General features: G+C 24.4%; 2 protein-coding genes across 6 annotated transcripts in view; both read right to left on the bottom strand.

The window, feature by feature from the left end:
• Positions 1 to 16,205: 16,205 nt before the first annotated feature.
• On the bottom strand, positions 16,206 to 49,886 carry LOC145843857 (uncharacterized). Of its 5 annotated transcripts, XM_082951103.1 has the most exons (26): positions 49,780 to 49,886; positions 49,009 to 49,166; positions 46,672 to 46,774; positions 45,403 to 45,572; positions 44,545 to 44,713; positions 43,701 to 43,823; positions 40,640 to 40,762; positions 39,113 to 39,235; positions 35,888 to 36,007; positions 35,313 to 35,432; positions 34,868 to 34,987; positions 34,466 to 34,585; positions 33,507 to 33,629; positions 31,792 to 31,914; positions 30,026 to 30,148; positions 29,523 to 29,648; positions 29,277 to 29,399; positions 27,561 to 27,683; positions 26,623 to 26,748; positions 25,610 to 25,734; positions 24,198 to 24,308; positions 22,019 to 22,157; positions 21,540 to 21,710; positions 21,208 to 21,335; positions 20,736 to 20,836; positions 16,207 to 16,756 (listed from the first exon to the last, which is right to left on the bottom strand). In XM_082951103.1, exons 1-26 carry the CDS (start codon positions 49,856 to 49,858, stop codon positions 16,636 to 16,638), a joined length of 3,291 nt encoding a protein of 1,096 aa, XP_082807229.1. In that variant the 5' UTR covers positions 49,859 to 49,886; the 3' UTR covers positions 16,207 to 16,635. The 5 variants fall into 5 exon arrangements, with proteins under 5 accessions (XP_082807235.1, XP_082807234.1, XP_082807229.1 ...); XM_082951109.1 differs by lacking the exon at positions 20,736 to 20,836 and having other exon boundaries at positions 16,206 to 16,756; XM_082951108.1 differs by lacking the exon at positions 40,640 to 40,762 and having other exon boundaries at positions 16,206 to 16,756.
• Positions 49,887 to 69,839: 19,953 nt separating this feature from the next.
• Positions 69,840 to 72,089, bottom strand: part of LOC145844693 (DNA topoisomerase 3-alpha-like) — an 18,078-nt gene continuing 15,828 nt past the window's right edge. Inside the window, exon 18 of the mRNA XM_082952104.1 lies at positions 69,840 to 69,968. Within this exon, the coding sequence (XP_082808230.1) occupies positions 69,865 to 69,968 (104 nt within the window). The 3' untranslated portion in view covers positions 69,840 to 69,864. The remainder of the gene's footprint in view (positions 69,969 to 72,089) is intronic.

The following is a 72,089-nucleotide window of genomic DNA, read 5'->3' as shown; positions in this document are numbered from 1 at the left end:
TAAAATGTGTTGTTTATTTTAACAATTTAATCCTAGCTTTAAATTTTTCACTATTTTCCTCTGTTAAATTATTAGAGGCTAATAGCTAGATTAAAAATTCATTTCTGAACTGAATTAAATAAGCCATCAAAAAGACCGCTACAGTTACAAAACAAATTTTTAACCTAATAAAAAGATTTTTAATTGATTATTTTCTATTCACAGAAATAACCGTAAAACCTTTAGTTCGTTATTTAGTTAGTTTTCTTTGGTTAGAAAATAAAATTGTTAGAGTTAAGGTTTAATTTTTTAAAGGTTATTTCAAATAAAACACTACTTAATGGTATTCTACTATAAAACATATAGTTAAAAAAGATTAAAATTGAATTTAAACTTTACAACTAAGTTGCTTATAATATTTCTAAGTGTTAAAAACTATAATTTTACTGTATTAACAGAAGCTATTAATGAAACCAGTTTTCATGCGAGACAATCGACCAGCCGGTCAATCTTCCTCAAACTAGATCAGCAATGATGTTTTAATATTTATTCCATAATGTGTCAGATAAACTATTTATTCTTTTGTAGTTTTTTTAATCTCTGGTATAAATTTTTTTTAAATATGCTTGTTTATAAAATAGTTTAAGTATATTGTGCGGCTTAAATAAATAAATGACTTCTAAATTTCCGAAATTCATTATATGAGAGATTATTATAATGTCAGGTTTCAGTTAAGATTTTAGATGGGTAACTTACGGTCCAGATACAGTCAAATTTCGGCCCACTAAATAACTTGAAAACTACATGTGCAACACAATTAAAATTTAGTTTTTTGATAATTAATATTTTGAAAAACGCTTTCATTTTGGTTTTTAGTTTACAGTAGTACTTCCTAGATCACAGTAGTACTAATCATTTTATTACTATTTTGCTAGAGTTTTTTAATTTTCTTGTATGTTAATTTTTAAATTACCCAGCCCGCAAGTACATTTTTTAGCAATTCAAAACTAGAAAGGATTTTTTAGTAAATATGACTTGCTGACTACAAAAGTTGTCTACCACTAACCTATGGATTCATTAGTTTCAAAACAATACATATTTAAAGAGAATTGATTACAGAATACATAGGTTTTTTATTTAATTAAGTATCTTAATACACTTTACTGGGCTTAAAAAAAAAAACAACTGTAAATTATTTTCTCAAGCCCTGAAACTACTTTTACCACAGCCCAAAAGTGCATGCATAAAAAGTACCAGACTAAATTACATTTCGAACACAACTTTTTCGGCTAAAAAGTGCGTAGTCTAGAATAAAATAACTTTATTTTATAAAATACTTAGGGGCGATTTTTTTTCAAATTTCTCAAAAGGGGGCGATTTCGTAAATTAGTTCGGGAAACCCTGTTCTAGACACTCGTTTTTAACTTTTCTAATATTTTCAGCAATAGGTAGGTTAAGTTCCACCTTGTTTCAACATCTTGCACAAGTAACAAGGTTTTTTGCATTGACACTGATAAGCTTAACGTGTCCTGGATTTTTTTAGTTTCTCGCACGTTGTAGAAGAATGATTAAAGTGGCTAATAGTTTGACGGGCCTTGTTAACACACTTCTGTTACTTTCTGAAAACATTGAATCTTTAATTACCAGTTGAAGCGTGTTTAAAAACAGGGTGCTGAAGAGGATTCTAACATCAACATACCAGCCTTCATGTTAAATGCATTGTCGCGCAGAAAAGCGTATATACGATCCATATTAATACCCCAAATTTTCAAGTATCTCCTATATGTTTTCACAAACATTAGAGGTGTTAGAACCAACTACTTCCTTACAGTACAAAGCTCTGGTGTTAGTTTGCACTCTAAACTTTTATTTAACCAATGCGCTGTTAAAGAAAGATATGATGTGTTTGATTTCGAATTTTTCCATATTTCACTTGTAAATGACAAAAACGAGGCTTCTGATAACTCAGTTTGTATTTATATCTTCAAACTTTTATAAGTCTGAGGAAGTATTGTATCAGTCAAGTACTTAGTGATACAATGCCTGGCTCTAAAGCAGCTAACAGGTCTATGAAACCTTGATCGCTAGTAACTGAAAATAGTTGATTGTCCATAGCAATCATGTTCATAATCTTTTAATGAAATATGATTGCTTTTTTGATAATTTATTTTATATTCTTAAACAGGGCGATAACTCTCAATATTAGCTTGGTTCATTGCTGTTAGCTTCTTATATTTTGGAGTTAGGGACGAATTATCACTGACTGCTTTATTGGATGATGATGATGATTTTCTAGCCTCTGAAACATCTCTTTGATGTCTTGAATTCAAATACTTTAGTAAAAAAGAGGTGCTGTAAGAATTTACATTACCTCCTTTAATTAGTTTATTGCAAAGATTGCAAATTGCAAAAAAAGTATTATCCTTACTTACCTTGAAAATTTCCATGCAATTGACATTTTTTATTAAGGAGAAACAAACTATATAACTGTTAAAAATTAATTACGTTAAAAATAATATGATTAGTCTTATATTTCTACAAGGTTGCCACTATTTTTGCCAATGAAACTGTACTGAGTTTTTTCAAATGCTTAAAATGTTTTTCTGACTTTTAAAAATTATTTAAATTCAAGTATTTATTAAAAAATATTGTTATAAAAATTTAGTTGTAGGAAATTTAATTCAACTAAATCTTACTTAAATTAAATTCTAGACTATGTATTTTCACAAACTTTGAAAGTTCTTAAATTTATAAAACCCTCCTGAATTATCCTGAGTATCCTGACCGTGTGTACACCCTGTTTCTATCACTTATTTAAAAGACGAACCAAATCATATCTTCCAAAATTTATTATAATGGAACTAAAATAATATTTTCTTCTCCGAGACTTTTAAAAATTTGCATCATAAGTAGATTAAATAATGGTCTTAATTAAGATGAGAACTTAATAACTTTTTGATAAACTACTGTATTTACCTGCATTTTTACAACAAATGATTGATTAGCTAAAGCTTGATTAGTCTGTTTCGCTTGACTAAATTTATATATATTAAATAATCAAACCACAATAATCTAATTATACAAAACTAAAAGAAGCTGATCGCGGAAAGCAAAGTGTTTCCAAACTAATTTGATCCGGTCCCACCCAAGTTTCAGCTAGGGTCAGGCCGGATCCGGGTCCGAATATTTTTTAGATTTAAGATCCGGCCGGCCCTTTTTATAAAATTAGATTCTGCCGGATCTGGTTCCAAGCAAAAAATGGCCGGTTCCGGATCTTGGATCCGGCAGATCACTAACTTTAAAATTCATAAATCATCCATAGACAAGTGTGAAGAATTTCGAGGTACACAAAAGACAAAACCAAACAAAACATATCTCAAAGATTAATAAATAAAATGAAATTGCTAAAATAAATTTAGATGGTAGTCGTTTGAATAAATAACTTAACAGAAGTTAGTCGACAATTCAACATTGAATCTAAATTGCATTAAGATGTAGGTAAACATAAAAATTGTATTTTGTCAAGTGCTATAAGTGTAATGATTTTGAAAAATTTTAGCAATACAAAAAATACACGATTATTTATTTTTCATTTTAAACTTTTAGTTTATGAATTTTTTAAACTATATTAGGAAAAAGTGATTAAACCTATATCAATATCACTGTCAAAATAACTGAGTTTTTTTAATATAAATTTGTATAAATAGAATTTTTGTTTTCTCGTTTGTACTTTTACTTATTATATTTGTTACCGATGGTAATTGTTTCTTTACTTCAAATTTTTATAAAGAAGACAAGCATTCTACAGTTTTTATTAACATAATTAAACAGTTGTCGTTTTAATACAAAATAGAAAAATATTTGAAAAACGTTTTTTGTTTCACTCAAAAGAACTATAGTTGTTAGTAAAAATTATAAAATACTTAGTTAGTTTACTGTTCGATAACAATAAAAATATTTACTTAATTTTAGTTTTGTGACAAAAAACCTTCTCACCAAAGAGTTTATTATAAAGGTTTAGCTAAATCAATTGTCATAAAAAAAAATTGTATAAAAAATTTGACTAAAGTTTATTTTTTTCTTGTTAAGAGTTTGAAAAAATGGGTAGGTATTAAATATGCACGAAAAACTTTCGCACGAAGACATTTTTGCACGGCGTCAATGTTGCACAAGAAATCACTTTTGCACGGGTTGAAATAATTTTACTTTTTTTTAATTAATTATTACATATTTTTTTCTATTTTTTATTTTTTACTATCACTGTTACCCCTAACCAAAACCCACGGTCGGTAAATTTTTTCTCAATTTTTTATTAATACTTTGTTTATTTCAACTATTTTATATTTTTCTACTCTTGTGCAAAAAATACTCTTTGTGCGAAAGGGTCTTCGTGCATATTTGACCCGTTCCCGAAAAGAAAAGTATTCAAAAAACCATTAAATTTAATGATAAAACAAACTGACCTAAGCTATTATTATGATGTACATGTTAAAAAAATTACTTTGTAACCAAACTAACTCAGGTAAAAGTCAAAAATTGAAAAAAAAAAAATTTAATTAGAGTTGTTAAAAAAATTAAAAGTAAGTATATTGTATTTATAGCTAAATATTTTTTTTAGTATATTTAATTTTGTTATTTAAAAAATAACTTTTTTTTTACTCAAATGTCTTTGTAAAATTAAGAATTTACTCTAGATTTTATTGGATAGTTTTATAAAGAGAGCTTTAGGTAAAATAAGTTTTAGACTAGAATTTTTTTTTAAGTTAAGGATTTTTTGTATTTGTTGTAATTTATTTATTAGCTTTCAATAAATCAAAAAAAAAATTATAATTAAAAAAATAATTTACTTAACTTCAATATACATATAATAGAAATAAATAAATGTAAATAAATATAAATTTAAAACAAAGTAAATGTGTTCAAACTTATAATAAAGAGTGGTCATATCTGAGTATTTGTAAAATGCATAACTTTAAAACTTAAAAAAGTAAATCTTACATGTTTAAAATTTGAGCTAAAAGTATTTTAGTTTTACTGTTAAGGATTAAGTGTTTCATTTGTACAACTTTTTCTAAATAGTTGTTAAATATTTTATGATTATATGAAAAGCTGCGAAAAGTTCTACTTAATCTGCAAACGATTACACGCTTAGCAGAAAGTTCAACGTTAAACTTTTGAAATTATAATTTTAAAGAAAGATACTTACAATAAAACTTTATCTTTTGTTTTTTATTTGCTGTATTAAAAGAATGTTGAAATAAATTAGCTGTTTATATTTGATTTGCAAACTATGTACAGCAAAAATTACTAAGCAATTTTAAACAGATTTCCTTATAACTGCGTCAAACAAACAGTTTAACTTATAAAATGTCTATTAAGGGCACAGGGGGAGGGTAAATCACTTTTTTCACAACTTGATCTTATTTTATATAGTTTTACTAAACTACAAGATGACATTTTTACAAATTTAAAAAATTCAAAATATTTTTTGAGATATAGCAGGTCAAAGTCGGAGGAACAATAGGTTCCTTATAGGAGGCGCAAACTATAACGGCAAATAATTAAAAATCGCTAAAAATCTATTTCCTTTTACGTTTTTTGAGATAACTACCTCAAACTTTCACCTTGCAATATTTGGAAAATTCTATCATAACTAAATTTAAAAAAATAAAAAAAACAATAAAAAAAAAACAAAAAAAAAAACTGTTTTTTTTGTTTACTTTGTATATAAGATTTTTTATTTCTTGTTTTTTAAAAATTTTCTCGCGACAGAATTTTCTAAATTTTAAAAGGAACATTTATTGAAAGTTTGAGATAGTTATCCAGAAAACGTACGAGAAGGAAGATTTTTAGTGATTTCTAGTTATTTGCCGTTTTAGTTTGCGCCTCCCATTTAGTTTAAAAACTTTCAAAAATAATTTACATACTTTGGCTGTAATTTTTATGGATGAAATAAAAGAACTGATTTTATTTGTAGAAGTTTTATTTAAACAGATTTTGAATCAACATTTTTTTGCTCCAACACTTACTGTTATTTTGTAATTGTGAAACGAAAATATCAAGCTTGTAATTATCAACTATCATCGAATATAATTTAAGCATTTTAATTTTAAAAATTCTTTTTTAGAATTAATTTTAACAACTTCACTAAAAAATAATTTTGTAATATTGTTTTAAATATGTTGTACGAACAACTCAATCTGATCTATAAAAAAATTACAAAACATACACGTTTTCAAAAAACTTAAAGAATTTAAAAAATGTTACTTAAAAACTATTTTAAAACATATATTTTAGTTAAGGTAATTTTTGTTTATGTTGTTTAGGAGATAGTAGATGATAGAAGAGATTTCAAATGTTCAAACATTGACCTTTGAAAACTTTTCTTTATACTTTTAAAATGCATAACAAAAAAATCGTTTTTATACCTCACCGTACAGTTCTATTGCAAAATAATTTAAGGTTTAATTTCAAAGAATTTTAAATTTAAGTCTTGGTTTTAAAAGTAGAAACTGAAAAAAAAATCAATCTAAATATCGTTTTTTTCGTAACTATGTCTGACTGACGAGTCCTAATAAGAACAAAACTAGGTCTCAGAATCTCGTATGGCCTTGCGGTTCTATTTAATATTTAACATAAATATGGAATGATATATTTTGAACCTTAAAAGTATGGTCAAAGGACTGGATTTATAGAAAAACTTTCCGGTATCGGAGCTAAAACCACTTATTACTTCAACTGTTTTGAGCTTTGGAAAAACAAAATCTTCTTTTTTAACATTTATAACTTATGATTTGAAAAATATATATGTTACAAAAAAAAAGACATTAAAAGTAAAATAAAAAAGATTGTATTAATTACCTCAAAAAACTTAACACGGAAAAATAAATGGTACAAAAACAACAGAAAAAGTTTTAGTTAAATAGTCCTGGACAATGACGTTAAACTGTTCGTATGTAAGTGGTGTACGATTCGATAACATGAAGTCTCCTTCGTAAAATAGATCTTTAAACCAATATCTTGAGCACTTTTTTTTGTCGTAATAAAAAACAAACTAATAGACTCAGTCATACTGTTTTGTTTTAAATTGTTGAAATAGATAAAGTCATAAAGTTTCAAATCCATGTTCTCCAGAAAAAAAGATTATTTATGATCTATTTTTTTGAAGTATTAGATTTCTAAACTTGTAAATCTTTATCTTCATGTACATTCAATTACAGCAAGACAAACTACGTAAAAAGAAACAAAAAAAAAAAAAACACTTTAACTGAATACTATATAAAATTCATAAAAAAAAAACTAGATACGAAAACTAGCTATAATTTGCTTCTTTGATTTTAACAGTAACTTTCATTGTTGCTTTAACTATTCAACTTGTTAAAAAAAACTATTTGAGTAACTTAGAAAGTATTCTTAAATAAAATAAGTCTTATCATAATAGTATGAGTATAATAAAAACCTGCAAGTAGTTACCACTGCCTATAATGGATCAGTACTTTTTAAACTCCATCAATTTACTTAGTTAAGAATATTAATAGACAATTAACAATTAACAGAATGCTTTCTTAAACAAACAAAAATAGCATATCTATTGCAACTATATGTACTTTATTCATATAATTGTTTTTTTAGTGAAACATTCCTTCGGTTAATCTAAGACCTTCAAGTGTGGCCTTAGTCTTTTAAGTTGTTAGGAATTTGAGTCCGTAGTTTACTTACTACTTTGTTAATATCAACTTAAAGATATATGTTTACGTCTATTACATGTTGGTAAAAAAAGTTTGGCATAAAAGTTTATGCATAAAACACTTAGCTCATATTTGAACAAATTATCAGCATTAAGTATTTATTTTCTTATTTTAAGTTTCATAAATTCTTGTCATATTTATTTAAATGGATACATCTTAGTACTTAATTGATAATCTTTAAACTTTCTAGTTTTATTTGTTCTGTCCCAACACAAGATGTTATTTTAAATTTAACTTATGAATATAATAATAAAAAGAAAGTTCGTATTATCATATCTTTCTACGGTAACGTTTATATTTAAAAATATATTACCTAACGTTAAATTAATTTAGTTCTTTGATTAAACATAACTTATATTAATTTTAAGCAAACTGTTTTTATTAGGTGTAAAAAAGTATTATAATTTTAATTATAGATCAAAAAAATAAAAAAGTTCTAAGGAATGTATATACTAAACTAGTAAAAAATAGCTATTTTTATTTTGAATATTTGCAACTTATTTACTTAAAACTAAAACTTTTAGTTTGAAAGGATACTAAAAAAGTTTAATTTCTAAAATAACTTCTTTAAATTATTTCAATAGTATTAAGAGTATTAGTTTTTATATACACCAAATCTAATTTTAATTATAAGGTTTGTTTTTTAAAATGTTTTATTTTTCTTGTAAAACTTAATTAAATTTTTCTAACTTTCTAAACAAAGAAAGAAACCTAAAGTATTTAAAGAGTAAAACCTCGATTTATATAATTCTTAATTAATATTCGAATTTATATGGGTTTAATCTAAAACAATATTTTATTAAGTGCAGTTTACTTTTTTGTTACACAAAGCTTAAACATTAAAAAAAAAAAAATAAAATACTAAGACGTTGATTTTATAAATTGAAGGCTAAATAAATCTAAAAAATGGAATACACAAAAAAGAATTAAACTTAAAAATGTTTAAATTAAATTGAAAGTATTTTCAAAGTATTAAAAAGGTTTAAACATATTTTAGTTCTAATTATGTGTTATTAAGCAGTATTAAAGGATTAGCTTGGCTAAAAAGTTCAAGAAACAACAAATACTTTGATTTCATCGCCTTAATAGCTTGGTGGAAAAAAGTCAAAGGTTTTAAACAAAAAATAAGCTTTGAATAACAAGAAAATTTATAACTTCAGCATTTATTTATAAATTTATGAAATTGTTGATACCAAGTACGATTTGTTAAAAACTTATACATTTACAGTGTATAGCAGCTATATGTAATTTTAAAAAGCATACTAACACCTAGCAAAAAAATTTAAGTAGTGTTTATATTTATCATGGCACTGACATTACAAGTAACAATTAATTTTTATTTAAAGTTTTTTATTTAAACGTTTAAAGTCTAGTTTGGTTATTAATATTAAAAAAAATTAGTCATTAAAAACAGTAAAACATACCTATTAATCTTGTTAAAATAGCTCGTAGATATTTTACGTGCTAAGTACTGAATGTTTTTCAATTAAAGTTTTTAGCTAAGAACTAATGAGAGTTTTAAGAAAATTGTGCTTAGTTAAAAAAGTAATGCTAAAAGTATTAGTATATTATGATTAAGTGAAGTGAGGGTGACTTAATTTTTCGAGTAGAAAATTTTAATAAAACCTTTACGCTTATAAAAGTATTTTAGTTCAGTGAAAGAAAATACTTTTTTAGTATGAATATTTTTCGATATACTTATACAGCGTACTCAAATACAAACAGTTTTAATACTAATGATCTATTTACTGCAAGCTACGTAAAAAAGTTTTTAGATACGTTTACGTTAACTAAATGCTTTAGAACTAGTGATGTACCGGACCCACAATTTCGGGTCCGGCCGGACCCGGATCCGGACTTTTTTTTCAAATCAGAATCCGGCCGGAACCGGATCCGGACTTTTTTTTTCAAAATAGAATCCGGCCGGAACCGGATCCGGACTTTTTTTTCAAATTAGAATCCGGCCGGAACCGGATCCGGACTTTTTTTTCAAATTAGAGTCCGGCCGGATCCGGATATCAGACAAAAATGGCAAAATCCGGCCGGACCCGGACCCGGATAGTGAGTACGGTACATCATCTGTATAAACTAGCCTAAGTCACAATGAGGTTTTTAAAAACTAAAAAAAATAACTTTAATCTAATAATAAGTAGAACAGCTAGCCACAAGGTTTACAAATTTAGGTGTTATTTACAATTAAAAATATGAAATCAAGTTCATGAACAAAATACACTAGAAAATTACAAAATATTGAAAACTGGATCAGCTCAAACTCATTCAAAATCTAAAAGAAAACTAGCCTGAGTTTTTACAAAAAACTAAACTAGCTTGAGGCAGGCAGTCCAAATTTTCTAAAATTCCCAAAAATTTTTAAACTAGCAGGGTTGCCACTGTTTAAGTCAATAAAACTAGCTAGAGTGAGTATAAACAAGCCTGAGTCAGAATGAGGTTTTTAAAATTACTTTAATCTAATAATCAGATAACAGCTAGCAAAGGTTGACAATTTGGTAGTAAAGTTGTGGACTGATTGTGGTACACTTGACTTTTTAGTAGTACCCATCATAATTAAATCCTACCGTATATAATTAATATCTAACAAATAGTAAATTCAAACTGAGACTACTTTCTATAATCAGACACGACAGTTTTGAGTGATGAATCTTTTACATAAAACACAACAAGAAATACTAGCATATACAAAATTATTAATTACTTTGGTAACACTTTAAAAACTGGAAACTATTTAATTCTATTTCAAAAGACTTAAAACAATATACTAAAAACTAAATAAAACTTTTAGTAAACAATAAACTGTAAAATTTTTCATAAACTATTAAACTATAAACCTGGCTTAAATATTTAAACAATTAAACACCAGTTGAAACATTCACTTTTAAAACAAAACACTACTTACAATAAGCATTCACAAAAAGTTCAAGATATTTTGTTGCTTCAAGCTGCTCACCAAACTAACTAACTGCTTACATATAAACTGCCTGTCATGTTCTGATGTTTTGTTGCATCAGTATTTAGTTTGAAACATTTCGTCATATGATTCTCATTGGCTCGCACATTCAACCGTATTAACTCTAAATATTCTCTGAGCTCAACTTTAAACAACAAATAATGCAAGTATTCATTCCTAAGTTTTCAATTTTACAACATTTGTAAAGAGTTGCATTTTTAAAATGTTTATTTCATAGTTTAAATGTAAACAAGTGTAAATTAGTCCACAGGGTTTGTTTTTAAAAAAATATTTTTCAATATGCTCTTTTTTACTAACTAGATCCGGGTCCGGCCGGATCTCTGTTAGGATCCGGCCGGACCCGGATCCGGACTTTTTTTTCAAATTAGAATCCGGCCGGAACCGGACCCGGACTTTTTTTTCAAATTAGAATCCGGCCGGAACCGGATCCGGACTTTTTTTTAAAATTAGAGTCCGGCCGGATCCGGATATCAGACAAAAATGGCAATATCCGGCCGGACCCGGACCCGGATAGTGAGTCCGGTACATCACTATTTAGAACAAAAATGGTATAATATGGTTTTAGCTTGTAATTTTAGGTAAAGGTTATTAAAAGACAAAATACTACTGCAATTTAAGTGATCGTATAATCGAGTAACTTTTAAAATCTTAATCAAAAGTAAAACTTAGTACAATGGTAATATAGAGATAGGTATATGACTATATACTTTTAGATTACTTATTTTTCGTAAGTTCTAAATAAAAACTATTTTGTTCTACACTACAGAATCAACATTTTGTAATATTGGTCTAAAATTTATGATAAATACTTACCTATTTACTTTTCACACAAATTTAAAGTATTAGCCACTAATTTAGCGTTAAAAAGTTTTAAAATTACTTTAAGATTAATTACATTCTGTTATTAGTTTATTAAAATATTTTTCAACTTAAAGCTTTTTAAAATTTAAGTATTTTTTTCTTCTTATTAATCAAATTAGGAAAAGTCATTAATTTTCTTTAGTTAATTGAAAAATTAGATCTTAACACTACCTTAGTTGAAATTATTTGAAAAATTTTTTAGTTAAAGTTTAGAGAGCTGGTTTAAAATAAATGTAATGATGTGGCTTTTTCTCAGATAAAATTTGAAATATATAAGATTAAAAAACTTAAAAACAATATTTCTATCAAATAGTTTTGTAGAAACATAACAAATATTTTAGCAAAATATTGTAATAATCACAGTTTTTAACAAAATTATTTTCTTAAGTTTTAAAAAAACAAACGTAATTTTATTCTAAATGTTATTCTAATAAACCTTATGTTTATTTAATATAAATTTGTTAAAAATAAATGCTACTAGCAAAAATAAAAACACTCGTTTAAAAAAAGAAAAAAAATTTAATATAAATTATTTGTATATGCATTAAGAATATAGCTAAAATTATTTAAAAAGACTATACTAAAGCAAAAAAATAATATAAAACTTTTGGATTTACAGTATTTGCGGTCAGTTTTTATACTATCACTAGGACTATACCACCCGGAAAGAGTTAACTAAAAATACACTTTTGTTTGTAATTATACGTTTTGCGGTGTAATAATACCTAATTATGATAAAATCATGTAATCTTGAATGATTAGCGTCAATGTTCTCTGTTTGTTTGCTAAATACTGATTAAGGCAAGTTTTTTTTACTTATAGTTACTGTTATCAGTATTTGTCTAAAAATATGCGTCTTTACTCAATTATTTTAAATATTCTCTTGATGCTTGTTTTTATCATATTTTATTGCAGGTAAACTAAAAAACGAACTTCAATAAGAATTTAGGTACTAAAAATATCAATAAGTTTAGTTTGAATGCAGTTATACTGATATTAACGACTGTTTTTTCTATACTTTTTACTGTAGTTATACTAATTTCTAAATGAACTTTACATTTAAGTGTAACTTGTTTACTGGATATTGAATAAAAATATTATTATAATTCTCTCAATAACTTGTAATAGAATAAATTATTAAAACAATTTTTAACTATGTGAATAAAAAGCTTTAATTATGGATAAATTTAAGAACAGTACTACAATAAAAGTTTTTTCAATGTACTTCTAAAAAAGTACACCTTTTAAACAAATATTTTAATAAGTTTTATTGAAATTATATATTTTTCACTTTGTTTAATACAATAATTAATAGCTATTAACACCAAAGTCTAGCTATCGAAAAATAATAGGTAAGCTGCAACAACATACAATAATTTACTGTAGTTAAATACCTGCAGAAAAAAAAAATCAAAATTACTTCTTTCTCTTTAGTTTTCTAAATTTAAAAAAGTTGACCTTATTTTTAGAATATATACTTATAAATATAAACTTAATCAATAGGAATTAAAACACGATCATAACTGAACCATTGCTGCTTTTATAGTACTTGCTTTTAAAAAATTTTCCGATAAAAGTAATGTGTTAATTTACTCTGGTTAAACAGGTAACCATGTGAAGTTTTAATTTTGACTAAAAATTACTTTTCATATAAAATTATACAATAAAAATTTGATTTTCCAGGTTTTCTATACTTTAATTTAAAGCAATTTTTTGTGAAAATAAAAAAAAACAATAAAGACAAAATAAAAGAATTGTTGCAAGATTGAATGTTTTAAACAACAATATTTCAATATTTTCTACTAGTTTTTAAAGACTAACATTGAATAAAAACTTAGTTTTGGTATTATTTAAACTCAAAAACAACTAGAATTGTTTTTTTTTCTATATTAATGCTTTTATTTACGAAATATTATAAATTTAGTTTTTATATTTAGAATAGCTGCTTATACTAAAACAACTAACTAATAATGAGATACAGTACGACGTTTTTTAATTATATAAATAAGCATCTGTAAAAAAAAAAGGAATTTTTATAATTTGGGTAAACTTAGATACTAATTAAATTAATAGAGTTTGTGATTAAGAAGACGTTATTAAAAAAAATAAGATACAAATACATTTTAAACTTAAAACAACTTTAGCTTCAAAGCAAAAAAAAGAGATTTTGTATTAGAAAATTTTTTACGAACAATATTTAGAGTTACAAATAACAAACCTGAAATTTTTTATTTTTATCATAAATAATAGATATGTTTTTACTTAGTTGAAAAATCAGTTCATTGTAAAGTCAAATATCAAAAAAGTCACAAAAGTGTATTTAAGTTTTATTTAATAAATAGTACCTTGTTCGTGCAATTTTACATTAGTGATTTAGTATACATATTTACGTTTTTGTTACGGCTTGTCTCTTTGTACGATAATAAATCATGCATGCTTTGCAAACATATTTACGATAAAACGTGATAATAGCTTACGTACAACATAAAATCATACATTTTTTGACATACTTAAGATTGATTTTATGTTTAAACAAAATTTAAATTTACAGTAAAAATATATTAAAAAACGAAAATAATTTTACGAAGAGCTTAACTTTGAGATGGTTTAATTTAATTATTGCTATATAAATCATTTAAAATTGGCACATGAAAATTGTATATTCTTAAAAAAGTCTAATTTGTAATCGTTTAAAATGTTTTAAACTTAATATTAATATTAAGTTGCTTAAACTTTTTTCGTATCAGTTTTTTTTAAATTTTATAGCTTAAGTTACATTGTACTCTTAAAAAAAAACTCAAACGTATTTACATTTAATAATTTTAATGTTTTATCACAATTAAATAAAGTTAGTTAAAAAAAAAAATATACATTGAGGTTTTGTAGGTGAGTTATATACTTTTTATTTAGATATTCCTAAAAAACGTTTTGTCTATCAAAATGTTTACTCTTAATTTTTTTAAATTAATTGATTATAGTTTTGAAAAATAACCTTTTTTAAGTTATTATTTACATTAAATTAAAACTTGGTTTATAACTGCTAATATCCTTATCATTGAATTAAACTTTTTTTTTAATCAATTAAGTACAAAACTCTTATTGAAAAGCAATGTTATAACAACACAATTTCTTCTGAAAACTTAAAATTTGTAACCTAATAAAACTTAGCATCACATAAACTTATCTACAGTTTTATCAGAACTCTATATGTTTTAAAGACTTTATTATAAAGTATTTCAAACTTTGTTGTCTTGAATTTTTTTCTTATTCATATTTTATAGAAGCAAATCTAGTTAAAGTTGGTATTTCAATCATCAATTAAAAAACCACACTTTTTTGTCTTTTTAAATATTGAACTTAAATAAGCGGTTTTTAAAGACGATTGTAATTACCGCTAACAATTTGATTTTACTTCTATGCATTTCAAGTTCTTATTTCATATTTTTATACACATAATATATATAAAATGGCTATAAAACAGATTGTGTTGTAAAGTTTAAACTTTGAAATTTTCTGTTTATTCAATAACAAAAATATTAACTGTTAATGTATTTTATGCACTTTAAATTTGTTAATTTAATTTTACGCATTTCTTCAAAACTTTATTTATCACCAATATAGGTAAAATAATTTGTTTAAACTTCAACTATGAAAAAAATATGAAGTACCAGAATATTTGCTTAAGCTACCTATACTTAAACTATGTTTGAATTTTAAAACTTAGTTCACAACATCTTTGTTAACTTAGTATATTTGTTCTCCTTTTAAAAGTTGAGATCTCTAATAGTTTCTTCAAAACAACTAGTTGTATAATACAACATATCTATTAACTTTAAGCCAAAGAAGTATAATTTGTTATTATCAAGATTGTTATTTTATTATTGGTCGCTTAATGTTTTGGTGATTTATTTACTTATAAATATAGATTTATAACTTTGAAAAACATACTAACTTTTTTAAACGAGCTAAAAATTTTATTTATCTAAGTTTATAACTTAACTATTACACTAAATTTTTTAGCAGTTAAAGTGGGCTATTATAAACAACTTTATGAACTAAGGCTTATGTTTTTGTTGGCCTATTATAGGTTTACGGCTATATATACCATTTCATTTTTGTTTATGAAGTTAGAGCAGGGTTACCTTAAATTTTTTACATAAGGCCCCATTTAAAAAAAATTAAAAAAACTGTGGTCCCCTTAAACAATATTTCTCAAAAAACTAATCTTGAATACGCTTGAGACCATTTTTTTCTCTTCACCATTAACTCTAAAAAAAGTCTAGTATAAATTCAAACCTATGACCTTATGGCCTCCTGTGGCCTCTTTACTAGTGACGACTTCCCTTTCCCCTTCGGCCCCTTAACAGCTTATGTCCCACTTTGGGAAACACTGTGTTAGAGCATTAGTTTATGGTTTGTTAATAGTTTTTGAAAACTGTTAAGTTTAAAATAAGATCATCGAAAAAAACAATTGTTTTTATTTGTAAAAGATACAGAAAACTAAACTATAATTTTATATTGGCAAGCTATTGGTAATAAATGAGGACAAATAAAAAAATGTTTAGCGAAGCAGCTTGGTATAAAAAACAAAATGTATCTGCTGCAAATTAATGCAATAAAAGTTTGAAGTTAAACGCTCTAAGAATTAGTAAAAACTTTAAAAACATTGGTTTCTAATTTTGATACCTTAAAACGAATCTTGACACAAAAATTATAAAAGTGTTTATTTTAATTTAAACATAATTTACTTTGTTTCAATTTGTAAAGTTAAATTTTTTTTTACAAAGTAAAATATTTCAAAACTTGTGTTTTCACTATGGAACAATTTTCAGTTTTATGCAAAAATTTTAAAAGTAATCTGAAGTTATTTTAATTTGTTGTAACGTTTAAATTCGTAATAAACATCCTAAAAACAGCTATAATAATAAAGTATTTTTTTCATTTCGTAAAGAAAAAACACTTGCAGTAAATACTTTCTGATTAAAAAATATATTATTATATTTTAACTCAAATTTTTTGAAAACCATTTTGAAAACAAGTAACATTTTTGAATGCTTTTAACTACTTTGAACCCTTTTTGTTTTTTCTTTTTTTTTCCCTGTTGCGGTTTTTATTTTTTCGACGATTTTTTTTATTGACTTTTAGTTCAAGTCCATCTATGTGCTTATAGGCCAATTCCATCCTATAAAAAAGTAAATTCTAAAGTTTTAGTATGTTATACAAATTAGTAGTTTAAGTTAATTGTTGACGTACAAAACAACAAAAAAAAAAAAGTAGAAAAGTTACTATTACAGGACATGACGTTAAACTGTTCTGGTGTATGACTCGATAACCGAAAGGTTTTTTCGTGCACTAGATCCTTGGACCAAAATTTTTGAGCCTTTTTTTGTCGTTCAATAAACAGTATTAACAAAAAATATTATCACATTTTGGTAGAGGATTATATATAAATTAGATTATATATTGAGAAATATGAAAAAAGACTTAAAATAGTGTTTTTACTAAAAGTTTTTAATAATTTACTTCTTGTTTTCTGACTAAGTATTACAAAAAATATTATATGCCCAAAATACTTAAGCTAGTATTTTCTACATAGTGTTTTATAAACTTAAACCATATTATTATTTTTTTTCATAATTAAATGTCGATCTAATCTTGAACTCTGTCAAACTGATAAAAAGTATTTACAAAACCTAATCTGATTTACTTTAATTTTAGTTTTATAGGATAGCAGATCCCTGATTTTCCAAGAGCTAGTAGTAAAATTTATAAAGTTAAGAATTTTTAAATTGATTTTTAAAAGCGGTAACTAAAATCAAGTTATTTTATATTTAATTTTTCAAACAATTCAAAATTCTTCTTGTAATTAAATTCAATAACAAACTTTAAACAGATTTTAGATTTGAATAGCTTAAACTTTACATTTACTTATATCTATGTACGCTAAATTTATATAGCTGTTAAGTTTACTTTTAGTTAGTGATCTACCGTATTCAGACGGATCCGAAGTTTAAAAAAAGATTAGGAACCGGATCCGGCCGGATCCTAGCTTAGATTTGGCCGGTTCCGGATCCAGTTAGTTTGGAAAGACTTTGTTTTCCGCGATCAGCTTCTTTCAGTTATATATACTTATTTTATTGTGTTTTGATGTTTAATCTATATAAAATTAGTCAAGAGAAACAGACTAATTAAATATTTCAATTTTTTGTTTTAAATTTACAGGTACATACATCCATTAGAGTAAAAATAGTGAACTGTTAATTTAAAGTTTCTTGCAGATTAGAATCTTCTACTGACTCTATAGTTAAGTTCTTTTTATAAAATAAAAATATTTTCTTTTATTAATATAAAACGTATAATTAAATTTTTATCTGTTTCAATTTGTTAAAAGCTTTTAAAATTTTTGTTTAAATATTTTATTCTCATTATTTTATTAAATAATCTAAAAACTCTTCAAATACAGTTCATTTAATATTTGGTTACTAAAACTTTAAGAGGCAGCAATAGTTCAACAAAGTTTTCTGCGCGACAATGCATTTAACATGAAGGCTGGTATGTTGATGTTAGAATCCTCTTCAGCACCCTGTTTATTCACACGCTTCAACTGATAACTAAAGATTAACTGTTACCGGAAAATAACATAAGTGTGTTAATAGCCAAGGCCCGTCAAACTTTTGGTCACTTTAATTATTCTTTTACAGCAGGGGTCGGCAGCCTTATTTAACTCGCGGGCCAATTTTTCTAGGAAAATAGCTCACGGGCCGCACCATTTAGAAAAAAAAAAATCTTTGAGGGCCGCATCTATTTTGAAAAAGTTCTACTAATCAGTAGAAAAATATTATTTAAGTTCAACAATAGGATAGTTTAAGCAATATTAGAGCACTAATAAAGAGTACTATTGAAATTAGAGCCCAACTAAAAGTTTTTATTACATAATTTTTAATTTTTTTGATTTAAAAAAAATGTATATTTCTGGCTTAAAAGGAGCTTGCGGGCCGCAGATTTTGACATTGAAGGCCGCATTTGGCCCGCAGGCCGCAGTTTAACGACCCCTGTTCTACAGCGTGCAAGAAACTAAAAAGATCTAAGACACTTTAGGTGTATCAGTGTCAATGCAAAAAGCCTTGCTACTTGTTCAAGATGTTAAATAAGTTGGAATTAAACCTACCTTATGCTGAAAAGACTGGAAAAAATTGAAATAAGTGTCCTGAACTACGTCACTAACAACAAATTTAAACCCGAAAATATTTTTATAACTGATGAACGGAAACTTGTTAGCCTCTTTAATGAGCTACTCGATTCTTTTACATAGTAACGCAGCAGTGTAGTAAAAACAACGCACTGCTGCCAAGTGTAATCCCACATGCAGCAGTACTAAAAAATAATAATAAAGCTTATAGTCCAACAGGTCAAAGTAGTTCTACAACCTTCGCAACCTCGGCAGAAAAAGAGCCATTGCAAAAACGATAAACATATACATATTTTACTATAGACGATTGAATAATTTAAAATTAGATAAGTATTATTCAGGTCCGTAGTATAAAGCTTAAGATAAAATGCATAGTAGTGTAGCGCTACACACACACTTTTAAATTAAACTAAAACTTGTACATCGAAAAAATGCCTAGTCTCAAGAATATGATTTGTTACAATACATAGAACCAAATGAAGCCACAGAAGCACATAAAATAAATTTTAAAAAATGTTTCAATTTAATGTTGTTAAATTGTTTTAAAGATTTTACAGTTATAATACTGAAATAAAAACTAAATAACTTTCAATTAAACTTACAATTATAGCGAGTCGTGAAAAGTGATTTGAATGCATTAAAAATAAGTACAAATAAAATTTAAATTACAACACCTAGAAAATACCTGCAAAGTCTTTTTGATGCTGAAAACCAAAACCACTTTAATTTAAATTAATTAGTGAAAAGACAATTTTCAACTGATTAATTATTTATCTGTTATCCCACCAAAAAATGCATCTTTAAAAAAATTAAATGCTTTCTCATAATAAATCAAAATCTAAAGTCTCAGTACAGTAAAAAATAGCGTACAAAAGTATTTTCATTTCAAACATTTTCATAAATTACAGGTAAGCTAAAGAGGTCATAAATAAGTATAACAGCAATAAAAATAGTAAAGCTTACAGGAAAACATTAAAAAACTGATGTTTATAAACTTGTAGATATAAATAAAGTTACAATAAACAAAATTATTCAAATATAGTAAATACTAGATAACATTGTTGAAACAAAAACCGATGTTTCTTATAAAAGGTTTTAGAAAACTTTGAAAAGCATTCCAAAACTATTGTTCCAACTCTCAGCATTTTTATTAGCCTGAAGCTTCAGACTAAACAAGTTCAAGAATCGTAGAAGCTTACTAGAGATAAGTTTGTAAATCTAACTGATAGCTTTTTATGGTAAACTTTTTAAAATTAAAAGTCGCTTTCAACTAAAAAATCTGTATACTTTTAAGAAATTAATAATTTTAAGTTAAAAAACTGTCCTTTTTTATTGTTGTTTTGTAAACTAAAATAACGAGCACTATTTTAGCTTTTTCTGACTTTATGTTTTGTGAATAGAGAGGTATAATTTATTTACTATTACAATTAAGTAAATCCTAAAAATTCACTCGGTTTTAAAATAGTTTCGTTTAAAGCTTTCTTAAACGATATTTTTCGTCTATTATTATTATTTCTTAAAAGTTAAACAACTTATGTGTAACTGATACTAAAAGTAAGTTTTCAACTGTAAGTTTTAAATTTTGAGTACTTGCGCTAAGCAGTAATTTATCAATCTGTAGAAACTTAAACGGTTAAATAAATTGCTTTTCGGCTTTTTGTTCTTATTAGATTTATATTTTTTGGTTTAATTATTTACTAAAAAAACTCTATTCAAAGTATATTTGTCATAAACTGGTAAAATTATTATAGAGTAGTTTGATTGTCTGATAAAATATTAAATAATTTTAATAATGATAATAATCAATAATAATTGAAGTTTGAGTATTTGATAAATATTGTTTGAAGACAATAATTTTTGGCTGTATATTGAGAGATTACTCAACTATATGTTTTAAGCTTTTATATGTTTTCTAATTAAAGCAACTTATAGAAGATGGATTAGTATAAATATATTTTTAAAGTTAACACACTTTTGAGCAAGCTGTTCAACTTGAGTCTTTAATAAGCCTATCATGTTTTCCATTTCCATTTGAGATTTTCTATACATTTTGCAAGAGCATGACTCTTCGATCTGATATTATTTATGCTTTTATGAAATAAAAGTAAAAGTTTAGTTAAATATTAAAACGAAGTAATTATTTAAGTTTAATATTAAAATATAAACGCATGTCATTTTTAACTAAACTTGCAAAGTTTCAGAAAATAATTTTTTTTTCATTAAAGTATATGTTTATTACAATAATACAAGAATAGAAATAATAATTACAATAATATTATACAGCTTGCTTTTAGAATTTAAAACTTTCAAAGAGTTTAAATTTTTTGAACTCTCACCACTTAATAAAAAGTTTTAAATTTAAAGTTCATTTTTTCTGAAACTTATTAATAGCTATCAAAAAGTATGTACTTGAGTATTGATTTTTTAAGTTAACATTTACTAACATTTTCAGGAACAAAGAATGTATAACTTCCTTTTAAAGCGTTAGTTTTTCTAGAGTCAGTCGTCAGCCCAGTTATTTGTACTATGTATTCTTTGTTTGGAATAATGTTCATCGCAACTAGCTTTGTTACTGTTTAATATAAATTTTAAACTCATAGGAAGACTAGTATGTAATAAGTTATACTACCAATTACTTAAAGAAAATAAGACTTATTTAAACAAAAGACAGTTATTATTATTTTTAATAATATTTTGCTCAATAAAATTATTTTGGCTACACTTCATTAGTGTAAAGTTTTTAATTAAAAAAGAATACTATTAGAGTCCAAGTAACCATTAGTCATGACTGTCGTAGCATACTCGATTACATTATAATAGTAAATCACAGTAAAATGGTCTATTCTTTCATAGTTTTCGTTGTAATTTTCAATTGACCATTTGAATACTGTTTTGTTGTGTTCTTGATTTTCAAAAGTCAAGTTTGTAAGAATTGGAACAAGTTTTTCTAAAACAAAAAAACAATGTAAAACCTAATAAATATGACAAACAAAATCAAACTGGTAAAATTAAAGGACTTATTAAACCTATTAATATTATAACATACTGTTAGACGATAATTAATAACATCGAACTATTTTTTAGTTTTTGCGCTTTTTACTATTGAGTAATGTAAAAAATACAATTAACTACTAGAGTTTTTTCAGAATAAGAATTTTTTAAAACACAGTTTAATAAGTTTATTAGATTTATTAGTACTAGCATATTACCCAAAAATATTATTTCAATAAAACGTTAAAAATTAAAGATTTTCACTTGTTGTTCCAAACTCAAAAGCAAGATTTCCTTTGTAACTTTTATACACTGGTACTACTGTGAATTTATACTTGGTGTTTGGAGTAAGATTTTCCACTGTTACTTTGTTAGTATTCGAATCGTATTCGTATTCCAAGCACTGAGTTTAAGTAGTAATAAAACTGGTTTAAAAATATATTGAACTTTACTAAAAGTACAAAAAATTAAATGCAAATTAATAAAAGAGTATATAGTAACTTAATTCATCAAATTAAATAAAAAACTTTCTATGAGTCATATGAAATATAAAATTTCTAATATACTTTTCATTTAAAATAAACGTATTTTAGTCATATACTTATAAAACAACTTAAAAAAAAAGTTTTATCCGTATATAGTTTAGAAGTTTATACGGTTAGGTCGAAACACGTTATAGTGTATTAGTATTTTGGAATGTGTTTTCCGATCTTCCAAACTAAACGCCCTTATAAGTATGGTTTTCTAAAAGTTCTAAGAATTACTAAGGTTTAAATTACAAAAGTGATTGTTATCTTATCACTGATCGCAAACTTTACTTAAGTTAATCTAAAGTTTATGGTTATGTACATTTTGTAGTTATGCATTTTGTAAAGTAAAAGATAATTTAACAAAAGATACATTATATGTTTTATTTGTTACTAATTTTTATCACTAAAAATAGGTTAATTAACACTTCCGAGTTATTTTACGTATTTATAAGTCAAACATAAAATATTTAATCTAATTAATTTTAAATAACAAACAGAAATATTACACCAGTTTTGAATTATGTACTGTTTTTATACTTACTTAGTTATGTAAACTAAAAAATGTCTACTGACTGTTTTTTGTAGCATTTTTATTTTATATAAAGATGAAAACAAAACTTTGAAGACTAAACTATAAAATGTTCAGAGTGAATGTAATATAAAACTTTTCAGTTTTAAAAGCTGAAGTCTGCCAAAAATATAATTTGAAAGTTAGTGAATGATAGTAAGTAAGGTTCTGTATTCAGCTGATATTTAAATAGTAATGAAATATATACAAAACTCAACTTGAGCTAAACAGTTATATTAATATCAACTTTATTGAAACAGTTACAGTTTCTACAAATATAACTTTATACAGTCTTACATGTACTTATTTTTGGTGTATGATAAATGAAGAGTTTTTATTTATTTTTTCAGTACTGTAAATACTTATAAGCAAGACACAAAGAGTTATTTTTATTTTTGTTAATAAAAACTGCTTAATACACTTAAGTTATTTATATCTATATTTAAATCAGGGCTTTCATTAGCAACATATTAAAGTTTATTTCTTTTTTCGAATAAAGTTAAGTAAATGTTTTTAATTTAAATTTTTTAAAACTAGAATTCTGAGTTAGTTGTAAAACAAAAGTCTGACTACAAAAATGAATAAACTTAATAAATATGCTTAAACAAATTCTTAGACTAACTGCAAATTGGTAGTTAAATAATGAATATAGTTGTAGAGTAAAGTAAAACTCTTTTTTTTTGTAGGAATATAGAGTTTTATTAAAATTAACATAATTTAAACTTATTTTGAGGCTGTGAAATAATTGTGTAAACTCTCAGACAAAACTATAATTTTTTAACCATATTTTTTGTTTAAGTAACCGTTTTTAATAAAGTTTTTTTAACTTTAAGAATTTATTTATAAGAATTGAATAAAAATAATTAGCTATGATTTTATCAGATAAAACGGCAAAGTTTAGCGTGATTTAGTTTTAGTAAGCTTTATTTTACAGTATGAATTTTTGCTAAGTTATGTGGTAATCTATTTAAAGTTCTGATGAACAACATTTATAACCCAAGTATTTTTAAATATAACAGAACAAAAAACGGTAAAAGTTTTGAATGTTCCATGTAAAAATAAATTTAATGCTAAGAAAATTGTATTTGAAAACTATTATATTCAAGTCAAAGTTCAAAGTTAAAGTTATATTCATAAATTCAAACGAAGGAAGTGCTTACAGTATTAAATGTCTTTTAATACAGCACTTGAATAATAACATTTGTTTGTTATTATTCTTATTTTCAAATTAAAATATAGTTTGATTGACATCAATCAAACTTATTAGCATGCACGCACTACACGTCGGTGATGAAAGCTTGAAGTTTGAAATTTCATATAGCTGATTACGTCAGTACGACTTTACCTCGAAATAATCAAGGACGCAATCGGGAGCATTCAAGAGAGACGGGAGTTTTGTCTCAGAAACTACTGTAGTGTTTTTCATTACTTCACTTTCTCCTACTTCATCAAACTTCTTTTGTATTAGTAAATGATTTTGTTTACGTATTTTAAAATGAAACAATATAAAAACTGACCTACTTTTGAGAATTTCTTTTTATTATATAGTTAAAAAAGTTTTCAAATACTTTATTTTTTTAAAAGTAATAAAGTACAGTAAGTAGAATTTATGCAAAACATTTTTTCAAAATATATGTTTTAAATTGTATATAATTACATTCTATAAGGTTTTCTTTTTTGTAATTTGTTACTTTAAAATAAGAAAAAGTAGGTTATAACAATTTAATATCTCTAAATTGAAGTTGTTCAACACCTGGTAAAACTTATACAAGGTGACACTTATCTTAATACTTAAATTGTTGTACTTGCCAAGTTGCAATATTTACAAAACAGCAATACTATTATGCTGCTTAGAGTAAATTTTTAATTAATTTCTAATTTTAAAATGGAACTTTTTTTTTTGTTTTGAACTAAATAGTTTACCAAATCTATTAGTGTGGAGTTATTACTGTTTTATATAAAATACTAAGTAATAAAGAAATATCTTAAATATTTTTATTCACATGTTTTAATTTTAATACTGTTTGTATTTTTAGTGATTAACTATTATTTTAGGCACCATAAAAGAACATTTTTGCTTACTATCTAAATTTTAAAACTAAGTTAATTCGCTTATAAAAAATGTAAAATATCTTGTAAAATTTTCTCATTAATTAAAAAAACATATCTATAAGTTTTCATATGTTTGTTAAGGAATGTGATTTATTAAAAAAACTTCAGGAATGTATAATTAATTTATTGTTTTTGTTGGAAAACTGTTTGCTTCTGAATTTTCACAACTTTTTTATACATCATTATTTACTTGCTTGATTGGCTGTAATTAAAACTTATATTGAAACAGACACATTAGGTTTTAATTAAATTTAAATTACGTAGAATGAATGTAAGAACTACAAAACGTTTAAAATTGATTTAATCCTTAACAATATTAGATTTATTTTTTATTTAATTTTTCGAAAAAGCTAAAGAAATTTATATTTGAACTTTAGTCTTGGACATGACGTTAAAAGGTATCCGTGGTGTGCAACTCGATAACCGAAAGGTTTTTTCGTGCACCGGGTCCTAGGACCAAATGTTTTGAGCGTAGATTTTGTTGTTCAATAAACTATAAGTGTGTTAAAACTTTTTAAAACGTTTAAAACGAAAAATAAGTACAATCATTACTATAAAAAATACTGTGAGTTTTAAGTTTAAATCAGAAAGTCTTTAGATAACTATTAAGTTCTTTTTTAGCGTTATTTTATTTTAGGTATTTACTTGTTCAGTTGAAGCTTTGCAGATATTAAGCAAATACGAAGTAAGCCCTTCGGACGATGACTTGGTCCACTCAACTGATACAGTCGTTGTTGTTTCATTTGTTATTCTAATTTCTATTGTAGTCACTGATCGATTTATTTGAAATGTTTTTTTAAGAAAAATAAATAAAAGAAGTCGTAGCGTAGTGCAGATGTAAGAGGCTTATTTTTTAATCATAATTGCTTAAAGTAAAAAAGTAATTAAAATAAGTAATTAATAAAGAGAGTTTGGTAAATCAAAAAAACAGTTTTAAAAACAAAAAATATTTAGGCTATTTTTTATAAAATTACTTCGTAACTTTTACTATTAATTTCTTTGAATTTTTTTGAAAAATATCAAACAATAAATTTAGTTTTAAGTTTAAAAAAATACAGCTCAAATGTTTCAAAGTGTTGAATAAGATAAGTTAACTAAAATTATAATTTGGAGAGCTTAGTAAAATTTCAAAAACAATTTTCATACTTTTATTTTATGTAAACAATAACTTTTTTCGATAGATAGATTATAAATATATATATATACAACGAAAACATAAAAGTGCTTAAAAACTACTTTATTAATTGTTTTCTAAGACAATGCTCCCTTAATTTTTTTAGAAAAGTATTTTTTTATTGAATACTGTATATAAAAATACTTTAAGATTTTTATTCATTTTTATTTAGCTTATTTAAATAAACTTTTATCTTTGAATAACTCATTTTGGTTCTTTAAATTAAAATAATGAGTAAACTTATAGTAAGAATTTTTAAAACACATTAAAAAAGTAAAGTCATCTTTTTAAGTTTGAAAACTTCGAAGTTGTAACGAATTAAACTTTTAAGATAAAGTTAAAATTAATTTTGTTCTTACTTATAGTGTTTTAAGTTAAATAAATAAATATTAAATAAAACATTAGAAGTTGGTTTAATATTACATTTAAAATTTCTCAACTTCTTCTTAAACTTCTCTAAAAATTCCGTTTAACAAAATCTTACTTATGCAAGTAAAACCATCTTCATGAATAGAATATCCTGGAAAGCAATAACATTTGTAAGAGTAGTCAATATTTTCACACTCTTGTGAACACATGTTCATTTTATCATCAGCACATTCGTCAATGTCTGTCAAAGTTTTAATTCTTTTCAATGTAAAAATAATAATTAGTTAAACGTGGCAGATAAGTAAGTAAATTGATTATATAAACAAAATATTTAACACTCTAAAAAGTACGATAGTCGAGTAGTGCTTAAACATCTGCACTAGAACTCTAATTACCTCATTCATATAAATCAATTTAAAGCTTTTCTACAGTAACATATTTATAAACAAATACAGACTGAAAATAATTAAAAACTTGAAACAAACACATTTTCAACAGTTTAATTCAACTTTGTATAGATTATAATCATTGTTATTCTTTAAACACGTATCTTTTAAGATACTGTTTTTTTCTAAAATATTCAAAAATGTTTTGTTTTAAGTAGATTAGAAAGAATTATTTTGTTTGTTAGATTTTTAATAAAAGTCGTAAAAAGAGACAATAAATGTTAAACTTTGTTATGACTAAATAACGTAAGTACAGATTAAAAATACAAGATAAAAATAAGATTAAACATTAAATTTATGATACGCTTACAATTTTAAGCTATTGTAAGTAAACATTTTTTTCATGCTATGTTATATAAAAACTACATTTAGAAAAAAAAATCACCAATAATTTTAGTTATATATCTGCAACTTATGGTTTTTTGTAACTATCATTATTTATACATTTACACACATATGTTTAATAACTTAATTTGCTACAAACACATAGCTCATCTAGTATCATATTTGCATTTTTCTCGGCCTTTAAACGTGTTCAAGAACAAGTAGTCGGCCTTTATTTGTTGTTAAAACACAATAGTAAGTTAAGCAACAAAGAAAACTTTACCAATGCATGTGTGGTTGTCTAAACTTAATTGAAACCCTAATGGACATGAACAGAAGTAGGAGCCATCAGTATTGTTGCAAAAATGCGAGCAACCACCGTTTTCGCTCAAACACTCGTCAGTATCTATTTTTGAATAATTTTCGTAATTATATTTATTTTATTTGTAACTGCTTAATTATTTTTTGCAGTATTCATAAAAGTAAATGAACCTTATATATTTTTAAAGGAATTTTTTTACAGTTACAACTTTTATAATTGACAACTTTAATTATTAAATTAAATTCGAAGTGTTCAGATTATAAAGTTAGACATGTTTTTGATCGATTTAAAATTCCATTAATTTTCGAGATTTTGTATCTAGTATATAGTAAAAAATCACAAACAAGTTTCGAACGAATGCCAAGTTTGATAAATTGATATATAGTAGTACGAACTTTGCTTTACAAAAATACTTTTAAACGTAGTTATTGTATTTACTGAAAACACAACTTTTACCACAACCTTCAACTGTATAATAAATATTTCAATAATTCTAACTTAAAGTATGAGTTTAAATAACTTTATTAACTTTCAAGTAAATAGTAGTATTTGATACATAGTAACTTCATTTTTTAAAATAAATATGCGTGTTTGTAAAATGTATTAAACTGTAAAAATTGACTTTAATTACTCGTCTTAAGCACTTTAAATGAAAAAATTAAGTTAAAAAACAACAAAATTTAGCAAATTAAAAAAATGTTGAATCTGTTATCTTTAAGCTTCTGATCTGCATAGAATTTTTTATTTTAATAACTTTTTTAGAATAATGTATGCAATTGAACTAAAAAAATAATTTTATTAACACTTTAACAAAAGTGCACTGATAAAAAGGCAAGAAAATTTATTTACACTTTAAAAATCCTAAAAAAATATATTAATCTCTAGATTGTCGTCTGTTTAAAAAAATCAATTATTAAAGAAATAATTTATAAGGTTAATTTTATTACATTTAAAGAACACTTTATAATAAAATCAAAAAAAAAAACGAGGCGTTCTCATTTTTTTTTAAATGTAGTTTTTTTCAAACTTACAAACAACTTATAAATTTTAAAATGAATGTATTTTTGAAAGAAAAAAACTAGTTTTATTTTTACTGACAGTTCATAAAGGTATTTTTAGAGTACACAATGTATAATTAAATTAATGGAAAGGATATTAAAACTTAGTTTCAGGTAAGTAAGTTAAAGTTTTAACTAAAATCAATATATTTGTAGTATGTATTATAGTTATACAGGCATGTAAGTTTTTAACAAAAGCTAGTAATACCATTAAATTTTTTTAATCTGTTTTAAACAAATTTAAAGTAACAATTTTGTTTTGTTTAAATTTTAAAAGAAAACTCAAGTTTGCTTAAGATACGTTCTTTAGACTCATGAAAATATATGTATAAACTACTAAAAAAGTAAGTTATTTAAAGTTTGTTAATTGTTTTTAAGGTTTTGTCCTGGACAAGACGTTAAAGGTATCCAAGCGGTGTGCGACTCGTTAACCGATAGGTTTTTTGTGCACCAGGTCCTAAGACAAAACATTTTGAGCACTTTTTTTTTGTAGTTTAATAAACTCAATTAAAAAAAATACTTGAAAACAAATAACTATCTATTTAGTAGCTTAAAATAAATATTTTATAAGCACTTATAGTAGTTATTAAAACGTTAACTTATAAGTACGTTTTAAAACCTGTACAATGAAACCCATCATGAGACAAGTAGTAGCCATCAGGGCAACTACACTGATATGAGCCTAAGGTGTTAGTACATTTGTAATCACAAGCTGTTTCCCCTTCTGTGCACTCATCAACGTCTGCGTATGAATGCAAAGTTTAATTTTCACACACTTATGTAACTCCGCTAATCGTTTTTACAATTTTAAACTTGTATTTAATTCTAAACTGTTTTCTGTATTTAGATTACTAGACAAACTAACCTATGCAAGAGACTTGGTCTTCAGAAAGTTTAAATCCTTCATCACAACCGCAGTAGTAACTTCCTTCAGTGTTAACACACTCAAACTTACAACTGTTACTTAACTCACTTGCACACTCATCAACATCTAAGATTTAACTTTTTGTATAAACTTTAAACTTTATAACTTAGAAAAAATATATAATACATCAACAAAAACTAGTCTACATTTCTTAACGCTTGTCCTGTTTTTTTTTGAAAATGTATATCAAGCTTTTCAAAAAAAACTTATAAAATTTAGTTTCTTTTCGCGAATACCATTTTTGTTATTAAATTTCATATAGAAATTTAATTTTATATAAAAAAATGAACATAGTTTTGCTGAAAAAGAGCAGCTAGAAATTAAAATACTCTTTTGTTTTCATGTAGTACTAAGACTAAATTTCAATAACTCAAATAAAAGTATTTCAAAATTCTGTTGTTTAAAGCAACTGAAGTTTATCGATTTATGGTCGATTTACCAACCTTCACAGGAATGGCCATCTTGATTTTTAATATATCCGAGCTTGCAGTAACACTCGTAACTCCCAGGAACATTGAGACACAAATGATCACACACGTTATCTCTTCGTTGACACTCGTCAATATCTTTTTAAATTTAATTTATGGGTTTTTAATTAATTTATCAACACACTTATTTAAATTGGATAGTTGATGATGTTTAATGTTGTATAATTTTTCAAATAGAGTATGCTGCAGCTAATGGTTGCTTTGATTTTGATTAGAAAAAAAATATTTAGTTGTTATCTACTTTTTTTTCTTAATTTACTTGAAAACTCTGCTATCAATTTCTAAATATAAAAATTTAATCACGCTTCTGCTTCGTAATAAGCCTCATTTTTTCAGACAAAAACAAGTGTTTAGAGAGTTGAATAATTTTTCAACTGATGAAGTTATAGATGAATATCTAGTTTTATCAAAAACTTATAACTATTTCTAAATATATTGTACAAGAAAATGCCTAGCTAAAAAACATACAACTTTAAAATTCGTACCATAGGTTTTAAAGTATGCTTTAAAAAAGTAGTTATATTTTGATAAAGCTTAATTAGAAAAAAAATATCTTGTTATAAAATTTTAACTAATAAATAAGATAAAAAATTAAAAGATAATAAAAACAGCTCATATTTGAATAAAAATTAATCCAAAATAAATAAAAAACTCAAAAAAAGTTATTATATAAACACAAAAAAAAACTAACATGTTAATCATGTAGTTTATAAATATTCTGAAAAGTTTTAAAAACAAGAAGTAGACAGTTATTTAGAAAAATTAAAATTAAATTTAATAAATACATTAAGTAAGTATTGTCCTTAAAATAGATCTGTTTTACAATGAAAACTTTGTGGTTAAAACTTTTCAATGTGTATTAAATTGTTTTGTTAAAGTATTATAAGATAATTAATATATTTTAAAACTTTGCTTCCTATGCATTAAAATAATATCGCTAGTCAATTTATCTATTAAAAAATACAAAACAAATATTTTTAGTACTTTCTAGTATTTAAGCTTTATAGTTTGAATTTTGTTAAACAACTTTATAATAGCATCGCATAGTACACATAATTTTATTTACCTATTATGACGCATAATCTTACGATTTTATTAAGTTTACTTTTTTACAAAGATGTATTTAATTATCTACAAGAACTTTTGAAAAGGGTATATTGAAAAATTTTAGGTTCACAAAAGATAGAATAAACTGCAAAATGAATTATTGTCTCAAATTTTTATATAAGTATTTTTTTAAAGTAATAAAGTATTGTTCATTAATTTTGAAGTTTTGGTTTCTTTTCATAAGTATAAAAAACGCTTTTCAATCAACTATTTAAAAAAATCAGGAAAATAGAAAAATTAGGTTTGTAGTTTTTTTAATTAACTCATTTTTATAAAGATGAAAATGATAACTAATAAAACTATAAATATCTTTGCTGCTCAAATGTACTTGCCGTATTTTATTAAAAATAGTTTTTTATTCTTAACTTTAATTTATTTACTTTAATTAATTTAATATTTTTTATATTATATCCTTTTTATTTATAAACGAAGTCTTTTGCGTAAAACGGAGTTACAGTAAAGGATTTTTTATTAGTTTTACCAGTATAAACATACTGTTTAATTTTTTTTCAAAAAAAAAATTCAACTTAAAATAAGGGAATTACATAGTTCACATGCTTAGCAACACACACTTCCAGAGTAACTAACAGTTACCATGGTAACAAAAAAACTACCCATGCAACTTTGGAGGTCTCTTGCGAGGCGGTACCCTGGCGTACATTCGCACTCGTGTCTTCCGTCCAGATTCACGCAAATTTGAGAACAATTTCCGTTAAACCTCACGCATTCGTCAATATCTGTGCAATTATGACGTCATGACTAGTCGTTGTTAACATGACTTCAAGTTAGTCTCAGCATGCAAAGTTTTTTTAGTATTTAAAATTTATATAACTTTGTAAACTCAATATGAACGCTTAAAAAAGTTCTAAATTAGCATGCTTTTTTCTAAATAATAATAATTTTTTAAATCTATGTTAACATAATGGAATATAAATAGTTTACCAAACAACAATTTTTTATCGAACAAAATTTTATTTTTGTAAGTAACTCGATAACATAGTTTTTATTATAAAAAAGTTAGAGAAAACACATATTAATGACCATTTGCAGCATTTATCTTATCAAATTCGATGCTAAATACAGATCATAAGCAAACTCTAGCTTAAATAATCATTAATTAGAAAACTTAAAACTTTTTTTTACTTCTTCAGATTTTACTTTACTAGGGAAGTACGAGGCTAAACATTTTTATTTTCAGAACAAAGCTTAAGCTAACAAAAAAATGTTTATAAATATACTTAATATACAGTAAACATCACAGATAATTTAGTAATCTATTCATTACAGTTTTGATTTTTAAGAGTTTTTGTTTGAAAATGTTACCGTATCTTTTAAAACTTACGAATTCCTTAAAACTTTTTTTTGTAGCAACCGCCCCTCAAAATACATTTTTTAGTAAACTTGTAAAGCTATATATAAAAGGTTACCGACCCTTGATCTAAAGTATCAGTTGTTTTAATTATTTATAATCAAATACGTTACTGAACGTCTTAACGTTTACCTAAGCATCTAAGCCTGAAAAAATATGTTAAAAATACTTAGTATCATGCAGTAAGAATATTGTTTGAAAGTTATTTGCGTATTAAAGTTTTCACTAGTTTTATTAAAAAATTTATACTAAAATTGTTAATTATTATTAGTGTACTATTACAAACATACATGCAAAATTTTTATATGTGCAAATCATTCTAACTAGGAATTTTACTTATAAAATGTTAACACTAGAATTGACAATTGTACAAATTTAGTTTTAAAACTAGTTTAATTTTAGAAAAAGATTCAATACTTTTATTATTGTTGGTAATAAGCTTTAGAAGAAAAGCTAATGGTTTTTAGGTTTATAAACATTATTTTATGCTTGATAACTAATTAACACAATAAATATATATACAAAATTAAGAAAAATAAATTAAATCGTTGCTCTAATATTCGCTGAAACTATACAAAAACTTAATAAACTAAAAAAAAGTTTTAGATGCCAACTTTCTGAAACAATAATATTTATTGGTTAAAACCAAACTTAAGAATACATCGGAAATCTAAACTAAATTTAAACAACTTTTGTTTGGTTTATGTATTTTACTACCCAATATTACACTGTTAAAAAATATTTAAAAGCAGAAAGATTTTATTAATGAAATAAATGTTTTTTTAATTAAATCTAACATTTAAGCTAAAAATTAATAATTTATCATATGAATTTAAGTTTGTGATAAATTATAATTTTAAACTAACATATCAGTTTTACTAAAAAACGATACTTATGTTGAGTTTAGCTGAGTTCAATGTTTAAAAACCATACCTAAAAACAAATTATTTTCTGATTAACCTTTACATGAATAACCGTCATTTTGCAAAATAAATCCTTCTTTGCATTCACATTTGTAAGATTCTTCCGTGTCAACACATTTATGATCGCAGTTGCTGATACCAGTAATACATTCATTCTTAGCTGTATATAGAATATTGAAACTTTTTAGCAAAATGTTTAAAAATTAAAAGTAATTAAATAATCTTCTATAAAACATATTAAAACTAAACCAAGGCTTCTTAAACAGTTTAAACTAGTTAGCGGTTTCAATTTATCTGATGTCAAAAGTAATTATTCTCATTTATTAAGATAAGAAATATTTTTTCACAATTTTAGTTAAATGACAAAGTGTACAAAAATTTTAAAATCCATTTTAATTGAATAACTTTACACGTTTTGGTTCACCAGTATTTTCGCTTAAAAATAGTTTGTGGTGACAACTATCTTTTGAAATAGAATGAGTTTTTAAACTTTAAGTCTTTTAAAAAAATTAAGTATTGTAAAGGCGTGTAAAAGTGTAAAAAAAGTATTTTATAACACATAGATTAAACTACTCCATCTAAAAGTTCTAAGTACTGTAGGTTTTATTGTTCTAACTTTAATCTAACTTAGCAATAGAAAATAAAAAAATAAAAAGCTCTATTAACTATTGGGACATTCATATTGCACTATTAGTTTAGTTTTCTTTTTAGAAAAATCTAAGTAGTAACATTATTAATTGTTTTTTATGGTAATCTCATATTAAATAAGTTAAAAGTCATTTTTTAAGTTAATAATTTCACACTTTACTTTTATTTTTATTAACTTTAGTGTATGATAAAAGAAAACATCGACGAAAGTCTACAGAGCCTAAGCCGGACTTTTACTTAATTAAGACTAGAGAAATATAACTTTTCGATCACAACTAATTATGCAAAATTTTAAATAATTTAGGAGTTAATACTTTAAAATTTTTTGTTAGAATAAGTTATAGCTACCTTTACAAGTAAAACCATCAGCAGATAGAGCATAACCAACTTCACATTCACAAAAATAAGATCCATCAACGTTGTTACAAATCTGGCTGCAGTTATTTTCCATACCACACTCATCAATATCTGACAAGTAGTTGTTTATTAAAAGAAAGCTAATTTATATACTTATTTAGTATTTAATTCTCGTCTTTGTCAAGTTTTTTAAATAATAAATGTTGAAGAAAGCTTTATGTATATATATATCAAGTTATGTTAGTACTGAAAATTTTAGTGATATTTGTTTATAAACGAACTTGAAATAACTGAAACCTACTTCAATAAAAGTTAATTACTAAACGAGATTTTAGTATATAAAACTCTTGAAAAAACACAATAATCTTTAAATATACGAAACTTATGTTTTACCTTCACAGTTGTATCCATCAGAAGAGAGTATATACCCGTATTGACAACTGCATGTATAAGATCCTTCGGTGTTTTGACATGTTTGATTGCATTTCGAATTTAGTAAACATTCGTCCACATCTGCATTTTATAATTTATAAAACTATGCTAGATTTTTATTTTGTGATACAAAATTTAAAATGTAACTAAAAAATATTTTTTTGTTATATAAGTCTATAAATATATCAAATACTGATCAGTATTTACTAAAGCAGATTATATTTTTGAGTTCATAACCGTTATATAAAGTTAAATATTTGTTTTTATTTCAGAGATCTTAATTTATAAGTATACTATCTTTACTTGTTTAACAACAATAGTTTCGGTGCATTTTATGTATTACCCGGTTATTTTCTAAAACTTACAAATATTATCATTTTTTGAATAAAAAAATTGTTATAGCTACCTTTACAAGTAAAACCATCAGCAGATAGAGCATAACCAACTTCACATTCACAAAAATAAGATCCATCAACGTTGTTACAAATCTGGCTGCAGTTATTTTCCATACCACACTCATCAATATCTGAAAAGTAGTTGTTTACATAAAAATTGATTATTTTAAATTGTTTATTGAACAACAAATAAAAAAATACGCTCTAAATGTTTGGTCCTAAAACCTGGTGTACGAAAAAACCTTTCGGTTATCGAGTCGTGATACCTTTTAATATCATGTCAAGAAATGTAATTAAACAGTGACTTAATAACTTTTAAATTAATGCAAGTCTTTACCAAAGTTTATTTCAGTAGTATACATTAAAAAAAAAACGATTACTACAAAAGAGTAAAAAATTAAGATTTTAAACAAACTATAAACATTTGCAATTAGTAATTGTACTATTTTTTTAAAAGTGATTTATAAAAGTTTTATAATTTCAAAGTAACTTCTTAGTCAATGTTCGAGATTTTTTTCTTTGCTTGACAATAAAACAAACTTAAAATATATATTTTTTAAGTTTCATATGATAAATTATGTTATACCATAACAGTTGAATCCATCAGAAGAGAGTATATACCCGTATTCACAACCGCATGTATAAGATCCCTCGGTGTTTTGACATGTTTGGTTGCATTTCGGACTTAGTAAGCATTCGTTAACGTCTGAATTTTTATTTTTAGTCAGTTTGTTGCTATTTTCGACATCAAAATTTTGAATATGTAATTAAGTTTTTTTTATAAATGAAGTATCAACAAAGCTAAAATTCGTGTTTCACTAAACTCAAACACTTTTGTTTATAAAATTATAAACAACTAAAATATTTGAAATAACGTTTGTTATTTTAAATTTTTTATTTAAATTAAGATGAAAATAAAAAAAGATTAAAAAGAAAAAAGAAAAAACTAAGTTTGGGTGTGTGCATTCGTAACTTTTATTAAACTTGTTTTTTGTTTCTGTTAAGTCATCTTGACCATTGTTAAGCATATGATTATTTGTTTTAAATTTTAACCCTTTTAAATTTGAACTATTTCTTAGCTGTTAATACACTTAGTTTAAAATACTTGTTTAAAAACTTACTATTCTGTATTCACTAACGTTTTTTAACTCATAAAGTTTTATGACAAACTAAAAAAAAAAGTTTGTTAAGTACTATTGTTAATTTTGTCGATTTGCCATCTTAAGAGTTTTGCTGTAAAAAAAACTTGTTTAAATGGGTTTGAATACAACAATTGATGATCAAACAATAGGTTTTTATAGAATATTTTCTTTATTTCTAAAAAGATTTAAGATTGTTGAAAGTTTTTCTTCGAAACTTTAAAAAGCGAATAAAGCGAAGTTTAAGATTTTAACTACCTTTTATCGGTAGACATAAATATCTTTTCTTTTAAGGCAAAATATAGTATGTAGTTTATTTTATCGAATTGTAAGGTTGTTAATGAAACTTAACTTTCAAATAATAATCTTTTAATCTAGTTCTTTTTTCAGTTTTATGGTTGAACTAGTCTAAACAAACGTCAGAAATCGTTTTTTAGTTATTATTGTTAGTTTTAAATAAACCATATTACTAAAATATTATAGCTACAAAACCATTATTTAGCTTATTACACTTAAGATGTTTGTGTTTTTTTTTATAATATATTGTGGTTTAAAGATCATAAGTCTTGGTGATTTTTATTATCTTAATAAAGACATTAGAACTACCATGGACAAACATATTTTTTAGTTTCTAAATATATATAGATATGCAAACTTCTGATCTAAAGAAAAGATTAAAAACTTATTATTTGTAAATTATTGTAAAATATTAAAAAAGTCTAGCATGAAACAATCTACTATAGTATTCAAAGATAAACGTTTAATAAGCTTATAAATACTTCTAGTTTAATTCAATGATTTATAAACTGTCAAAAGTATTAACATTTAAAGCTTAAACAAAAACTTTATAAGCAAAAAACACATACTTGTTAAAAAAACATAAACTATCGCTTTACTTAGTCTCACTTGAAAACTTTTCTCAAAAAACGTTTTATTTTAAAAAATATGTTTATGTATTAGATTTCTCAAAATTTTCTACTTCAGTGAACTGCTATTAAGTTATTATCTTATAGTTTAAGTTTGTAATAAAAGTCTTAAAATATAATTCTTTTAAATGATTAGAAAGAAGACTGTATTAAGATTTTAACTATAATAGTAAAATAAAAAAATAATATTTGTTTAAAATTTGTAAAGTAATGTTTTTAAACCTAAGGTTTTAGTTTGACTTTCATGAAACTCTATTAATTTTTTAATTAGTAAAGCTTATAAAATTTGAAATTTTATTTATTAACTGTTTGACAACTTCTAATTATTATTATAATTAATATAGAAATTTCTACTATACAATAGTTTTTAATTATAAGTAGATGTATCTGTAAAAATCAGCAGTCTAAAACATTGTTCAAAACTGTAAAAAACTTTAATTTAGGAAAAAATAATCAGTAGTTTTCAAGTTAAAATAATTTAAATGATCTCAAAAGAAGAAGATTGATGAGTCGATATAATCTAAGTTTTGTAATCCACTTTTCATAATAGTTAAAAGGACGTGTATTACCAATAGTTTGAGTAGTTTTAAGTTTTAATTTATACCATGTTTTTTAAGTAAATGAATATTAAACATGTAAGTTTGTTTTGTTTTATAGTTTCACTAACTTTAGTATTTTTGTTAATTTTTCTATCTCGTTTTGTATAGTTAGATAAGATTGCTTGTTTAAAACATAGTCTTTTTTTGAGAATTGAAATTAGTATAATTATTTCAAAATAATTTCTCAGCATAATGTACCATAAAAAGTTATATTATTGTGTGTTAATTGGTATTTAAAGGTTTAAGTTGTCAAATAAGTATACTGTTTCGTGCTGTAAGTAGTTTGGTTACCCTAGATTTTATGTTACTAATTCGAAAAAACTACTTCTAATAAGAACGTTTGACAAGTGAATTGGTTTATAGTTACAACTTTTTCGTGCATAAAATAGAGTAAAACTTTTATTTATAGTAATACATTTTTTTTACAAGATTACAATTTACAGATAAAAAAAAATCTGTTTTTGAAAATGAATAAAACTTATAAGTTAATATCGTTATTTTTTTATATATAGGCCTTGTAAAATTATACTTTTTGCATGATGTGTTGTATTATAATAAAAAAAACTGTTTAAAATTTTTAGGCATTTCCAAATCAAAATAAAAACTGCACGTTAAAGAAAAAAAAACTAATAACGTTCAAGTAAAATGTTAAAACTTTTCAATGCATTTTACTTTAACAAACTTTATTGAATTTTTACTTTAAAGTTTATACAAAGCTTATCGAAAAAAAAACATCAGCTTTATCTTTGTTTATTTATAAGTATTATTAAATAACTTATTAAACGTGCTTAGTTTGTAACTCGTTTTTTATTTGAGAAGTAAAAATTGTTTTTTATCTTGTTTTTAAAAATTACAGCTTTTTTACATACTTAAAAATACACAACTCAAAATAAAAATTTAGTTATACTCTTATGTATTTTTTAAACTTTATTTTTTATTTTGTGTACAAAAAAAAAAACTTTTATCAAAAATAGACCATGGATCTTGAATTTTCAAATATTTTATAAAAAATAAGTTATTTAATTTTATAAAAAGTGATAAGAGCATATGATATACAACTAGTTTAATTAAAAAACACACAATACATGTCTTTTTAAAATCTACTTTTTTATTAGTTTATTTAATTTCTTTACTTTAGACTATTTACCTTCACAAGTTCGATTATCAGCAGCAATTTCATAGCCTTCATTACACTCACAACGATAACTGCCAATTTCATTTATACAATTTTGTGAACATTTATGTGTCATCTCTTTGCATTCGTCAATATCTGTAATTATGATTAAACAGTTGATGTTTCTTTGTTTCCTTATTAAACTTAACACTTTTAAATAGTTTCAGTTTTTTAATGTTTTATAAAAATCATATTTACTTAGTTTTTCTTTTTGTTGTTTGAATATGTGGTTTATAATTAAAGCTTAAAACAAGCTATTGTATCTAACTTGTAAATTCGAATTATCGTTGTAATAATGAAGATTAGAATAGTTTTGTTTTAGCTTTTTTTTTTGTACGAGCTAATAACGATGGTTAATTAGTACCAGAATAAATACAAAAATTGAAACTGATATTTAATTAAAACATGTATTTAGACTTTTAAGAACTTTATAAGTTTTACCTAATACTTTATATTTTATTTTCAATAAAAATTGTTTAATACTTTTTCAAATAATTTTAAAATGTAAGTACAGACTTATATATTTTACAAAAGCTTAAAATCTTAAAAATATTTTTTTACAAATTAGAAAAAAATTATTGTATTTCAGCTACATAAATATTAAAAAAATATAAGTTGTGTTTGACTTCTAACAAAATAAGAAATTGTACGAGTTTCTAAATCTTTAATATTTATACCTTATGAACTCCAACAAACGTTTAAATTGTTTTTTATTTGGTTATCAATAGTGTTATGGGTACACTTGCATATTATGTCTCATTAAAACGTTTATGGTAAAAACAATTGTTTTAAAACCTCACCAAAAAAGTTATTTATTTAAGAGTATCGGTTAACCTAAAATAGTATTGAATTACAGACTTTTAGGTAAGTTTTAGATTTTTTCTTTAGTTTGAGTAAGTATTAATATTTTGTAGTTAAAATTTATACTGGTTGTCATTATTCATTCAGCGAATGTTTTAGTGAAAAGAAACTTATGTAACTTTGAATTTTAGGAAGAAACCGTTTTCCAACAGCTGTAAAAGGTGTCTTTAATAAGCTACAACTACAAGTTTAAGTCTTTACTTTTAAACTACTTGATATGACTTTAAATTTTTCTATTTTACGTTTCAGTGTAATAACAAAAACATGTATTTTTTACTGTTTTAAGTTTACAAAATTGTTATAAGCATTTAGTTGTTTTAAAAAAAATCATAAACTTAGTTTTTAATCACAGATGAAAGCTAACCCTTTTTATAAGTATTTTATTTACTGTATTTAGGTTAAAACGAGATTTTTTGTAATCAGCAACTTTAAAGTTGGTGTAATGTTTTTGAATGTTGTGTTTTTTTAGCTTTTCTGTTTTTACTACAACATTTACAAAAGTAGGTAACAAATATACAAAATAGGTATACAGGTGTTCGTAAAAATATATTACTGCATGCTTTTTAAAAAAGGAACTATTTAAGATATACTTAATTTTAACGACGTTCTATTTTATTTTATTAGTAAAAATCTGATTACCTTCACAAGTTCGATTATCAACAGCAATTTCATAGCCTTCATTACATTCACAACGATAACTGCCAATTTCATTTATACAATTTTGTGAACATTCATGTGTCATCTCTTTGCATTCGTCAATATCTGTAATTATAACTAAATTTTTAGAAAATTCTCAAATGAAACTTAAAACACAGAAAATATGATCGCATGGAATTTTTTTGTAGAGCTAAAACATTTAATTGAAACTATAAAAAAACCTATTGTGTTTTTAATCCAACCAATAAAGCTTAAAAAGTTTAAAACTCAAAATAATTACATAAGCATAATTTACAAAGTTTGTTTTTATTTTGTAGTGAATACTAAATTTGAATGCTAAAAATTTCTTAATCTTTAAATTGAAAAAAATTCGTTACATGAAAGTTTTTATTTTAACTTCAATTTGAACTTAAAGTACTTAAAAAAAACACTAAAATATAATGATTTTACTCAGTGTAAAACATAGTGCTTGTGTTTAATGTACTTATACAAAAAGTAATATTAATAAAATTTAAATTTTAAGGCGAACCAATTTTTTTTATAAAATTAAACAGAAAAGAGGCTAGATACCATTTAGAATAATAATCAGTAATCAATTTTTTTACTTTTTGTTATACTAGAAAATTGTCAATAAAAATTTATATATGCAGCTACATAAGTTCTACATAAAAACTTATTTATTTAGAATAAAGTTTTACATCTTCTGTATAGTAGTTTTCATGTTAAAGTGTCATTTGAAAGCACAAAAGTTATTTATCAAGTAATGTTTTCGCTGTATTGTTTTTACTAGATCATTTCTACCTAAGTTTAAGTTAATTTAATTAATTTTTTAAAAACATGTGTATACTAATACCCTGCTTTCATTAGTGACTAAAAAATAATAAAAGTTTAAGACTTGAGTGAAAGAATCTTTATAAGAAATATTTAATAGATATTTAGATTTAGCAGCACACCCATATTTAAATCGATTGTCAATAATCACCTTAAAATTTTTTATTAAATGCCTTATTCTAGACAAAACTAACTAAAAATAACACTTTAAATTTACTTTTATCATTGTTATTATTATTCAAGTTTTTAGTTTCTTTTAAAAACTTAAATTTCTTGCTATTACTTTTTTATTATTGATGTTTTCTGTTAATTGAAAACGTCTTAAAAAATGAATAAAAAAAGTATTAAAATAGTTTTTGTTGTATGTAAGCTAATATGTGAGAATTGATATTTTTGTAATTATAAAAGACTTTGAATTATTATATTTAATACAAACCTTTTGTTTTAAATGAAAATATCATCATAGAAAACTAATTTTATTTTAATACCTTATTTGTTAAAAAACATGATATACATTTTAAAATTGTAAAATTTATGTCGTGTTTTTTAAATGAATAAAGTTTTTGAAGAACTACTTTTTTTTTTGTAAAAATAGATTTGAAAATTAGTTTATAGTTATTTTTGAAACTTTTAATCAAAGTTTTTTATTTTGTATAGTTTTGAAAACTCCGTTTTTTGCACATTATAAATGACCAAAATATTTTCATAAAAACGTTTGACAAACATCTGAAACGCTTGTAATTTTCTTTTACAATAAGTAAAAAGCTTACAGCTAGTAAAAACTCAAGTTAAAAAATAAAGAAACTAAGTAGTTGTTAAATTGTGTGTTAATGTTTAAATTAAAAGTGTTTAAACTGTTTTAATTTGTATTGAAAAAATCAATAAAAATATATAGTTGGTTTAAAACGTGTTCTTTTATACCAAATTTTTGACTAATCATAGGTTATGAAAATGACATTGCTGATTTATTGTGGCATATTTGGATAAACATTTCACTTAAGATTATGAAAAATTGTTATAGCTGTCAATCATTAAATTTTTAAAAACATATCAATTTAAAATAGTTAAAACCTTGAAACCTTATTGAAAATAAAGATCTAAGTTATTTTTATTAGAAGTTTAGAGTTTTGGAAATAATCAGATTTTTTTTAAATTTAGACTGCTTATTGTTTAACTACCTTCCAATCTTTAGAAAATTTTGAAAATCTATTTGTTATTATCAGTTTACATCTTTTAAAAAATACAATTAAAATCATCTTGTATATGAAAAAAAACTTTAGCAGTTAGAAAATATAACAAAAAATTAAAGACATCTGTTTCAACACATTTAACATATTTCTGGTTTAAAATTTTCAAAATACACTGTACGAAGTAAAACTTCTATTAAAGCTGGTATGCAAATTTGTTTAAATAACTAAGTTACTTTTTAAAGCCAAAGTTATTTCACACGTGAATATTTAAAATCGTTTGTAGTGTAGAAATTTAAAACATTAACTCAATTTAACTATTTTGTACACACTCACTTAATATAAAAAATTTTAAGTAAATTATTGTAATTTCTGTGGTCGTATATTATATCAAGCTAAAAATAAGTTTTATGATAAAAAAAAAAAAAAAAAATTAAAGTAACCTTCTAACCTAAATTATTATAAAAAAACTTTATATATTCTATAATTTTCGGCTGTGAAGTTATTAACATAAGGATATTATAGTACTGTAAACCTTAATAATTAACTTTAAAACGTTTTTGCTACTACAAATTTATATTTTTTTGTAGAAGACTGGTTTAACTATTGTTAGGTGTTAATAAACTACACAATATCAAACTCGCATAAAAATAATTTTATAGTGTTTTTATTGATTTTGTGAACTAATTTTTAACAACTACATGTCTTGCATACTTAAATACTTATTGTTGTTCTAAACAGAAATAAATACCATAGCATAGTATGTTTTTTATAAGCTCAAAATTATAACTTGAGTTTTATAGTCATTGCTAGTGGTGATGTGTTGATAACTTGGTTGGGATAGCTTATTATGTATTCTTTAGTTTAGGATTACGACTGATGACTCTTTTACCAAAGCTGTCAAAATACTAAACTGACTAATATTTTTAAAATATTTCAGTATTAATAGTTTTTTTATCAGTTTAATGTTTTATACTTGCATTAAAACTTGTTTTACATTATTACACAACATAAAAGAAAACTACCATGACAATCGAATCCATTAGCTTCTAACTTATACCCTTCAAAACATTCGCACTGATAAGACTTAAATGTGTTGATGCAGAGGTGTGAGCAATTGTTATTTCCAGAAACGCATTCGTTTTCGACTAAATGTAAACAAAGGTTTAGAAAAAAGTGTATGTTAAATTTATAAAAGGTTTAAAACAGAACTGTTTTTAATAGCTAAAAAAGGTTTTTAAGTGGTAAAAGCTATTATTTAACGGTTAATGAAACATAGCTTATATTTAAAAACCGATTTAGCAAAAAACTGCCTTTAAGTTTTTTGATTTAAATATTTTCTTAAAACTTTATTGTTTTACTAGATTCAATGTATGAGCAATAAAAACACGTAAGAGCTTGTGAAACAACTATAAAACAGTTATATAAATTAATCAACATTAAAAAAAATAAGATGAATAACTATAATTCAATAACTATTAGTATATGATATAATAATCATATTAAAAAATAATAAACTAGTTAAATAGAATTTTTCTTGACTCTATTCAATTAAAACTTTTCGCTCATATAAATCGCAATACTTTTATTCTTTGATAAGATTAATAGTATATAGATCTCAATTACAGATTAGATTAATTACAAAAGTATAATCGTAACTTCTCAGAAAGTATCAAAGATAACATAGTATGATGTATTAATAATCAATTTTACTTTTTTTTTTTACAGAATGAAACTGAAGCTTTTAAAGTTTTATAACTGGTTATTTTAAAACAATTTAAATAGCCTTTTCTAGTTAATAGTAATTTGTAAAGCTATTATAAAAACTAAAGTTTTATTTGCTTCTATAATTGATTTTTGTCAGCTAACCGCAAACTTTAGTTTCATGCCAAAATTCATTGAGTTGTTCGATCGCTGCGTAGTTTTGCACCATAAAAATGTGCTCTTCGTTTGGTTCGGAAGCAATTTCCTCCAGCTCCATTATTCCCTTTTCATCTTTAACTCCAACTCCTATTGCATACATTTCCACTCCAAGTTTCTTTTAAAGTAAATTAACAAAAAGTAAGTGAAAGCATTAAAGATTGAAATACTTTTAGTATAATACATGCTTAAATAGTAATAGTGTTGTTGTAAGTTAAATACTATGTAAACTTTATAAATAGCAATTTTTTTTAGTTTTTAGCTTTTAGGAATATAACAGTTCTTGAAAATAGTTGTTTAAAAATAGTTAAAATAATGTTTTTCAAAGGTTATTTCTTAATGTTGGTTTGATTTTACATATCTACCTAGCCTTGTAAAAATAAAGCTGATTACTAATGCAAATACTAATAATAACATGATTGTTAGCAAACGAGTAAAACGTATCAAAAATAATTTTGTAAAAGACAATTTCAGCTTTAAAAAGTAGACGAACGGAAATAAACTAAAATTTTTAAACTTTTTTGTTCTTATTCTATAAAAATTAGTTGTTTTTTTGACAAAAAAGTTAGTACACTCTTTTATCAATTTCAAGTTTTATTAACAGACTATTAAACAAGAAATATCTACAAAACAAACAAATTAAAAAAATTGAACATTTTTATGATTAAAGTTTTTAATAATAGACTAAACTTATTTTGTTTTGTTTGTTTTATAACATAGCTAATAAATGGAAAAATAACAAAAAAAATACGTATACATTTCTTCGAAGAAAATATATAGACTGCATAATTTCTAATTAAAAAATACTTTTGCTATAGCCTGGTAGTGAGTCATGGTTCCTCGAGAGTAGTCTTGAGATGCTCCGTCAGTTATCATTATTGACTTTGTTAAAAGAGTCGGATTAGACACTCTGATTGGATCTCTCTCGGACAAAGAAGTTTCTACCATATATTTCAAAGCTTCGCCAGCCATCGAACCTAAATAATTAAAAAAACTATCAACATAGTTTTTGTTTCCAATTTGTAAGACTGTTTTCTAACTTGAATATTTTAAAATTTTATTTTCAAAACAATGTTTTACCCAAAAAATGAGATCATCAGTTAATAATAAAAAATTATTCATAGAGAAAAAGATTTTATAATAAAATTATTATCCAAAATGTTTACTTTCTAGTACTGTTTTAAAACGAGTTTAAAAAGTGTTAAACAAGTGGAAATATAAGAACATTTTTTTAATAAATATTAGATATTTTATCAACTAATTTGTTAATACTAAGAAAAATAGAAAGTAACAAAATGTTTTTGCTGTAAATTGTAAAAAATAATCGAAAAGTAATTAAATTTATATAAGAATTAACTTATAGTCGATTGTAACAAAATTTCCATTTTGTGCGGTAAAATAAGTAGTTGTAATCTGATTAAGCTTTAATTTACGGCTAACGTGCAGGGTATAGGTGTAAAAATTGGAAGGAAATATTTAAATTGGTTTAAGTTTTTAATTTGGCAACAGTATAAAGAGTTAAATAACTTAATTGATCGGTTTATACGACCACAAACCGTGTTTACGATACATTTTAACTTAGTTATTAGTTGTTACTGTAACTTATGAATTTAAATCGAAAAAGTTCGTTCGGTGCAATAAAGTTAACTTTTTTAGTGATTTTTCCCCGGTTTTTTTATGAAAATCGTAATTTTCATATAAAATAACTTTTAATTTATAAGTTATTGTTTTAAGAAATTTAGTACTAAAGCTTAGTACAAAATATAAAGATTTTGGATGTAATTAGTAAGCTACAAACTTAAAGCAAACTTCTTACTTTGAAAAGTTTTACTTTTACGGCAAAATATTAAAACATAAAAGTTGTTTAAAAAATATAATGTTTCGGTTTTGAACACATTTTTACTTGATTTCAATGTGTATAGGGTAGAGTCAGTAGTTTAAAATTATGTTTTTCTAAATGGTAATTTAATTGAGATACGCAATGTCTCGCATGTTTACAAGCAGACAAACTTCAAAATGTACATTACACAACCATAATATTTATAGCTTTTATACGATGATACTAATTTTTTCAACCTTTTTGCATATGTTTTATTGATTGTACGGCATAAATTATTTCTTCTTTTGTTTGATACTCCCCTAGTTTTATTTCTTCTTTTACTAAGGAGCCGTACTGAATCTAAAAGTGTTTAAAGTTTAAATTTTTATAAACTAGTAATTACAGTTGTGTACAATAACAATCAAAAAATATTACATAAACTAATCAATATAAGTTGCTTGTCTAGTTTGAATAGTCATTAATTTATTATTATTACCTATTCTTGTTACCTAGTAGTTACATAAATTGATAAATAAAAACAATAACTTAATACAAACAAATGAAAAAAAGAATTGTAGATGTTTTACTGATTTTTAAACCTTATCAAATACTTAAACTTTTATTTTCAAATAATTGTGTGTTATCTAGTAAGTATGAATTTAGGTAACCCGATAGAAATGAAAAACTACCCATTTAACTATTTATTTAAAACAAAACAACTTTTTGTTATCTAACACTCAATAAAAAAATACTTTTTTATACTATATTATATCAATTTACTGTATTGAACAATAAAAGAGAGTATGCAAAAGTGTAAGAAATTTTGTATCGTTTTATAAAATTTTTATGAACACTTTAAAAAGTTGTGAAAATATTAAAGATAATAAGCTGTTTGTTTATTAAAAAACACTAATTTCTTATTAGTCTTAATTAAGTTACAAAAGGCTATTTTGCATTAGATAATTGTAATCTAGTATAAGAGTTGAAGTTTACTAGCATTTAATTTTTAAATTCTTCTTTTGCTTGACTAAGTATTTAAAAATCTGCAATTTTAGGATTTGTAATTAAAGTTGCTACTAAAGAAAATAAAGTAAAATACTTTGAATTTAATTAGAATTCTCAGTCTTGAATTTTTTTTCATAGTGGCATAGGAACTTACGAAAAACAGAAAATAAAACTTTTTAATGATTAGTTGTAATTATCTTTTTAGTGTGAAAATTGTAAAATCAGTTCACCATAGTCTAAATAATAACTTTTATCATTAAAAGTTTTATTTTAAACTACTAAAACTTAAAATGACATTATCAAAAATTTTTTTTTGGTAGTAATTTAGTACTTTTTCATAAACTACTTATTATTTTGATTATCATTTATTTATTATTAATTTATAGTTCACACAAACGTAAATGTATTACAGCACAAAAAACACTACAATTTTAATTGCTATACTTATTTTTGTTAAGTTTTTATAAAACGGAGTTGTATACAGTAAATTCAACTGATAATTCAAAGAGTATTAAATGATAAGCATTAAGTTAACAATACAAATTCGTAAAACTAACAACTATAACTTTGAAAGTGAGTGAAAGCTTAGTAGAAATTAAAAAAATTCTATAATAGAACATTCCTAAACCTTTTTGGTATAGTAAATTGTAAATAATGTGTAAAACCATGCTTACAACTATACTTAAGATTTACTGTTTATAATCATCCCATACATCTAAAAAGTATGAATAGCTTTTTATCAAGTTGTAGAAACAATTATTAATTTTTTTAAATTTTTTTATTCTTTATTTATTGTTTAGTACTCTGCTAACTTTTTTATCTATTCAATTTTACAAAAAAGCTACACCTATAAGGATATAAAATTTTGTCTTAAAAACATTAATTTAATATAAAAATTATTATTCACTCTAAAACATTTGGACTAGTTTAAATTTGTAGCAATTTTGTATAGCTTACTTTTTAAATAGCAAAAGTTAATTTAAGTGATAAAAGTATTTGTATTTTACACTAAATTTACATTTTTATATTCAATTTAGTATTAAATATATTAAAAATTTGCTTTTTAAGTCTAAAATTTTCTTAAAATTTTTATATTATTGCTATATTTTGTTAAATTGTATTTTAGTTACTCGTTATATTTATATATATATATATCAAATTGAATTAGTATTCATGCTTTTTCTAATACTAGATAAAAGGTAAATGTATTTCTAACTACCTACTACAAAAACTATTGTTTCTTCAAACAAAAACTTCTTAAAACAATACAATAAATCTATTAGTAATATAACTTTTTGTTTTAAAATTAAAAAAAAAACGGAATGTCTCATTCTTTTTAAAGAACTTCAAAATTATGCATTTATCTTAAGTGCACAAACTGTTATGGTTAGTGATAAAGACATTACAAGTAATAAACTTTTTTTATCGTTTTTCATACATTTAATGTAAAAAATCTAAAGGTATATAGTTACTATAAAAGTTTTATTATCTTTATTGTTTTTGTTTTTAACAATTTAAAAGAATAGATTTTGAACAAAATAGTAACAATACAAATTTGATTTAAAGCTTTTAGATCAAAAACTACTAACAACTCCTATTTGTGTTTTTTCTATACCAATGTCATGTAATTTCACCAGTCTTACTATATATTCTTTAACTTTGTTAAAGTTTTCAGGGCTTACACTGTTTGAACCATCAATGATGAAAATTATATCGAGTGGATGCTCGAAACAATCTATCTCAGCTTCTAAAAAGTCGAAAAAGAACTTAGATTATCTAGCTTCAAAAGAATTTAGACAGTTTACAATATACAAAAATTAATTTTATATGTAATAATAACTCAGAATTTCCTAATTTAGTTTTAAAGTAAATAAACAGTTAGTACGAAATTCATAGCTATAAGTTACACTTTTTAAAGTTACTTTACTAGAATAAACTCGTTTTACAATGTTGTTTTTAGTTATCTCTGTGAATTAAGCATTTGATAATACATAATAAGATTGATATTTTATAGAGAACCGAGATATAACTTAAAGATAAAAACTAAAATTAGTTTGTAGATAACTTAAGAAAATATATTGCTAGAACATGAAAAACTTATAATATTTCTTTGAAAATTTATTAGTTTTATTTAATAATGCAACTTATGTGATTTTAATAGATATTTAATCAGTATTTTAAAGCCTTTAAATCTATTTTTGAGTTGTTTGCAAATTATAGTATTAACCAAAGACTGCAGAAAATGTAAAAAAAATGTTTTTTTACATGTATTTTCGAAAGTATTTAAAATTTATCTAATTATAAGGCTTGTAATTATTTATAAACTACAAACTTTCATCGCAAGTTAAAGTTTTAACTACCTTTTTCTCCTTTTATGGTTTTACTTCTAAATGTTATCGATAAAAAAACAATAAATAGAATTTGAATTGAAGTCTTCATACTCTATTTTTTATTCTAAAGATATTCTGTATAAATTATATCTTTTAGTGTCATAAAAGCTTTTTGTTTAAATAACTTTGTAAATAAAAAACGATTAAGTTGTGTTATTTTTAAACATAGATAGTAAATAACAAAATAGTATGTGAAATTACACAGTTTTTATACAATTTAAATTGTTTATTCATGGTTGTAGAAAAATTTAGAGAATTAAAAGTTAATCTAAGAGAAATAAAAATAATTTCAATATAGTATCAAAAATCTTCTTAAAACTTACCAGTATTCTCGTACAAACTATTTTAAACTTGTAAAAAATCTAAACTGATATTTCAATATGCCTAAATTGCTATAATCAAAAAATTAAATAAACATGGTAGTTTAAGAAAAAAATTTTGTATGACCTTAATACTAGTAAAAATACATTTGAATTACGGCCTTAAAAAATTTTGGTTAAAATTATATTTAAAAATTGAAACAAAAACTGCAGCTTATCTTTACTTAACTTGCTCTATTATGCCATTAAAAAAAATAAAACTGTTATACTATCTTTAATATTTTTTTTTATTAAAGTTAAAGTTTTAACTTCTTATTAAAATAAGTAAAATACATTTGATCGCTTTCACAGTTGAAAAAACTATTTTTGTCGTGACTAACTTATAGAATAAAAAACAATTAAAAGGTTTGCGTTTTTTGTGAAAATTTTTGGTGCATATTTTAAAAACAACAACTACAAAAATTAAAGTAGAGCATTTTGTCTAAACAATCATAACACTTTTTTAAATATATAAATATTTTTTTTTCTAAAATTGAATTCACATAGTAATAAATATATTGTTTCAAATTTTATATTTACTTATTTAAAATATATTTAAGTATTTATATCTTAACTAAAGTATTCATTCTGAAATGTTATGTAAAAAACAATTAAGTACCGTAAAATTTTAAAAACTCTAAACAAAAGTATGATTTTAAGTTCAATTTTAGTAAGTTATATAGGTAAGCTTAATTGAAACAAAATGTTTAATGCTTTTCATTTGTAAAAATAAACTAAAGTTTCCAGCTAAGAAAAAAGTTATCTATTGACATAACTTGTACAACTAAAGACAGATAAGGACTAAATGGCCTAATCTAACACACAATAAAACTAGTATCGTTTCAAATTTACACAAAAAAAAAAGAAGATATATGACAGCGTTCTGTTACTCGATAATTTAATGTCTAGCCGAACAATAAATCATAAAGTTCATTTTCGAAATACAAACTTAATGTCTAATTTAGACTACTTTTGGCTTTAACAATTTTCGCACGAGACGACTGAACGCTGATTTCAACGCTTTATTTTATAAGAGATGTAGTAATTTGGTATATCATTCTAAAAGTTTTCACTCTGTAGCGCCGCACGTCTAAAAGCTATTTCTAGTGTAAAAATTCTCCACTATAACTTAACTAGATTAATAAAATTCAAAGGCTCTCGTGTAGAAACAGCGGAAACTTCCTACCTAGTATGAATGTATACAAAACTTGACAACTTGCCTTTCAGCTCACTTGCTGGCCAGACACTCTATTTTTTTATAACTGCGCGTGTCAAAACAACTCAATACAGGTTTAAACTATTTTTTGGTGTAAAAACAAATTTTTACTAAGTGTTTCCTGTTTGAAAACTTGGCTGTATCTCTAACAATTTATATGCAAAACATGGTTATAAATTTTATTTTACAATTTGGATTTTTTATATAGTAGTTTGTTCTACTAAGTAAAGTATTTTTACGTCAACTAATGTTAAAGTTCAAAAAATTTGAAAAAAAAAATGAAAACCAGACTTTTAAATTTGTTAAAATGCGTTTTTACCGCTTTAGTTATCTCTAAATAAGTCTATCAATGACTAATTAAAAGTAAGTTATTTTTAAAATATGTTACGCAGTTAATAATTTTATGTAAAGGCGAAACTTGTACATTATACGAAGTATTTTAATTGCACGAGATATTTTAATAGAATAGTTTAAGGTTGAAATGTTAAAATAAGTTATTATAAATCATCTATAATTTAAGACTATAAACTTAAACAAAAGAGAATCAAATGAACAAAAGATGTAATAAGTAGAAACTTATTTATTTAAACATATGTCAATTTAAAATTTATAACTAATTTATAACTGAATACATGTCATCAGTTATATTTGGTGAAGTGTAAAGTTTTTATACAAGAATAGAGTTTCTAGTGGCTCAATATCTTTGTAAAAGCTTACAAAACTTTATATAGCTTTAAGTTTTATAGTCAAAAAAATATTTCAAATAAATAGCTTAAAACTTTACGTAAAACACTTAAAACTAGTATAACTAAGCAAATAAATTGACCTCATTATTTTACATATGTTTAAAAAACTTTTTAATTTTATGCTTATTTTTTTAATAAAAGCAGTAAGCATTGTCTAACAATAAAGTTCGTTTTTATACATATTTAAAGTTTTTAAATTAAATTTTGACAAAGATAGGTATTGAAAATTTAACGTTGATGATGTAATTTGCTTATTTCGTATAGTATATTAGTATTATATTGTATGTTGTATAGTATTTAAATCCAGTTAAATTATATGTTGTGTTAGCACACAATGAAATTACTGAATTTTCATAAAATCGATGTTTATAATTTTCACAGTTTATTTTAAAGGTATTTACTACTCAATAAAAAAGATAAAAAATTCACTCATAAAAACAAAATTACGAAAAAAATAACTTAAACAAGAAAAAGTTTATATTAATCTTTTAAACTTTTTCTAAGTATTGAGCTTTTAAACAACATTTTATTATAAAGTACTTTAAGAATCTGAAACATTACAAATAGAGATTATGGCTAATATAGATGAAAAAAAAAATTTTAGGTTGTTATAAAATAAAGTTAATTCTTTGGCATAATATTGTTTGTTGAATGACAAAGGTAAAAGCGCTAAAAAATACTTGGTATTAAGACCTTATGTACAAAAAAACCTTTCGGTTATTTTGTCGCACACCACTTGGATACCTTTCAACATGTTTTCCAGGACATAAAGGTTTAATAAATCAGGTATATCTATGTAAAAACTTTTTAAATTGTGTAAAGCATAAAACCTAATATATTAAATTACATATCTATAATTTTGTAACAAACTAAATTTATTTACGACTAATTTTGGGCATATGAAATATTTATTGGTTTTTTCTTACTTTAATTACATAGAAAGCTTTAGTAGGCTAACAATTATTCGTAATTAGACATTTTGTTTTCGTTAACAAAGCAAATAAAAAACGATTTTAAATAGCAATTTCTTAAGTGCCTTTAAAATTATTTCTTCGTGCTTAAAATAAATAAATTAGTTTACTGCTTTGCAAAACTTTAATTTAAAGTTTTTTTTTTTTATAAATAATGTTTTTTCTTTCGATTGCAAATTTATTTTTTGAACTAATTTCAAACTTATACTCATAGCGTTTACTTTATATCATAAGTTGCTTTAAAACTAATACTAAAACTTGTTTAAAGTAATGGTAAAATTATTTCAAAGATAAAACAACTCTTTTCGTCTTTAGATACTGCCTCAAACTAAGCAGAGTTAATTAACATAAAAATTATAAACGTATCATTGAAATTCTGTAGTTTAGTATGTACAAAACACTTAATAACCTATGATAATTGTTTTAAATACGTCTTCAACTATTGAAAACAATCTAATATGTATAACGTATTTCAACACTACAAGCACTTATATGCTATGCATGTATAACTTTAATTGTAATACTTTTACTGAAACTTCATAAAACATTTAAAAAATAATGTTTTAGTTTCTGTATAAACAAAACAGATAGTTTTAACAATACAGGAAACGATCTTTGATTTTAATTAAACAAAAAAAAGTAAAATTAGTTACGTATCAAAGTAGAAAAAGTTTTGTAAGTTGATTTTTTTGACAAATAAAAAAAAAGTATAAAGTTTTGATCAAGACTTATCTATAAACTAATATTTACAACTTATTTTATTTGACTGTAAAGAAAAATTTCTTTAGATATATAGTTTGTATTATGAAAAATACAACAATTAAACTACTTATGTAACGAACCAAAATTTGACATATTTTAGGTTTAATTTGTTTAATCTGATGTTTTTGGTATAAAACCTACAAGTTTATAAAACAACTCTTAGATTTTACCATTAAAAATCAATTTTTAATTTTACTTTATCTGGAAAAACCACAGGCCAATCTGAGATTCTATCTATCAATCTTGCTGTTGTGTTGTTAAACTTGATAAACTGATAATTCTGTTCAATTTTATTCAAAAATACTTTCTGAATAGTTCGATTAAAATATACTTTAGAAATATTTTTTTATGAATAGAATGATACTTTTATAAACGGCAGTAGTCTAATCCGATAACGCTGACAACAAGTGTGTTTAAAGTTAGATAAGGGAAAATAACTTAGCAAAAACGCATTTTGTCTAGGTAGAAATCTCGGTATATCAAAACTTTATTTTGATAATTTAAGCTTTATAGTCTTTTTTCGAAATTAAGTTGAAAAACTTAAGGGATTTTGTATTTAAGTATACACTTAAGCTTATTGCCAGCATAAATAAGTAATTTAAGCATTTTACAAAATTTCAGATTTAATTATAAGAGGAAAAAAGTAGTTATTAATGTTACTTTTCCCTAGCTCAGTGTTTTATAAAAGTTTCTCATAAAATTTTTTAGACCATGATTGTAATAAATTTTTACCTACTAATAAAAACTACTTCGTTTACTCAGTATTAAAAAAAAAGCTTTTCTGTGCAAATTATAAACTTTTAAACATTTTTTACACTTTTTTGTTGTTTTACAACAATGGACCATTTAAACTAAAAGCGAAAACATGTTCAATATAGTTTTCTTACATGTTCAATATTTTACACTTTACTTAACTAATGATCCGTTTTAAAGATTAGACATATTAAGAATACAGCCAAGGAAATTAATCTAGTTTAATCTCAATTATTTCGATAGATTTTATCATTTTTAGCAATACACATTAGTTCTTTTTTTTTTTAAGTTAAAGTGTGTGCTCATAAATAAACGTTTAAGTGAGTTATATCTTGAAATAATCAAATAACTCTAGGCTAAAAAAAAAATGGCCAATCAAACTTGTTATTTTGATATTATACAATAATTTTTTTTTTAATAAATTTCAATAAGTTAATATAAAGTAAACATTTTAAAACAAAGTTGAAGTTTAAAACATATATATCACTTATAGTATACTAGAAATCTTACAAATTTCATGAAGTTTCAGGCGTTTAATCTTTATTAAAATTAATTTACAAAATACTAGAAAGTTTGATATTAATATATTTAAGTATTTAAATCTACTTATAAAAGCTTACTGATAAGTTTAAGGCCTAATTACAGAAAACATTTCAAAACTTTAAAATGGTTTATTTTGTCAAAGTATGCCTATTGTAGATTTCTTATTATAACAATTTCTAATTTTCATTTATGTAAAATAAAACACCATAATTATACTAAAAAAAATTTATGAAAAACAAAAGGTATTAACATTTAGTATTTTATTTATGTAATTTGCTGTCGATTTAGTTTTTAGTATTGTTAACAAAAACTTGTTTTTTCTCATAAGATAAATTGTACTACTTGAATTAAAATATTCATTAGAATATTCATTTGATTAAAAACTAAGTCTAGCTTGTAATCAAAAAATAAATTATAGTAGTCTACACTTATTGATTTTTTTTATCTGGTTGGAAGCAATTTCATTTGATAAGAGTAAAGTTAGCACTGTTTCTTTTATGCACAAAAAACACTATAATCTTTGATGACGATAAAAGCTTTAATCTTAAGAGCTTACGGTTTCTTTTTATCTTTTTGTTTTGTAAAACACTGATAAGTCTAAAAAATTGTTCAACCTTAAGATATACTAACCTGTATTATTTACAGGTTTTTTTTTTAAATATTTAAACTTTTTTAAGAATCATATGTTTGATATAATTTATGAATTAAATTCAGTATGTTAATTTACAATGCTTTAAGTGATACTTAAACAAAAAAGTTAAAAGTAGCTTAAATAAAGTTTAGATAGTAAAATTTAGTCATTAAAATTATATAATGGTAACTTTATTAAACTTTAAGCCTTCAGAAAGTTCATTAAACTATTTGCAAATTTGGTTTAAATTTATCTTAGACAAAATTCAAAGCATTTAAACGAAGCATAGTCTGTTTTTGAATTAAGCATATCTTTCATCTTTGTGAATAAGTCAACTATTGGTTGAACCTTTAATTGACTATTTAGAGCAAAACATAAATACTCTATTATAATTTTTCGACTTATAATAATATTTTTTGACTTCGCTTTGTTTTCATGACCATTTACGTTTAAGTTGCGTTTAACGGATGAGAGATGAAAACAACTACAAGTATTAATAAAAGTGTGAAAAACAATTAAAAAATGATTTCCTCAATGTTTTAAAATATTTTATTTTTACTAAGCTGGTTAGTTTAGAAAATACAACTGTAAAACTTTAGAATAACTTATGAAATTCTGTTAACCAATAAACCAAGTAATAACTGATAGTAAAAATTGATAATAGTTTTTTATAACCTAAACCGCAACAAAAAAATTAGTAATTACTTTAAGTTTACAAGCAATTTATTGAGATCTTTTAAAAAACTTTAAGTAGTTATAAATTAGTAACCGTTATCAGAAAAAAAATCCAAAACTGGTGATTCCTTCTTAGAATTTTATTGCAGAACCTAAAAAGTTAATAGATTTTTATTAAAATGTTTTCATTACTTTAAAGGTTTTAAGTGTATTTTTTGTGTCGACACAAGTACTCACTAATCTTTAATTTTATTGTAGTAGTAGTTGCTGTGCAACTTTTTTTTTTAAATAAAATGTTTTTTTTAACATAATCTTCTAACACAATTGTTTTTCACTATGTACTAAAATAATCTATAAATCTCGGAGTCTAAAACTTGACACAATCTACTAAAAAAGCAAAGTTTAAGCTTCTGAAAATCAATCATGTACACATTTGTTATAATAGTTGTGTGACATAGATTGTCGTTATTTATTTTTATTGATACATTGCAATTCGTTGTAGAATTAAAAAAAATATTTAAACTGTTTTTTATTACTTTGTAGTATAATAAAAACAATAAAAAACTATTAAACTAAGAAAATGTACTTGTTATTTTGTAACGCTGAAACATATTTTGTTAATTAACGAAAAAGGTTTAAATAAAAAGTAAACTTGGTGATACCTTTGTATCAATTTTTAGATTATAGTACAAATATAATCACAAAAAAAAATAGTTTGTTCGTCAGAAACTATTTATTAACTACTGTTATTAGTTTTTAATGATTTTGTTTTTTCACTGGTTTCTTACAGATAAATTTAAAAAAGCGCTCAAAATGTTTGGTTCAAAGACCTGGTTCACAAAGAAAAAGAACTTTAGATGAATAACTTCACTTTTATGGTATACATTTGAAAGGTTAACAAGTCTCGCCTACTAAATTATAAAACTTATAACAAAACTGTTTTAATATTATATAGAGGAGCTTTTAAACTACATACGCTTACACTGAATTCGATTTTCTTAAATTCTAACAACAACTTTACTACTAATTAAAAAATATGTGCAGTGTATGGCATAAACTAAGCAAAATTGTATTTGTTTTTAGTTTTTCCAATGTGTGCTAATTTTAATAAATGTTTCCTTTATCAATACAAACCTGGTACTTTTTTATGTTTTATATCTTAGCTTATTTTGTGTCAAAATATAGCACAAGTATCTTCGGTGAAACATTTAAAACTACTTAACTTCGTTTTTATTTCTAATATAAGTCGAAATTTCTGTAACTTTCTGACCAATAAATGTTTGATTTACATCTTTTAAATAAAACAATAAGAAAGACATTGAAATATATAAAAACAAAATTGCCATGATTGACCGATAAAAATTATAAGTACTACTACTGATTTTAATACTTCCTTTAATTAAAAAACGCAGTTTAGGCAACCTTAGTTAAAAATAAATTTGTATATGAATAATACCATAGTTGTGATTTATATAGGTTTTAGTTTATATTCATGAAATACTTATAATTAATTTAAAACTACGATTAGTACTTTTTTTATAATCTTTAGTTTAAACCACGCTTTTAAGTTTATATTATTTTGATGTTTGTTAAAAGTTAGTTTGTATTTGTATACACTTGCAATAACACCTTTATTTTTATATTATACACTGAAGCTTAAAAGTAAATTTCTATTAATTGAGGTAGTTTTAAAGTAAATAAATATATAATAGTAGGCATTAAATAGTTGTATATAAGTTTTATAAGAATAATTGTTTCTCTTGAAAGCTAGACTTATGCATTTTTTTCACAATTAGATATTGCTAAACCTTTTTTGTGTGTTTAAGATTATTCTAGGGTTATATTTTTGAAATTCAGGTTAAGTTTTGACATAAAAACCAGATTGTAGCAAAACATATAACTGTTTTTTCAAATTAATTAAAAAAGATTTCTTATTAAAAAAAAGTATAATTTTATAATAAGTTAAGTTTTCAAGTTTTGTATGTTGATGTACCTTTGATGAGTCTTATTTGGATATACGACAACTTAAACTCAGATAACTACGTCAGTTTTCAGGACAAAATACGTCCCGAACAAGACGTTATACTGTATTAAAATGGTGTACGACTCGATTAACGAAAGGGAATTCTCGCACACCAAGTCCAAGGACGAATTATTTTGAGCTTTTTTTAATCCTTTAATAACAGAACAATTCGTATTAAATAACTTAGAGCTGTTGCGAAATATCTCTTTGAATAATATTTTCTAAATATTGTAACTTTGACAATTAGACCTACAAAATGTTTTTAATTTTTTTTAAGTTAAAAACAAATTGAAATATGGTTAAACATTGTTTAAAACTTACTAAAATATTGCTAGGTCTCGTAACTATGATTTAAAAAAAATCTTTTTTACCATCAAAACCTTAGAAAATAGACTAGCGTTGGGAAAAGTTTTCAGTTATTGGGCCAAATATGAAAAAAATAGTTGTTTGTGGACCAAAGTATTTCATTTAATTTACGAAAATTACCAAGAATTCTGATATAGTTTCCACTATATTTTCCCTATGAACTTTGTTTTGCTTTTAACTTCAAAGCTTACAATATCTAGTGTAAGTTTTATAGTCTTTTGTTCGTAGGATGCTGGTTGTACCTTTCATGGGCGGCAGGTTTCTGAACCTTGATCAAATATATGTTTCAAAATTGGTTTAGTGGACCAGATTTTCATGCTCTAAGGCCGCAATTTTATCTTTGAAAGCCGTACCCTACTTAGTTTACTAAATATTGATGAGTCGGTAATTTTCACTCCGCGTGTTAGATCCGGCCTGCGGGCCGTACGTTGTCCATGCCTAAATTAGACCTACATGCACACTTTTATTTTATTTTTAATTAAAACTCGTTTTAAAGATAAAGCCCCTTAATTATTTTATAGGAAGTTTAATTGTCATACGACCTAACAGTTATTATTTTGATTAACTTCCTTATTCCCACAATGTTTAAAAATCTAAACAATCGTTTGTATACGATAACTTGCCATTTTCATTAATTTTTATATACATTAGCTCTAATAATAAAGATTGTATTTAACGTATTTATAATTAAAAAAAATTGCTACTTTTTGTCAAGTAAAGTTTTTACACATTTATGAACATATTAATTTAAAAATGTTGCAGACATTTTTTTTATTAGGATTCTCCTTCGTTTAATATCGTACTAAACAATAATCTCTAATATTAAAAAGTATTTTACTTTTTATATTTAGAACCGTTGTAAACCGAAGCAAACAGGTATTGATTACTAAATTTTACATATAATATTAATCAACAAGTCTATTGAATGTTTTATAATAATTTTTTGTCTTCAGAATTGAAGTGTTTATTATTATCAAAAATATTTTATTCCAATTAAAAACAATAAGTCTATGTTTACAGAGTTGAAAGTGGCTTATATATTTAAATTTAGTTTAATCTTAGACATATTAGATACCAATCTTGTAAAAAATGTTAGTTAAAATTTAATTTTTACTACTTTAAAACATAAACTAAATCTTCGGTTTTTTTTTCGTTGGTTCAAACTGTTGAATTTTAACTTTTTTCTTATCTTTATTTTGTACAAAAAAAAAACAAAAATAATATAACTAGGTTAAAATTTAAATTAGTCTTTTTTAGCTATAGTGAATTTTTATAATAACTCTTAATAATATTTTATATAATTGTGTAACAAAAACGCTCAAATTATTTGTTCTAACGTATTTAGATTTATAACTTATGAAGTAAAATTACTTTATAATTACTAGAAAAAAACTCTTATTTACTTTTGGTATAGAAAAATATAAACTATCATTAAACAAAATTATTTTAATTAATAGTAAGCGTATAACATTTTAAGAATAGTTTTCACATTTTACTTAATAAATATTAACGACTAATACCAGTAAATGCTCATCAGGCTTTTAATTCTTTTTTTAAATACAAATAAGTTAAAAAATATACAACACAATGTTAAAGTTTATTAAACGACAAAAACTACGCTCAAACTATTTGGTCCTATGATCTGGTGCTCGAAGAACCTTTCGGTTATCAACCATGACATTAAAAGTTTTTGGATATACGCTACAGATTCTCAAGTTATTTTGAATATTGCAGTATAAAATAATTTATTTATGTTGACAGGGGCGTGTCTAGACTATTTTTAGTGTTGTTGCACAACTTGTTTTGTTCTTTAATAGAGCATTTTTTGTAGTAGTTTTTAATATTGTACTCAAAAAACGTCATTCTACATAAAACTGTCTACTACATAACTGCCTAAAATTTTCCAGGTACATAAAATATTTTAAACTTTAAACAACTTGAAAATACCAGTATATTGTTAATTGAACGACAAAACAAAATAGCGCTAAATTATTTGATTATAGGACCTAGTGTACGAAGAACTTTTCGGTTATCGAGTCGCACACCATGAATAACTTTTAACGTCTTGTCCAGGACAACAGAATGCAAAATCTTAATAAGTAATTCAGTTCATTAACTTTTAGTAAATTAATCTAAATATCAACCTATGTCCTGTAATTATTGACACTGTTAAATTTTGCCTTACATGAAGATGCTAACATGTGTAACGAAATTTTTTATACATAAGAAACTAAAAATAAAGCAATAATCAAAATTAGTAATTACCTTCTTCCAATAATAGAAAATCATAATCAATTATATGTAAATGAATTACTTAATCAAACAGTTCGAATTAATATAATTTAGCTAAAAATCAAATTTCAATTAAAAGCAAATTAATTTTCTTAAAACTAATTTATAGCAGACGTGAACAATTATTTTACAACTCGATGAAAAAAAAACTGTAAAATTAATTTTTTTATAGTGTTGTAAGAATAAAATATATGTAATTTGGTCAAAAGTTTTCAAGTTAAAAATGAAGTTAGAAAATCATTAATAAATAGTTTTTTAAAACACTTTCGATTGGCTATTTTTCAATAAAAAGTTTTTATTTTCAAATTTGCTCTGTTTGTAATTGTAAAATTTTTATATAGAATATAAGGTATAACGTTAAAAGGCGTTAAATCCTAGAGATCCTGATAAGCTAAGCTTATCGGAGTATATACCACAGATGTTTTTGTGTTAAAACTTTATTCTGACTAACGGCGTTTCACTGCTCTCAAATAAATCTAAGAACAGATCTACGGAGTCTATTAACACACATTAGAAAAAAAGCTTGTTTTTCTTCAAAAATTTTTATAAAAGCACGTCATTTTTGAAGTAGTTCTTTAAAAAGTACAAACTTAACACACTTAATATGAAAAAGTTTTAAGTTATATATATATATGAATTACTAATAAACTATTAAAAAAAAAACCTTAACAATTGCTTTTTAATTACATATATTCCAGTTTTTTCAGGGCTCGCACAAGTAGTATGAAACCAGTCAAAACACATCTCTGCTAAACATACTTTTGTAACAGATTATTTTTACTTAAGTTTTTGTTATGTGTTGCTTTATATTAGTATTTAGTAATACTTCTAAAAAGTTTTCTAAAAAAATTCTGAGGAAGTAAACCACATTTTTGGCTATGTTCGTATAAGAAAAATTATGTACACAAATCGATATCTAAGTGGAATTTACAAAGATTTTTCTCTAACCCAAGAAAAAAAAACAACATTATTTATATAATTAGTTGTCACTATGGTAGTCACCACGTGGAAAAAACATCTAAAAAGTTTTACTTACGAATTGATCAGAATGTGCCAAAAAAAAAAAAAAAAAAGCTGGTTTTATGGTCGATCGGAAAAACCTAAAAAGAGCTATTTTCCGCGATTAGAAAACACTTAGTTGACAATAATGAGTGTTCCACTAAATACAAAGAAAACTCTTTTAAGCAACATATTTTAAAAGTCTTATGTATTCAATAATTAAAGCCCATTTTAAAAAGTTTGTTTATCAGACTAGACTTTTTAAATATTTGTACTAATTAGTCTTATAATAGTAGCTTTTTAAAAACTTTAATTTTTTTAATTTTATTATTGTAAGCTTTATCGCTGGTTATTTTTGTTTTGATTCCAAATCTAGTAACTTTGATAGTAACAAATAGCTAAACATGATATTTAGCTTCAATATTTAGTTAATTTGTTAATTACGTCCTTTATTAATTTTTGAAGTTAAAAACGTTTTCACAACAGTAAGTTTACAATCCCGTTTAATTTTTGATAAGTCTTGGTCAAAAATACTTAAATAAATAAAATTTATATGTATGTTGTTACAGTGTTTGTTTATTTTAACTAATTTTACTTTGAAGTAAATAAAAAATACATTTTTATTTATTAAAAGCTTTTTACAAGTTTAGTTTCAATTTGTTTTTTTTTCTGGCACTCTGGCTATTTGCCAATTTATTCTACAACTGACTTCTAGCGGCTCTTTTTATTCATTTGCAGGACTTGGCCCGTAGGCCCCTAATTCCTGGAAAGGCTCTTCTTCTTCATTTACAGGAACTGGACCGTAGGCACCTAATTTCTGCAAAGGTTCTTCTTCTTGTTGGACGGATAAGTTAACAAAAAGAAATTTTAAACGATAAATTTCCAGTGAACAGCTTCTCGGCAGGATCTCTTTTCATTTCGGAACCAACGGTTTTTTGTCTTCTGTTGCCCCCTTAACTTGAGGCAACCTTTGTTTCAGCTGCATAGTTATCTTCATTGGCCCTGCTTTTACTTTCTGGCCACGAGTTTGGTTTTTGGAATTTTTTGGTTTTGGTTTTTTATGGAATTGGATTTTTTTGTTTTCTCTGCATAACAAGGCATCTATTCTTCTATGCCGCTGGCTGTTATTATCTTTAAGCATAAAGTTTAAAACTTATTTCAAAAACCGTTTAAAATACTTTTTGAAAGACGAACCCATTTCTTTGTAAACGGCTTAAAGCTGGGGCAGCGGCTGCTCCTCTTCGTTTGCAGGACTTGGGCTGTTGGCTCCTAATTCCTACAAAAGTTCTCCTTTTTTCATGACGGACAAGTTGACACAAAGAAAAAAAAATGTTTCTTTTGATGAATCCTCGCGACTCTATCTTAGCATACTTCCCCAGCCTCTGGTACCTCCTGGCAGGACCTTTCTTAGTTTTGGGAACCCCGCAAATCTGCTTCTCTGTTGCCCCCTTGACCGGGAGCATCAGTCCTTTCGGCTCGGGGTCATCCTGCTTCTACTGGTACCTCCGATTGGGCCTACAAAAATGTTTGTGGCAAGATCGCGTAAATCGTCGTTTCTTTTAAGAACTGTTTAGTTTCAGGTGTAGTATTCTGGAGCACCGCTCAGACGTACGGCCAATAGTCCAATATCTTAAGCTCAAAACTCTACTTTGCTGTCTTTACAACTCTAGAGAGCATCGTTCATAGTAGTCTTATTTTGCTCAACTCAAAGTTCTAGTCTAAACAGCCTTTTTTTTTTTGACAGTAAGTTATGGACTCGAACTGCATACAGTTTTAGTAACACTTATATGTGCGTTGTGATGTTCCTAGTATTCGTTTTGTGAAGCTTAGTGCTAAAATAATTTCTCCTTATTTTTCTAAATTATATAATAAATGTGTCGAATATGGTGTGTTTCCTGAGTCGCTTAAATTTGCTGATTTTTTCCCATTTACAGTATTTCTTAATTAAAATTATTTTTTTCTAGAACTTAATAACTTTTAATTAGATATAGGTTATTTGAGTTTGCAACAGCTAATTGTGAGTTCACAATGGTGGCAGTGATCACATGATTTGATCGTTGATGTTTTTTTTTGTTGTCGCGTCGGCAGATACTTGCTTGGAGATTATAGCTCATGAGATTCGCACACATTGTGATTTTAGTGTTGAGATTTTAACTTACTTTTAAAACTAAGCTCTTTATGATAGAATTTTTTTTCTTTAAGTTTTTTTTTAAGGTATCCCTAAATAAAATTTGCGAAAATATTCAAGTTTATCATGGCTTTACTGCAAATATATAATATTTTTCTTATAATTTTTATTTTCATTAAAACTATTCAAAATATAGATTTAAGTGTTTTTCAACAAAAGATCCTAGTGAAACATGTTCACTGGTATAAAAATAAAAACAAATTATACAGTAATCTTCCTTTATTTTACCAACATATGTTTCTATGTATAACGGATTAACACACTTCAACTGGGTTCTGTAAAAAAATAAATACTGTAAAGAAAGAATAGAAGCTAAAGTAGGTATATACATGTGTTCATTGAAATTAAAATAAAATAGTTTTTACAAACTTTTAGAGGTTAATAGTTAATAATAGGTGAAATACTTAATGTTAAATCCGACTGTTATAAAACTATATAATATTTGTAATTATTAAACTTTATTTACTTTGTTTACTTAATTTAGACTTAATAATTACAAATATTATATAGTTTTATAACAATCAGATTTAATATTAAGTGTTTTACATATAATTCACTATTAACCTCTAAAAGTTTGTAAAAGCTATTTTATTTTAATTTCAATGAACTTATGTATATACGTACTTTAGCTTCTAAACTTTCATTATAGTATTTATTTTTTTTACAGAACCCAGTTGAAGTGTGTTAATACGTTAACACACAGAAACACATGTTCGTACAATAAAGGAAGATTACTGTACAATTTATTTTTATTTTCAATATACTTATTTAACTAGGTTTATATTAAAGAAACATTAATTTTTCCAATTTTATTATTTTATTATATGACCTATGCATGCTTTACATATATTCATAGCACTAGAGCCAGAAATCCCTCAAATAATGTAAATTTATGTAAAACTTGTATAGATATATAACAAAATAATAAAATTGGAAAAATTATATTTTCTTTGTATAAAACTTAGTTATTTAAGAATATTGAAATAAAATATTGAAAAATGTTATATACAGTAGACTACCGCTTAAGTACGCACTTTTTTTGGTACGCATCACGCCTTAAGTACGCACTTATCAAGAAAGGTAGAATGTCCAACCTGCTGAGTTAGCCTAAGACTTTCACAAACTTTAAACTAGGGTGAGTAATCCATAGTAGTCTAAGTGGCATGAAATTGTGACAGTCCTATTAATAAATATTAATAAACTAAATACTTATGTAGTGGTTGCAGAAAAGTGAAAAGAATAATGATATTTGAGCTGTAATGCTAACAAACAAATAAATCTATATGACAAAACTAAAAACCTACAAATACAACATAGTTAAGTCATAACTTAATTTAGATGTACACACATTGAGGTTTTCAAAATGTTTGGTAAACATAATGTAGTTTGGTACTTTACCTATAACAAAACAAAATATGGCTTAATATTCTTTTCTATACCATTGACTGACATTGACTTTCTATTTTAATGGTATGTATTAATTATGTAGAAACGTTTTTTAGACAAAATAAATCATTTTAAAATCTAATAAAAAGTTTTGCAGATTAGAATTATGTATTAAATGTTATTTAAAATAAAAAGACTTGTTTATTTGGTTTAATTATTTAATGGCTAGTTGTAAGAAAGAAAACAAACAACTTGAGTTCATATTATACTATGTGTTCAAAAAGTACGCACTACCCATGCTAAGTACGCACTTTTTGGTCGGGTTCAATTTGCGTACTTAAGCGGTAGTGTACTGTATTTGCAGTAAAGCCATGCTAAGCTTAAATATTTTGGAAAATTGTATTTGGGGATATCTTAAAAAAAATCAAAGATGAAAGAAAATTTTAATTATAAAAAACTAATTTTAATAAGTAAATAAGAAAAAAAAATTATTATATTTTTGGAGAAAAGATAAGTAATAAAATAAAATTTTCTTTTTAAAGAGGCCCAACAACTAAATTCAAACCCCTACTCGATGGAAGTTATTGTGGAAAGCAAAGCAAAAGAAGGTTCTTTAAAAGAAAAAAAAATTCCAAAGTAGCATTAAAGAAATTAAAAATAATGGATTTTAATGTTTGGTAAAAAAAAAATTACAAAAAAAACTATTTGAGACAAAGTAACCCTCGTAAAATAAACTATCTAACTAATTAAATTGTTAAAGTTTTTTGAACATAATATGGTGACGTAAATGTTTTTTTTGTATAATTAACGGCCATTTAGTTTTATTATTATTAGTTGCATTAGTATTTCTTGGATTTGCATGTGAGTCGTTTATATTTTTGATTTGTTATTTCAAGTTTTATTTTAGTTTACTTTTATTTGACTTAGGTTTAATCATTAAAAATATTATATAGTTTATAACAGTCGAATTAAACATCATATACTGTATCTATAATTAACCATTAATTTACAGTGATCATGCTTATCTTTAGTAAACACTCATATGTACAGTACATACCTTAGCCTATGTTCTTTCCTTACAGTATTTATTTTTTGACAGAGCTCCGTGGAGGTGTGTTAACTTGATAACACACAGAAACATATGTTAGCTTAATAAAGAAAGAGTACTCTGAAAGTTTGCTGTTAGAATTTTTTAATGATTCAATATAAACTATGTTTTGTAATTATAAGTTTAAGTTAATTGTAAACTATAATGCGGGTTCTTTACAGAACTAAAAAGTAGAGTAGTTACTTTTTTTTTTAATAAACAAATGACTTTTAACTTCAGAGGAGAAACAAATATCTAAGTATTTTTTTTATTCTTCAACTCTTAATTTAAAAATTTTCAAAATCGTTAAGAGGTTTCGACGAGAAGTAGAATGATTTATTGCGAGTATTAAGTGAAGTATATGTAGGAGCTTAATTTTAATACGAGAATATCATAAGTAAGTCCATTCTTTTTTCCAATTTTTTAAACAACAATTTTGATCTTCTTAATTTTTTAATAATTTATTTTTAAAGGATTATCTTTTTCAGTTGAATAAATTTAAGGAAGACAACAGACGTTAACTTATTTTAAAGGTATACTCAAGAGTTATTAAAAGTATTTAATAAATTTTCAGACGTTCCATTAAAAAAGTCCTCATATTGATATGTTCACAACTCCGGATTGTTTAAAATCAAAGTACTTTTCTTTTAAAAAGAAGTTAATTAATGTAATTAAAGCTTCGACATTTTTACTTTATAGCCAGGCCTGAAATCGACAGGCTGTATTTTTTGTTAATTAAGTTTGAAATCACATGTTTATCATTAAGTTAATGTGTATACATTACTATTTAAACTTCGATAAACTTAAAAATATTATGACTTTAGTAAAAAGTAGTCGTACTTTTAGCTGCTTTTAAACTAAGTTTAGGTAATCCTAGACATGTTATAGACAAGACATTAAATTTCATCCGTGGTGTGTAACTCGATAACTGAAAAAAAAAATTTTACACCAAGCCTTTAGACCAAACTTTTTAAGCGCTTTTTTGTCGCTTAATAAACAACAATAATCTAGTAAAGACTTATAAACCACTACTAAAATAAAATTTAACATCTTTTAGTTTTAAATATTTTTGTGAGTTAAACGTAAATAGTTTTATTTTGATGCAGTAATGTTATTACTGAGTAAACCTTTGTTTAAAATTGATAAAGTGAAATTAATAATAAACGTAGCTGAGTATTTTATTCAAAAACTTAAATAAATAGTGTTTATTTTTAATAAATGTTTATAAACTTAATCATTTTAAAAACACATTTCTTTAATTTGAGTAAACCAGATGTTTTAAAAAACTATAGTTAAAAAAAAACAGTATTAGTAAATAATAAACAGTTTACTTTTTTCTTTACTATTTATCTAATAACTGAACAACTAAACACACGTTTATGTATAGGTTTAGGAATTGTAAGCGGTGATTTTTAAAAGAGTCAATCTTTTACTCTATCCTAGTTTATCTTTATCAAATTAATAAATAGGTATTCATTGCTGTAATAGCTTTGGTAGTAAATGTGTAAAGCTTATGGGGGTAGATACTTTGGCCTTTTCTGTGCGTGACTTACATATGGTATTAGTTTTACTGCTGTTATGAGAAAAATTAAGCGCTTTTTGCTTGTCTTATGATATTTGAATATTAAAATGCAAAACTTTCAGTGAGCACTTACAAATAAAACCAAAGAAATCTACAAGCAAAAAAATATCAGCCTACATACAAAGAGTACAATCGGAAATTAAATACTAATAAGACAGAGGTTTTTTACCTTATAAATATACAAAACAATAAAACTAAACAAAGTTCTACAACTCAAAATAATAAACAAAAACTTGTTACATAAATCTATTAATATATAAATTTTAAAAAATTGAAGTTAAAAACAAATTACAAGATAATATTTTAAAAAATTACTAAAAAAACACAAAACAATATTCCAAGTAAAGTAGTCGAATGCATTTTTCAAATTTCTTTTTTTTTGATAGTCAATAAAATCATTAAATATTTTATATAAAAGGTGTAGGTAAAATATTATTATAAATAATTTGTGATCATTGTTAGTAAATATTTTAGAAAAAGTTAAGTACTTTTGAGTATAGGGCTATTTATCAAACTTTACTGTCATTTATTTTATTTAAAATATTTATTTTAGTTCTGATTGAAAATCCTTTACCCTTTTTCACAAAACTACATAATGCGGTAACTTATTCCCATAAAATCAAAATAAAATAATAAATTGAATAAAAGAGTTCTGTCAAAGGCTATTTGTAAAGTCATGTTTGTATTTTTTTCTTAAATTTTTCTCAATACATAGTTGTTTTGATAATAAAAAAAGTGATCAAATAATATGTTATATGTAGCATTTTAAATTAAAAAAAAAATTAAGTAAATCTTTAAGTAAGTTATTTTCTTTACGCCAGAGACTATAAGCCAAGGTTGGCTAATATTTTTTGATATGATAAGATAGAAATATTAGATATTACAGCGATTTATTCTTAAATCATAATAAATATCTTAATTGTCTACTGACGTAGATAAACACATATTTGTAGTACTTTAAAAAATAAATTTTAAAAAGTATATTTTATTATAAAAGTAGCAATGAAAATCAAATACTTTATTTGAAAACAAAAGAAAAAAACTACGACTTTGTCACTTCAAAATCATCATTAAAAAAAACTTTAAGGATATGTCAAAAAAAAATTCAAAGTATTTATTTTTACTATAAATTGTTTTGTGATATTAAAGAAAGAGTTTAATAGTAAAAATTAAATATATATAAAACTAACTTCATATAGCACAGTTTTAAAAAGTATTATCTAAAGTTATAAAAACAAATATATATAGAAAAAGCTAAAATGATTGATAAGAAAAAAACTAACAGTTTTAAAGTTCAAACAAATCAAAAACAAACTTGTACTAAAAAATGAAGTTTTACGTTTTCTTTTTATATACTTTAAAATTACTACAAGTTACTTCCAAATTTTAGTATTTTAAAACAAAATCTTATATAGCATTACCTACAGATTTCTTAAAGTATACTCACTATTTTACAATCTAACTTATTTTAATAATTCAACCGTTACGGCAAGACCTTCTCGTATGACCACTCTGCCCACATTTGGTGCAAGTTGGTGCCTTTCTTTTACGCTGTTGAGAGTGACTATCCGTTGAATCATCTAAAAATAATTACACTGTACGTAAAACAGCAATATTTTAATTTATTTAGCAAATATTGTAATGCCCATCTTCTTTCACATATAAAAGTAAATTTTATCTGACACTATTTTTTTTAATTAAAAATTTATTAAATTACTTAAAACTAGTGATGTACCGGACTCACTATCCGGGTCCGGCCGGATATTGCCATTTTTGTCTGATATCCGGATCCGGCCGGATTCTAATTAGAAAAAAAAGTCCGGATCCGGTTCCGGCCGGATTCTAATTAGAAAAAAAAGTCCGGGTCCGGTTCCGGCCGGATTCTAATTTGAAAAAAAAGTCCGGGTCCGGTTCCGGCCGGATTTTAATTTGAAAAAAAAGTCCGGATCCGGGTCCAGCCGGATCCTAATAGAGATCCGGCTGGACCCGGGTCTAGTTAGTAAAAAAGAGCATACTGAAAAGTATTTTTTCAAAAACAAACCCTGTGTAAATCAATAAGAGTCATTTTCGTCAGTTAAAATTAAACACCTACCGTGATTAGCTCATTTTGTATGACTAATTTACATTTGTTTACATTAATACTATGAAATAAACATTTCATGAAATGCAACTCTTTACATATGTTGTAAAATTGAAAACTTTGGAATGAATACTTGTATTATTTATTGTTTAAAGTTGAGCTCAGAGAATATTTAGAGTTAATACGGTTGAATGTACGAGCCAATGAGAATCATATGACGAAATGTTTTAAACTAAATACCGATGCAACAAAACATCAGAACATGACAGGCAGTTTATATGTAACCAGTTAGTTAGTTTGGTGTGCAGCTTGAAGCAACAAAATATCTTGAACGTTTTTGTGAATGCTTATTGTAAGTAGTGTTTTGTTTTAAAAGTGAATATTTCAACAGGTGTTTAATTGTTCAAATATTTAATCAAGGTTTATAGTTTAATAGTTTATTAAAAATTTTACAGTTTTTTGTTTACTAATAGTTTAATTTAATTTTTAGTCTTTGTTTTAACTCTTTTGATATAGATTTAAATAGCTTCAAGTTTTTAAAGTGTTACCAAAGTAATCAATAATTTTGTATATGCTAGTATTTCTTGTTGTGTTTTATATAAAAGATTCATCACTCAAAACTGTCGTGTCTGATTATAGAAAGTAGTCTCAGTTATAATTTAGTATTTGTTAGATATTAATTAAATAAGGTAGGATTTAACTATGATGGGTAGTACTAATAAGTTAAGTGTACCACAATCAGTCCACAACTTTACTACCAAATTGTCAACCTTTGCTAGCTGTTCTACTGATTATTAGATTAAAGTAATTTTTTCAGTTTTTAAAAACCTTATTCTGACTCAGGCTTGTTTATACTCACTCTAGCTAGTTTTATTGACTTAAACAATGGCAACCCTGCTAGTTTGAAAATTTTTGGGAATTTTAGAAAATCTTGAACTGCCTCAGGCTAGTTTAGTTTTTTATAAAAACTTAGGCTAGTTTTCTTTGAGATTTTGAATGAGTTTGGGCTGATCAAGTTTTAAATATTTTGTAATTTTCTAGTGTATTTTGTTCAAGAACTTGATTTCAGTTTTTTAATTGTAAATAACACCTAAATTTGTAAACCTTGTGGCTAGCTGTTCTACTTATTATTAGATTAAAGTTCTTTTATTTTTCAGTTTTTAAAAACCTCATTCTGACTCAGGCTAGTTTATTCTAGTGATGTACCGCACTCACTATCCGGGTCCGGCCGGATATTGCCATTTTTGTCTGATATCCGGATCCGGCCGGATTCTAATTAGAAAAAAAAGTCCGGATCCGGTTCCGGCCGGACTATAATTTGAAAAAAAAGTCCGGATCCGGTTCCGGCCGGATTCTAATTTGAAAAAAAAGTCCGGATCCGGTTCCGGCCGGATTCTAATTTGAAAAAAAAAAGTCCGGATCCGGCCGGACCCGAAATTGTGGGTCCGGTACATCACTACTTAAAACTAATAAAATATTATCTTCTTAAACGATTTTGTGCACTCCAGGGTTGCCAAAGACTTTAGAAAAAATCCAGGTTTTAAAAATTCTTCAAGGTTTTTTAAACAACAAGTTATTTGGTCCATTTTTAGTATAAAATTAAACAGCAGCTGATGAAATA

The sequence above is a fragment of the Thalia democratica genome, chromosome 9, assembly GCF_965202585.1.
Source record: "Thalia democratica chromosome 9, ktThaDemo2.hap1.1, whole genome shotgun sequence".
Classification (NCBI taxonomy): Eukaryota; Metazoa; Chordata; class Thaliacea; order Salpida; family Salpidae; genus Thalia; species Thalia democratica.
This window is presented reverse-complemented; position numbering and strand designations above follow the sequence as displayed.

What these genes read in the sequence shown, in the direction of transcription:
- LOC145843857 (XM_082951103.1), bottom strand. Translation starts at nt 49,858, where the DNA reads ATGAAGACTTCAATTCAAATTCTATTTATTGTTTTTTTATCGATAACA. An exon ending in AAAAAACACAAATAGGAGTT is followed by an intron (nt 46,775 to 49,008) that starts GTTAGTAGTTTT and finishes AAACACTTTTAG; the next exon opens with ATTCAGTACGGCTCCTTAGT. An exon ending in GCAAAGCTTCAACTGAACAA is followed by an intron (nt 24,309 to 25,609) that starts GTAAATACCTAA and finishes CTAATACAAAAG; the next exon opens with AAGTTTGATGAAGTAGGAGA.